The following is a 72,089-nucleotide window of genomic DNA, read 5'->3' as shown; positions in this document are numbered from 1 at the left end:
TTAACAACTAACTTGTCTGGATTCAGACAACAACAAACTTTGTTAGCGTTAGAGTTTAACAGATTTGATCATAACACATGGAGGATGCAATGCTCCTAGGCAGTTAACCGTTTCTACATGCTTTGCTTCAAACAACATGCGTCATCCCGGCTTGCTCATTTGCCCCTTTTTATTTATTTTTGTATTTTCTTTTCTTTCTTTATCAAAAGCGGTCGAATCTTATGGGGATTGCCTACGTATCACGTCCCAGCGCGAATCAGACCAGGCGTAGTTCTGCCTTAAAGTAAAGAAATACAAAATTCTTGTGAAATCATTAAATTCATTCTCAAAATTTTGCTATTACAAATTACTTCAAACAAGGAATAGCAACAATACAGACTCCACGGTTCTTTGACCCTATTTGATTGAAGGAAAAATAGAAAACAACATATGGGAAAACATCAAAGCCTAAATAAACAAGACTCGACCAAAGGTTAATTTTCCAACTTAGGGACCCGCGAGGCATCATTCGGCCTTTTCGCGGTTCTAGGTGCGAGATCCCTTTCGAGCTGCTCCAACTCGTGCATGGTCTGTTTGACATAACCCATCACTGCTGAGAGAACGGTAACGCAGGTCATGTTCTCACACCGCCGACACCGTCTGATGATGGCATGGGCAATGGCCCTGATCTTATCTCTGGTTTGTTTCTTCTCTATGAGTAGGTGTCTTATCTGATCACTGCACGTCTTGAATACCTGTGAGTCCTGTATATGCTGATTCTTCAGCTGCCGCACTTCTGTCTTCATTTGGGCCAACAAGTCGTAACCGTATCTACTCTCCAATAGGAAATCCCTGGCCTGCTTAACTGCTTTAAACTCAAGTGTAGCCATCTCTCTCTTTATTTTGGCAATAGTCTTCTCGTGGTCACGTTTCAATTGGTTCAAGCATCGGCGATGCTTATCTACTCTTGTTCCCCACTGTGCCTTGAACTCTGCCATGACCTTTTCGGATTCTTCTAACCCGTCTCGCCATTCCGTGATTTCTCTTTTCAAACCCTTTATCAACTGCTGGTCTGATCGACTTCTGGGCTGCTCATCAAGAGACAATCTCAATTTTTGGATTTGGGCCTTAAGTTCTTCATTCTCTTGGATCAATCTATTCTTTTCGCTTCGATCCGCCGCGATTTGTACGCTGTTATCGAATTTCAGACTGTCCATTTGTAGCTTCAAATCACCAATCTCTGCCCGATAACCCTTCTCTTTTGCTAACCAGTTCCATTGCCCTTGGGATGATTCTACGAAATCTTTGAGATGCGGTCTCTTAGCCGGTCTTTCGTAGGACAGGCTACCTCTAAACCAAGCGTGATATCCTGGGGCGACTTCCCCTTTTGCCGTATCAATCACACAAGTGTTTGCTGTCAGATGTTGGCACTCACCCCAGATTTGGCGAACTTCTTCTTCAGGGAAATGACCGTTCGGACTGATTTCAATCACTTGGGTACTCAAATCTTCATCTTTCGGTACCACTTGGTACCTCCCAAGTTGCCTCAAAACTCGATACGGTGCATAGGGTTGGATACTTTTCAGTCCCATCAACAGAAAGTGAGGCCGGGTTGCCCGCATGTATATGATTTCCTCAATAGGTGACCATCCGAGCGTCCATTGGATTTGGCTGGCAGTGAGAGTTCGGAGAAATGAGGTCCATGATGTGACTCCCTCAGGTAAATTGAGCCCTTTGATTCTCGTGTAGAATTCTCCAATACAAGTTTTCTCGGGCGAACCATAACCCAAAAGCGAGGAGCGATGGCATAAATGATCGGTCATCCACATTTGCAACAGTAGGTTACATCCTTCGAAAAAGTCGCCCCTGGATCGACAAGCAGTGAGAGCCCGAAAAATGTCAGCCATAATCATAGGCGCCAGAGTACTTTTATCTTGGGTAAGCAAAGTATTGAAGACCCCGGTTACCTTTAGATCAATGTTTCCATCTTTCCTAGGGAACACTATAAGGCCCAGAAAGGCTGTCATAAAAGCCACTAGCCTGTGTTCGTCCCACTTTTGTCGGTTGCCTCTACTGCATAGTTTGAAATCCGGCTTATTGAACCCGCCTGCGTGGCCGTATCCAGCATATATGAGGTGGACTCTGCAGAACCCTTTGGCAAGATCTGGATGGTGGAACGTTCGAGGTATTTTTAGGAAATCCAGAAACCGGTGTACCGTGACAGCTCTAGGTGCAATCAAGTATTTGAACCTAAAAGGGGCTTCATCACTTCCGATGTACCCTGCTATTTCTTCCAACGTCGGGGTGAGCTCGAAGTCCGAAAAATGGAACACGTTGTGTGCGGAATCCCAACAAGTGACCAATGATCTGATGATATCACCCCGAGGCTGAACGTTTAGTAGGTCCGGGAGACCTTTCAGATATTTCCTTACTTTGTCTTGCCCTTCTTTGCCTAAGTCGTTCCACCATAACCGCAACTCAAAAGGGATCTTGGTCATTACTGAAAAAGGTTCGTTTTGTATCGTGTTCATCCTGCACATTTATTAGGGTGATTATGCCAAGTGAATAAAATAAAAAAACTTTATTTAGATCTTTTTTTTTTTGAAAATTAGGGGTCTAAAAACTTTTCAAGACTTTTTGGCAAGACAAATATTTTTGCAACAAATAAAGACATATATTTATATATATATATTTTATTATTATTACTCGGATTTTCATAAAAATAATAAAAAACATAAAAATAATAAAAAAACATTTTTTTTAAAAATAAGACTCTTTTTCATCTTCATTTTTATGACAAGACAAACTATATATTTTTGAAAAACAAAACAGAACAACGACCCTTTTTTTCTTCTTTTTTTTCTATTTTTCCTTTGCTTTTAATAAAACAAACTAATAAGACGTTTTTTTCATTTTCTCAAAATTTCGGCAGAGTTTTGACAGTATTTTGGCATTGGTTTTTTCCAAAAATAAACAATTAGCTCCTTAACCGCTATTTCTTCTTCTTTTTTGTTTCCAATTTCACATTATTCAAACACCGGTCAGCATGCGGGCGCGAGACAAATAAATGCACGGAAAACAAATAGGATGCATTAGGATGGTCCTTTCATATCAGGTTGCTAGTCCTAGACGGACCCAACCCCTGTGTTGAGTCCCCTAAGTCAAATGCAACATGATGCAAATAAGCGTTCCTACTAGGGATCCGGCATGGAGTTTCATTATACTAGGTCTATAACCTGGGTATATGTTCTAGACTGTGTACCCGAGCGGACAACTCGAGTCGAGGAGGGGCAACTTACCGGGAACCAAAAGGTCGTCCGGCTTCGTAACTTATCCGTCCTCTTTCTTATTTTGGGTATTGACACTAACAGAATAGGGAGCCTCGACCAGCGAGCTTCTCCCCGGAGGTAATAAGAGAGAGGTTTCGGCACAGTTTATATACAGTTCAAATAATATCGAAGCGGTAAAAGCGACATTTAGCACATTAGGCTCAAATATGTAAAATTCAGATAGAACCAAATATAACAATTTATCTAAGCTCGAATTCTAACCCTGAACCAGAGATTCTGGGTTCAGTCCCCAGCGGAGTCGCCAGAGCTGTCACACCTCCTTTTTACGCACCCGCGAGGGCGCAAGGGAGTTTTTTCCAATTAAAGGACAGTCGAGACGGGATTGGTTTATTTATTTCAGAGTCGCCACTTGAGAGATTTAGGGTGTCCCAAGTCACCAATTTTAATCCCGAATCGAGGAAAAGAATGACTCCATATTACAGTCTGCGTACCAGAAATCCGGATAAGGAATTCTGTTAACTTGGGAGAAGGTGTTAGGCATTCCCGAGTTCCGTGGTTCTAGCACGGTCGCTCAACTGTTATATTTGGCTTGATTATCTGACTTTATACAAATTGAACATATGTGCAAATTTTAACTTTTAACCGCTTTTGTCGTTATTATTATTTTACAAGAATTGCAACGTCGTGAAAACATATCTCGAACCACGTTACATCAATGCACCCGTGGCTATCGATATATCTCGACTCGGTTGAGATTTGGATTTGGGTCACATAAATGTGCACCCGAATTAAGGAAAATAAATTATTAGAGGCGCGCCTAAATCAACTAGCGTCTTGTTATTTTGAGGAGGGTCGTAAAAATTCGTTAAACGGCACATCCCAAATTCTAAATACTTTGATATATATATATATACATTAGAGGGCCCCGCAACTTTTGTACATTTTGTTTGTCGAGGCTCGTCTCATTCTTATTTTTAAAAGGAATTTGCGACGTCATGGACACGCATCTCGAACCACGTCACAATCAACGTACCCGTGATTAGAAACACATCTCGAATCCGTCGGGATTTGGATTTGGGTCACATAAATGCGCACCCGAATTTAAGAAGGTAAAATTATTAAATACGCGCTTAAAGAGGCTATCGCGTTATTATTCCGGGAGGGTCGTGAGATTTGCTAAACGACCCACCTTAGGGATTGAATGCTTCAATATATACATTTAACGAGGGCCCCGCAATTTGTGCGTTTTTCTTTATTTTTGTCGAGGCTCATCTCGTCTTTATTTTAAAAGGATATCCTATAGCAGCTACATTCTTCTATTAAGTTTGTCTCTAAAAAACACAAGAAAATACCTTGATTGATTGCATGCTGAGAAAATGCAACTCATTAGCTATTAGCGTACGACTGACACAAAAATGAGAAAATTGCAGCAGAGTTTGTACAAAGAGGGATGGCCTTCGTTCTATATTCTATTATTCAAGAAAACTGAAACATGGGATTGACACACAACAGTATCGAAACGGATTATCCTTAGGCGAAGAAATTAGGCATATTCGACCTTATATATTAACGAGCATACGTATGAGGTTCAGTTAATTATTCATCACATGCTTGACACTAACAAAACGAAACGACTGCATGATGATCCTGTCTAACTCAAGTGGTGTTATCACGTGTTTAGCTATGCGATTTTTATCTTTTGGCTGTAATTCAGATTGCCTAGCGTACCCTCAAGATACGCATATTTACTGAAGGATAAAGGTGAAACAAGTGTGATTACTGCGTTCATTTTAACAGACGCGACGCCATTGCTGGCCGAGTATTACTACTATCCAGCTAACTTCCTACTGATTTACATACAACAATGGATTGCTAGACCAAACTCCTTATGGACTGAGAAACTATCTTATTACATAGTTTGAAATTTAAACTTTACATGTTAAATACCAACATTCTAAACTATGATCAGCAGAATAAAGGTAGCCATGCTCATGTTTGGACTACCATAACCTTGTGCTTTTATACAGCTCCAAACGTATCATTACATCAGTGAATTTAGAACAGTATAGCCAAGCAAAAGCAGAAGGGGAATGATCAGCTGAGTAATATGCAACAAACACAGCAACCGCAGATACACAACAACAACACAGCAACCACCAAAATAGCCACAATGATGAAGCTCAACAAGTGATCGAGCAATGGACTAATAATCCCAGGAAAACAGGATAGGAAACAAAACCAGTCGAGAAAGGAAACAGAATTTTTTTGTGCTATAGCCACAGAAGTTCAATAACCACCAAGGCTCAGCAAGTAACCAACACAGTTTTGACAATCAAGGAGACTAAAACTCAAACCAACAGCACACAGAAAGCTCAGTGTAGTGACAATCACAGCAGAAGAACACAGACTTCCCTTAATGGAACAAATAACAATCCCAGTTAGGATAACCAACTTGGTTTCTTTGTGCAATTTTTGGACAGTGTTCAGTTACAGTATTTCTGGAAATTTCTTTCTGTTTTTTTCAGTTTTCTTCAACTCACAAGACCTCTCTTCAAGACTCAAATTTCCAGCCCCTTTTAAGTTCTGAAATAGCCTATTTATAAGCCAAACAACCAGTGCAGTCAAGCTGCCTGGATCCTGCCAATTTGCAGACTGCCCATACCTATTAAATCCCACGCCTAAGCATCTTTTTGATGCCAGCCATTTGTTCCCCACGCTTGGCCTTATTCTTTAATCAAGAGTTATGGGTTCATTTAAGTATTCATTTTAAACCCCCATACTCTTGTGTCTTGTTCCCCATTTGCATTAGTTTAATCCTAAATTAGTACCCTACTTGTCAGCTCACTTAAACTAAGCTTTTTCCTGTTTTTCTCGAACCCCAGACTACCCTTGTTAACCTTGATTATTACTACCCTAAACCCCTTGCAGCATCAGGGCATTTTGAACTTCTGAAAGTTCAATTCAAGACTGCCCTAGCCTGATTCTTTTAATTTGTTTACAATGCAGTTACAAGCTAGTAGTCACAGCTAATGTCAAGCATCCAATTAACAATCAACAGGTTCATTCACTTACGTGAAGTTGTACGAATTAGAATATTTGAACATTCAGTCGTAGGAAGTTAATCGACGACATTTATCAAGTCGACTATACTAATTATAATAGGTAACAATCAGTCGTTCATATAAACCAATACATACAGGGACCTGAAGGGCTTCGGACAACTTTGGTCAATCACTGGGAACCTATATAAGTTATTTATGCGACGACTATCCTAATCGGACATGTTTATCATAGGATACGTTCAAATCACACACAGAAAACAATCGACCAAATAAAAGGTCTTTGACAGAGATGGAAGAAATCCGAGTGAAAAATAACAAAAATAACAAACAAACACAACGAAACATGCTGACAACTTAATTAGCAGTTGAATAAAACAAAAAGGAAAAGAAAAACTTACCGAGAAATGTCCAAACAAAATTGATCCAAATCTGACTCAACTCTGACCCTTTGAGGCCGAACAAACTTTAATCAGGGTGTTCTCACATGAGAACACCTTGATTAAGGTCTATTAGACCTCAAACCCCCGTTAAGGCTAGCCGGATTCCCCAGGTTCATGTGTTCTAAGGTCTGGATTTTCAGATCTGGTTTTTTAGAAGTTGTGGGTAGATTCGGACCAAACCAAGCCTGGTTTGGTCACGAGGGGGGTCAGGGGAGTGTCTGGTATGAAGATGGTGAGGTTTGGTATAGGTCCGGGTTCGACTCGAATCTTCAAATAAAAATTCGAGATGAAGGAAGGGGATTCGAGGCTAGGGGTAATAGATCCATGTTCAGGAGAGTGAGGGGGTCCTAGGGTGTTCAGGAGGTGGTCACCGGCGTTCATGCCGCCGGGTTCTGGTGAAGGGGAAACTAGGGCGGCTGCTAGGGTTTCGGGGGGTTTCAGGGCTTGGTGAGGAAGGAGCTGAGTGAAGGGGGGTTCGACTATGGGGCGTGGGGTGTGATAGAAAGCTTATATATGGTCTAGGGGTTTAGATCTGAGCCGTTGGATCAGATGATCTCAACGGCTTGGATCTGATGGTGAGGGGTGAGACGAGGTCGTTTGGTATTAAAACAGGGTCGTTTGGGTTTAAGTGATGGATTGGGTTGGACCGGCTAACCAGGTCGGGTCACGGGTGCGGATGTGGACCGTTGGATCAAGAGGCTTAGACGGCTCAGATCGACTTGCCTGAAATGGCGTCGTTTGAATTGGTGCTTGGGCAGGCCGGATTTGGACTGGACTTGAGTGCTGATTTTGGGCCTATTTCGTTTCATTTTTGGGCCCAAACCGATTTTCAACTCTTTTCTTTTTGTTTTTTTTCTAATTTTAAAACAAAAAATGAAAAATAACAAATAAATAGTAAAAAAAATGAAATTAAAACAAACAACAATGTAACACTTCAACACCATTATCACACCAAATTAAAATGTTCAAGTAAGTTAAATCACAACCTAGAACGAACAATGCACATATATTTTTGAATTTTCTTTTAACTACTGAATTACGGTTTGATTACTATGACAGACATACCTCGTGTTTTGACTGATAAGATCAAAAAATGCAAAAAAATGGGATGAACCACAAATGACTAGCAGTACATGTCATGAAAAATTGGAAAATTTGTACAGCGAGGTCACTGGTCACTATTTTTGTTTTCTTTTGGAGTGCTTGTCCGTGAAGCAAAAATCACGTGCTTACACACACTTTATACCTGTAGTAACAATTTCCTGTGTATCACCACCTAGAAGTTCTTTGCAAATAGCTAGTGCTCCTCCATACCGATCGTCTTTCCCAATAGTGCTAGATACATCACTCGCTTTCAGTTCTAAAGTACCAACAAGTGCTTGATCTCCATCGTCAAACAAATTACCTTTTGCAATATCACTTTCCAAAGCACAACTCGGTGCATGTTTTTCAATACCAACAACTTGATCATCTGTACCTTTCTCAGTTGTTAACTCTTCATCGTTTCCATCTTTACTCTGTCTACAAACACTCTTGTGTGAGATTTTTCCACGTAAAAATTCAATGCCTTATTACGTACTGTTTTATTACGTGTAGCATTATCATTTGCGACTTTATGCATGCATCATGAGAAGTATGTTTTTCAGTCTCAACAACTTGATTATCTGCACCTTGCTTGCTTCCAATATTCTCAGTTGATAACTCTACTTCATCATTTCCATCTCTGCTCAATCTATCAGCACTGGAACGTTCCTCTTCAACTTGTTCTTGAACATGTTGATCGCCTTCAAAAGCCACTTCCTCACGTGTAGCATTTACATCTGCGACTTTATCTGATGCATTATCAACAATATTAATATCCGATGGATGTTCGTAACAGTCGTTTCCCCTATCATATTTTCGATGGTTACTCAAATCAAAATTTCCATCGTCCATTCCATTTGATTTGTTGACAATCTCAAACAATTGTTCAAACTTTTCATCGAAATATTCCTAGAAAAAAAATTACTAACAATGATTAATCTGAATAACATCAGCAGAAATAAAAAGACTTCTCTATACCTTCACTTTTATAAAAACCACATCCACAATAGTAGATCGCTCCTCCTTTTTAAACTTATCGAAAACTTCTTTCACGATCGTGCTTCTTTCTTTTTTTGCATGCCTTTGAACCTCCATCATTAACCTCTAGAATAGACACACAACAAAAATTCAGATATAGAAGAAAATTTCAGCTAAAAAACATAGTGTACTTTTACAAAAACAGAACCAAAAAACTTCAGATCAAAACTTACAGAACATATTGTGTTGAGTAATTCATTGTCATCAAAGTCACTTGTAGAACGGTTAGAACGACTCTGGTTACGAGATGATTCGCCAATAAAAGGAGTTCGATTCGCTTCTCTTGATCGACTCCGACTACGTGGTGATTTACCAATAACTGGAATTCGATTCGATTCTTTTGATCGACTCAGAGTATGTGGTGATTCACCAGTTGAAGGAACCATGTTAAGTACCTTTGAACGAATCCGGCTGCATGGTAATTATCCAATTAAAGGCATTGAATTCAATTCCTTTTCTGTAGGAATTATATCCAATACCCTAAAGTTGCGATATCTCTGTTTAATACAAAAAAGTATATTATGAGAAGAAAAAAACTAATACGTCAACATATTAACACAAAGACAAAAAAAAGTAACTTACTTCATGACTACTGAACATATCAAAAAGTTCAGGAAATTTAGGCTTTCCCACACATACATAACGTAACATCCTAGGAACCTGAGGGGTATCAAGGTACTCATCCTCTCTTATATACTTCTCCCGAATATCTGGGAAGCGCTCATAAAAGCAAGCACATAACGGATATGAAAATCCATCAAGTTTATACTCAGTTGAATGTAATTTGTTCTACTTGTCCAATGCATGTTTCAGTGAGTAAATGAGCTTCTCATAAGCCACATTACCCCAAGGATATTCAGCAGAAACCTTATCATCTTCAACAATAGATGCATACTCCTCCATCACAGATGACTCGGTCTTTTTCCCAAACAAAATAGACTCTACAACAAGAATTTCCATAAGCTTCACAGCATCATCATCGCTCTCGCATATGCGTATGTGATTCACAGCATTCTTTAGAATTTCATTCTGAGTCATAAAATCTCGAATATCCTTCAAAGTCACACCCTTGGACTTACCAAAATAGCGCTTCAGAATATTACTCTCTCGAATAATTAGTTTTTCAATATTATGTACTGTGATCCGCAAACCACACATAATATGAAAGTCTTCAAGAGTGAAGGAAACATCATGGCCAAAAATCTTGAAACTAATCGAGTCTCGATCATTCATAAATATTCAAGAAAGACACAGACAATGAACCAACTTCATGCTGCATTTGAAATTCTCCATAGCCATAATGTATCGAAGTGTACCATTATTAAGCTTATCCCGTTGTTTAGGAGTCAAGAAAGTTGCAATTAAATTCTTCAAATCGTGGTTCCCCTTCCAGTAACCCTTACAGTTAAACCAATCTCGAAACTCAAAATATCTTTGCCCTGGTCTTGTAGGTGGAGGAGCAGGGACATAAGGACCTGAGGGTGTTATAGGTTGTCCAGGTGCTTTAGGTGCTTTAGGGGCATTAACTGCTTTGCGCACTTTAGCTGCATTAGGATCTTTAGGTACTTTAGGAGCTATCTGTTCAAAAAAAGTAAAACATACAAAAAATAACATCAGGACATTATCAAAAACATCAGTTAAAACTTCAATCTCTAAGAAGGCTGAAGTTCGACAGTTACAAAACAAAAACTTCAGCTCTAGAGCTGAAGTTCGATAGTTACAAAACAAAAACTTCAGCTCTAGAGCTGAAGTTCACCAGTAACAAAAACAAAAACTTCAGCTTCTAAAGCTGAAGTTCAACAGTTACAAAACACAAAACATTCAACAACATGTTGTAGGTTTTACAAAAAACAAAACACAAATTCAAATCCAAAAATAATGTAAAACATGAAAAATAAACTCCAACTCCTATCTAAGGTATCACCACTTTAATAGTATCATCTATTTAACTCTCAAAATTTTTAAAAATTTGGACGTCTAATCACTGAAGAATTTATAGAATTTTCATCAACAACATAAAAACTCGTTCAAAAAACCTAAAAACACAATCGTAAATGTAAAACTAATGCACTTATCAAACTAAACCCTAAGAAATTATTTAATCATAAATACATGACTATCAAAACCAAAACCATAAATAAAACCTAGAAAGTTAATGCAATGTACCTGTGATTAAATCGGAATGTGGGAACAACGACGACTAACAGTTGAAAAATCAAAACAACGACGAAAACTGTTTGATTTCAGAAAAGAACAAATCAAAAAACGCGAATAACGGAAGAGAGAGACAGAGACAGTAGAGGACTAGCGTATACTTGAAGAGAAAGTAATTTTTTAATGAAAAAGAGCAAAATAGTCTTTTTAAAAGGCTTTTAACAGAAAAATGGATACGGGTGCAAACAAAAAGACAAAGTGGCTATAGGTTAGTAATCATCTATCCTACCCGTAATCTTAAAAAGGTAGGTGAAGAGAGATAACAGTTGTAAATCGACTCAGATGGAGCAAAACCCGAGTTTTGGAGAAGAAAACAACCAGGTAGGGTAAAAGGATAGATGGTTAGGCTTTATAAGATCGTGCCACGTGACTTTAAAAAATGGTCCGTTAGAAGGGGGCATAAATATTAAAATGAGTAACGGTAGGGGTGTATAGTGAAGGAAAGTATAACGGAGGGTATATGGTAGTGCAAGACCTTAGCTACTTTTAATTTGACAGAAAACCGACAATCTATATTTTTAACAATTTCCTGTTTTGTTTACCCTAGCTAAATTGTCTAGTATTACCTTAAATGATATAGTTGGTAGACATATTTTGTGTTCAAATTAAAAAGTTAGCTAAGTGACTCAGCACCAGTTAGTCAGCTATCTTTATTTTTATGTTAGGTGGCGACTCCAAAGTATTTTTTAAAACCTTTTTGAGTTATCAAATTATTGTGGTTCTCAAACTCTCTCAGTAAAAAAAAACAACCACAAAGCAGGACCTTGAGTTATCAAATTATCGTGGTTCTCAAACTCTCCAATATTTAATTTCATGATGGCAACTGCACATTTCGTTCGGGTTTTATTTAAGTATTAGTAGTTAGATTATAAATATGGGTCGAACCTAGATTTTTTGAGTCTTATTTCTAGTAACAAACACGTTTTTGTTTTTTCTGTTTTTTATGTTGTGAACTCAAATTTCAAAAAACTCTTTCTCATTATTTAGAACAATTCGCTCACTCGTTGAGCCTCTCATTTGAATTAGAACATTTATGTGTTGATTAGCTTTCCTAATTAATTAATTAATCAATTCAAATTTAACTTTCTTTCCATTCGGATTGAAAAGAATCTTATTTACTATCTTTCTATTTAAATTAAAAAAATATTATCTTTCAATTTAAATTAAATACTATAATAAATATAGTCCTAAATTGCCAAATAATTTTATATTAGTTTGCCACTTGGCTTAACCACAATGCAAACTTTCTGGATAAATAGCTGGAAAATGTTGCGTAGAATGAATTATCGTGTGTACATCTAGATCCTCGAATAAGATAATATGAACTCGAAGTTCATAAAAAGATAATTCGTTTGCAATATATTTCAAAGCATGTCATACGCATTTGCTGACCCAAAGAAAGTAACTATAATCTCATTGCAAATGCTCATATTAAGTCCTAGAAGGACAAAGTCTATGGTACGCTTAAAGCGTTTTTTTTTTGTAAAAACTTAAAAAAAATGTAAAAACAGAAAAAAAAATTATTTTTAATAAAATATTTTCGTTTTTTAAAAACTGAAAAAATATTTTCAACAAACTATTTTTGTTTTTGAAAAATATTTTTTTTCATTTTTTTCATTTTTTCCATGCAATTTTTACAATAAAAAGCATAAAAGAGGTCCCTTTTGTTTGGGCCTGGACCAACCCTCAGCCGGCCCATTACCCCATTCCGAAGTATTTGCACTGAATAGCCTTTTTTTGAGGTTACTCTTTAAATTTTGTCTCCATTAGCTCATTGTATTATCTGAAATTGATCAAATTTTCCATTCCTTGCATCGTTGACAAATTTACCTACATTAACTTTTGATTATGATTTAAAAAAAATTGAGATACGCACAAACCGGCACAAATAACAAAATAGGCAAAGGTGAGTTTTCTAACTTTATATTTTACTTGTTCTATATAGTTATATCTATTCCTTAGGCAAGATAAACTATGGTTGATGGTATATCGAAAACAGCCTCTTTACCTGCATAAGGTAAGGGTAAGGATGCGTACTTATTACCTTTTCTAATTTCCACTTGTGAAATTATACTGGATATGTTATTGTTGTTGTTCGTAAGGTAAACCATGATACTCAACGTCTAGAGAAAGAGCTTTTGCACTAGGAGAGATTCCAATCTTGCAATACTTGAATTCTTCATGAACATGTTATGCTTTATTCTTGTTATATGTGAAACACATGCTATGAAAAGTGTCATATCCTTATTATAAATACATAGACAATCATTTCTCAATTTCCATGCAAATCCATGTTCTTGAAAATGGGTTCAATGACTTTCCCTACTACCTTCTCTAATAAAAAATTCCCTACAATTTTCCAAGAAACAAATTCCCAATATTCTCTCCAACCAAAAATGAAATTTTACCCTCATTTCATACAACTTCATAACCAAATGTATGTTTCTAGTTTTATTAATTTAAACCAATTTTATTCTTTGAGTTATGTCTCCAAAAGCAATGGCCTATTATACCCTGTGAAATGTAATAGTATAGATAATAATTCAGAAACACCAGAAGAAGGCCAGAAAGCTGTGGAAACAGTACAAAAACTTTATAATGCACTTAGAAATAAAAATCTTAATGAATTATCTGATATAATTGGAGAAGAATGTCGATGCATTAGCAATGTTGCCTCTTCTTTACAAACTTTCTATGGCAAGGAGGTATGCTATACTTTGTATTTATTATTACTTCGTCCCGTCTTAAATATTAGTCGTGTTGACATATATATTTTGATTCAAAATATTTGGCGTTTTAGGAAAATAAAAAGTTATTATCAATTAATTCTTGTCAAAAGGTTTACTTATAATTACCAGAGTGACTTGATTATATAAATATATTTTTTATATTGTCACTACATATGCCTTAACGCTTTGTCTAATATTTTGTTTATTTTTCTACTTGCAGCAAGTAATAGATTTCTTCAATTCAATCATAAAGCTCCTGGGGAATAACTTTGAGTTTGTCATTCAACCCACTATACATGATGGGACAAGTGTTGGGGTTGCTTGGGAACTAGGTTAGCCCATTGTTGTATACTTTTATTTTTCCAATTTTTTTTAATCATCTGGTATTCGAAACTCATCGTTTATGTTTTTTTTGGCAGCATGCAGCGAAACTCATGTTCCCATTGGAAAAGGTTTTGGCTTCTATATGTGCCATTATTACAAGGGCAAGATGATGATAAGGTAAAGTAGGAACTATATTGCACGGACTCTTCAAAATGCTTTCGTATTCGTGTCAAATTTTTCAAAAATACATTATTTTTGAAGGATTCGACACGTACCTAGAGATATTTTCAGAAAGTCAAAACAATATAGAGTAGGAAGAAAAAGAAAAAAGGATCAAGTCATCAATAAAGCATGGAACAATGCAGTTGAAGAAAATTATGTAGGTGTTGGAACAAATATTTGGTTGAAGTACTTGGAGCTGAAAAATACAATATATGTCTATACACCTATCTAAAAACTAAATAATGATTTTCTTTTATAACCAAAAACTCTTGAGGGTGAGCGACGTACGATTCAAAACTCGAAACTAAGTGGATATAAACCTGTCAAAAACTGAATTGCGAATGATGATTTTCCCTTGGGATTTTTATATAAATAGCCGGTCAAATTTACGATTTCTTCTCCAACCAGTATATATAAATTATACAATGATTATATACGATTATACATATATTATATATGAATTATACATATATTGTATCTCCGCCGATTATTTTAAGTTTAAGTAGTTGAGCAGACGACTAAAGGGCAGCCCGACTATGCGCAGGGTCCGGGGAAGGGATGGACCACAAAGGTCTATTGTACGCAGCCTTACCCTACATTTCTGCAAGAGGCTATTTCCACGGCTTGAACCCATGACTTCCTTATCACATGACAACAACTTTGCCAGTTACGCCTTGAGTAGGCGACTATTTAAGTTAATTCTTCCTTTCCCTTTGAATGTCAGGAATGTGGAGATGTTCATGGACCCACTCCTTCATATTGAGCCCGTTCGATTGGTGAGTAGTAATATTCAGTAGTATGAAAACAAAATTATAAATACATGATTTAAAATTTTGGCTAGTAATAATGTATCTTCTTTCTGTTTTCTTCAATTTACCAGAAAATATCATCCTTCCTTCTGAGAGCAGTTCAAAAGATGAATCCTCCAGATCTTTTCAAGGGAAAGAAGAAACAGGCTATGAGCATCTTGTTTATTATTCTACTATTTGTAGCTCTACTGTACTTGGTCAAGAACTCTAGGAACTTAATGTAATTCACCAACAAAATTGTAGTAACAGAAGCAGCAATTTTTGCTGCCATCTATGAAGATTACCACAGACGAAGCAACGTACATAGACGAAAAACTAGAGATCGTTGAACGGTCATTTTTTTCTATTCAAATTGTAACTGGTCATAGGAGATCATTTCCTCACAGCGACAAATAAAGCAATAAGTACCAGAAAGTTTTATATCAAAGAACAAAGAGAAATATACCCTCCAATGTAGATTGTAGACCTGACATATACATCTTAATTGCAATGTGTTTGAACAAGTTAAGAATCTGTTAATGTTCCTACTAGCCATACATTAAGGATGCCAGGATTTTACAAGAACAGAGGAGCTACTGTACCTAGACCAAGGCCATGGCATAATTACAAAAACATCCTTTTGCCATAAGCTCAGAAGCACATCAATTCAGAATTCTAATTACATACCATGAGTCTAACTATGTTAACAAACTAAAATTACCTAAGAACCAAGATACATCTTCGGAAACATTAGCGTATCATCAAACGACTAAACAGCTATGACCTGAAATACCTGCAATAAAACACAGCGGGAGGTTGTGGATCAAATCAGATGGAAGCCCAATGCAAATACTTATGGGCATCGAAAAGCAACAATTGGAAGATACTCAAGTCAAACATAATCTAGTATAACATATTAAAGAATTATTACTTGAGGCAAAATGATTTTGTCGTCCCCACTAAGAACACTTTATTTTCTCTGGACCATAAAATTTTTCATCTCACAACTAAATAGAAAGAAAGAGTAAAATAGGGCACATGTATCATTAATCATATATTCGAACGAGAAGCAGTTGCGGGGATATCCAAGAGCTGAAATGACTTGAGCATATTCTAGAGAATGTTAATGAACTGTTTGTTTTAACAATGGTAAAACGAAAAGAGCTCTCTTGCATTTGACAAAACCATTTCTTTCAGTTTCCTTCAGAAAGAATACTATACATTTTCTACTAATTACCCCTTTAAATTATTTTTTTAATAGGTAAAGTCTTTTATTAGTATGGTACAGAAACAAGTACAATGCAGAACAACAGTACTCTCACTACTTATACTACATGTTTCCCCCTAAAAGATACACAATTATCCATTTAAATTGAATGAACTGCTCTGTTAACTTTCCCTCCTATCTTTTAAGCTTCTTGCAAAAGAATTGTAAATTTTAACTATTACATAGCTAATTGCAAATTGCCATAAACAAATCAGTGTAAATATCAAAGAATCGAGTTATTTTATTTATTTTATAATTCTTTCTTGACATGATACAATCTCCCTCGAGGACAAAATGGTAAACTAGCCTTTTGCTTATGAAGGGTCGACGTGGCATACTTTACCTACCATAGTAATGTAGACGTATAGTCATTGCTAAACAAAATGACGACGTGCCAGCATCTGAGGTATTTCCAAAGCAGAAATGCTTTCACATTCTAGGAGTTCCTGAAGCTTTGCATCGCACACAATCACCATAGAATTCACAGGATCCTGTGAAATGGAAAAGCAGAAATATGTAACAAAGATTCAGATATATGGGACGACGTTGCATAGAGATATTAAACACTTGTAGTAGTGAGGAATTACAGAGGGAAAGGAGGTAGAAACCAGAAAGTAACTGAGAGGAGATAACCAAAATAAAACAAGTTGATTATAGAGATACATCTACCTCAAGTTGGTTAAGCTTTATATACTCCCAAATACGTTTGAAGGCCTCTGTTTGGGGTATCTCCTTTTCTTCACTTCCAAAAAATTTGGCAAGCGCATCAGATATCGCAACAGTGGAAGAGTCAGGCTGTTTAACCTTAGCAGCCGTGGAATGAACTTCAACCTTAGCAGCGACAGAATGAGCTTCAACCTTAGCAGCCATGGGATCAGCTTCAACCTTCAATCTTTTAGCTTGATCGGCTTGCTCAGCTTCTGCAGGGGTTGAACAGCAGAACATCTTAAATAAAATAGCTATAAACCCTTCAAACTATAGGAAGCTATTTGTCGATTTTTCCCTTTTGTCTTTTCCTATATACTTTTAGGAAGTGGGAAAATAAAAGATATGTTATAAGCAGATATCATTTTTTATTTCACATACTTGAAGGATCTAATGCCGTAATATGTTTGGCCAGCAGCTTATTCATCTTGAACATATCGGTACAGTCTGTTTCAAAGAGTGCTCGCAGAGCATCATTGCAGATAATCTTTCGTTTGTTACCAGGATCCTGTAAGTTGTGTTTTCTGATGTACACCCACAGCTGTTTCACAATCTGATCGAGCAAAGAAAGATGTATTTATGATCTATATAATAACAACCAACCAAAATCCGGAGCTTCTATTGATTTGAAAATCAAACCTCTGTCCTGGGCATTGCCGGTTGACCAACAATGGCCTGAAGTTCAGGTGAAACACCACAGACTTTGTTTAGACCACCTGGTCCACCTCTCCTTTTCGTTCCAGAAGTAGCACTGGACAAAATACAAACTGGATCAAATACAGGAAGCTTTGAATTGTTAACCACGTAAACAAGTGGCTTAACTCGTACAAGTAGGGGAAATGTGTTTACCACATAAACAAGTGGCTAACTCGTACACATAGCGGAATATGTTTATTAACCGAATCAGATATCATTTATTATTGAGTTCCGGACATTGATTAGGAAACAGAAGTCATCTAAAAGTGCAGAACACTTAAGTTCCTGGTATAACGTACGGGCATTCCTCGTCAAAGTTGATGTAAGACAGTTTCAATTTAGAATTTCCCAATATGGTTTATGCTATAGCAAAAGAACATTTCAGACACAAATAAAAAAGAACTCCCCAAATTGGAAATTCGCTTTGGAAAAAGAAAAAGGTGAAAACAGTATAAAATGGTTTCAACTACCAACTTAAGAAAGGTAAATGTGACCATTAGAACATAGAATTATCTCTTAATTTTTTACCCACTTTACCTTTCTACTTTTACTTGTGCCAAAGTATAGTTTAGTCCAAACAACAACAACACCAACAACAACGAAATTTTATATAATCTTGCAAATTGTAACAAGATCCTGACTTGGCCAGGTAACAGCATATAGGTGTTCCTAGCTTCAAATTTGCAACTAACTTTGCAGACATAAACATAGGAAATGATAAATTAAAGTAATCAAATAAATAAGAGCCAATATTATCACAAGCAGCTAGCAAATTAATTTAAGAAAAAATATAAAAAGCAAAGCAAAACATAACAACAGATAGTATATAAATTGCAAATCCCAGTTAGACACTAGCTATATGAGCTGCATTAACTAAACCTTTATACATAATAGTGAACAAAAAAAAACATTTTTATAGCATATTTTCAGATCTCTGATTATTATCATTGACATAGGAATTACTATGTGACTTACTATAATACCAAAAAAGTACATCTTATTAAATAAATAAATAAACAAAAAGCATAACCGCTTTTTACTCAACCTATATTCGCCCAACTACCAGCACCAATCCCCCCCATCTCCCCCCCCCACCCCCCACCCCCCCACCCACATACACACACCCCTCCCGGTGGTGCAAAATTATGAATTTCAAAAATAAAAAATAAAACATGCAAACAGAAAAAAAAAAAAAAAAAAAACTCTTATGCATGTCTACCAAATAGTGGAGTAGTAAATTAATGTTTCAGCAAAACCATGTCTTCCATGCATATTTATCTTAATCGTAAAACGGAAATAAACAAAGAGACAAAATTAAATTAAGAAAGGAAAAGACAAACTTATCCTCGTCCAAATTATCTACAGCATACCTTTCCTTGGGGGCAGAAGCGGCATTTGACGTCGCATGCTGAGCAGAACCCGCAGCTGTTCTCGCAACCACCGGCGACGGAGCTTGTTGCTGCACTTGCGGCTGCAGAGGTGGTTGCCGGTATTGGTGCTGCTGCTGCTGCTGCTGAAAGTAAAGGTATTGTTGCTGCTGCTGATGTTGTTGTTGAAGGGCCAAATGGGAATAAAATTGCTGTTGCGCAGCAAACTGTGGGTGGTTCAAGAGGGCAAAATGGTCTTTAATCATCGCCGGATGTTGTACCGGCTGCTGCACCTGTGATCGGAGAAGACTGATCTGATCATTGATAAACTCCGCCTTGTGTGAAAGGTCCTGTCCAAGTTTTGCTCCGAGCTGCTGTACGACGCCGTTTAACGACGTAACGGCGTTAGGGTCCGACTGACGGAGCAAAATCTCAACACCTCTCGCTATTTCCTGGTCCGACACCATGGTTTTGCTTTCATATAGTAACGGCAAAATTAACGGAACCGTTTTTTTCTTTTTCTCTCTCCCACACTCTCTGTTACTCTCTGCGTCTCTGTTTTTCTTCTTCTTTCTCTCTTTCTCTCTCTTCAAGCTTCCTTTTTTTGCCTCTCTCTCTATCTCTATCTATATAAGCATTTAATGACGGATATACCCTTGGCTTAGTTTAAAAGTTATGTTCATTACCTTTTTGCATTTTGTTTTTTAATTTATTTTAGTTTTTCTATCAAGTGTTAGTATTAATCCCGGAAAAAAAGAAAAATCAAGTGTTAGTATTATTTGCTTTCAAGCTTGATTAATTTATATTTATGCCAAAAATATCCTTGTTCCTGATGCTATCACACACACACACACACACAAACATATATATATATATATATATATATATATATATATTAAATATCATGATTTTTAATACATGAATAAGGATATAAAAAGATAAAATTATACTTTCAAAATCTTTTTCAAATTCTTTTCCAAAACGTTGGAAAAATATTTTTATAATAAATAATTTTAAAAAATGGTTAACGGAGGGTATTTTTACACCAAATCAAACAATCAATAAAAATAGTAATACAATATAATTAAATCTAATATTAATAACTATAACATTATTAATACATTTTATTCAGTATTATTCTTATACGCCCAACCAAACGACTTTGTGTTCTTTAACGGATAGCATCAAGAAGAAGCAAGGGTATAAATGCAATTATCATAAGTAGGGACCCTTGATATTAAAATATTGGAAAAATAAGGATTTTTGAAAGGATAAAGATAAAGTGGTGGGGCCAAAAGAGGTTGGGCTGAAATTTGAACTGTCTTGTCTTTCCCAACATATTTTGAATTATCTTTTATTCATTTTTTATTGCATTTACTTAAATACCCCATGAAACTATGTGCTCTAACATGGAAAAGTAAGGTTATTTTAGGGAAAGAAGAGTGTTTGTCGTGGTCTAAGGACATCATCCTCATCGTCCAAAGGAAACTCTCATGGTCCGAAGAGAATTTGCAACAACAACAACAACAACAACAACCCAGTATAATCCCACAAGTGGGGTCTGGGGAGGGTAATATGTATGCAGACCTTACCCCTACCCCGAAGGGTAGAGAGGCTGTTTCCAGGAGACCCTCGGCTCAAAAAGCAACAGAAGCCGATATATTAGTACCATAAAAATGCATAATAAAATAACAGCAATACAATACAATAGATATGAAGTACCGAATATGAAATACGAAAAAGATGGCTGGTATAGTAAAAACTAGCAGGTAAAGCCCTGCATCACTAGACGACCAATGACATTCTTATTCTAACTCTTAACCGGCATTCTTACCAATGACATTGCCAAACTCACGATCTTGGCAATGTGACAAAAGATTTTCCGTATAAAATCATATCCATTTAATACCTATCATTTGTCAATTTATTCTTTATTCTAGGAGTTCTTTTGCAGTTTAGCTTTTAATCTTTCCATCTATTTTTATGAAAGCATATGCATTCTCAAATTTAAGTGCTAACGTTAGATGTGTTCGTTTTTCAATTAGAAGGAATTATATATAGTGAGAGTATTCCACCAGAAATGTACATAAAACTGTTTGACTCAAAAGATATCAGAATCTTTTTGAATAAATCAATCAAAGAAAAAAAGGGTAAATCTTAGTCAAACATAATAAATCCCAGATCAACGAGCTAACAGAATAGATAGTACATAAGGTGAAGTAGATGTAATCGATCTTATTGAAATTCTTCGGTGTAGCTCCCATCAATCAATGGGAGAGGTATAGCCTGTTTGGCCAAGCTTCCCAAGAGAAAAAAAGTGCTTTTTTTCCCAAAAGCACTTTTTTCCTAATTTGAGGTGTTTGACCAAGCTTATTTGGGGAAAAAAGTGCTTTTGGGAAGAAGCAGAAGCAGAAAAAAGTAGCTTCTTTCCAAAAGCAGAAGCAGTTTTGGCTTTTCTTCTTACCTAAAATACCCTTAACAAAATATAGTATATACCAAAATAACCCTTAAACCTAATACTTAGGATATTAATTTATAAATATTTCTTCTTATTTTTAGGAAAACTTTCTAATATATAGTGACTTTAGGAGTGAATGCTTTTATATTTGTTGAAAGAATTTTAATATATTTAACTTATATTAAAAGAATTAAGTACTTTTTAATTTTATTTTCATATTTTACTTAAATAAAATGAATTTTTTTAATTATTGCATGTAATAACAAAATTTTGATATTATTTATTTACTTATAATATTAATTATTAAGTAAATCTATTCATGCCCTTATTCGTAATTTGACACTTAAAAGCACTTTCTAAAAGGCTTGGCCAAACACAAATTATTCCTCAAAAGTGTTTTTCAGACCGATTAGCCAAACACAAAGTGTTTCTCTCCAAAAGTACTTTTTTCAAAAGCACTTTTGAAAAAAGCACTTATCAAAATAAGCTGATTTCTCCAGCTTGGCCAAACAGGCTATAAATTGAATTCCATGAAATTAACCCGTTTTAATTTCAAACAACCGAAATCCAGGGGAGAGAATGGGAATGAGAGCCCCCCCCCTCCCTCGAGGATTTTTTACTACTATATATAGTCAAGGTACCCTTGCCATTTACTTAGTCCGACGTTCTCTCGTAGCAAGTGTGCCTTGGTCGTCCTTTAGACATTTCTCCTTCTAACTCAACAAGTGTCAAGAATGAGATGTAGAGTGGGCCATGTCGTCTTTTACTGCCCCGTCACTTGGGTGGGACGTTGGTCAGCTCGGCCGAGATGGTCAGATTTTGACCAATACAGTTAGTCCCTCCATCTGTCAGGATCGTCTCTTGTCGGGCATGGCAGACGGATCATGATTGCTACGAATTCGAGCGAAATCTGACTTTTTGTTCCTTAATTACATTACTTGGGTTTTAAATGAGATGGCGGCGTTCTTTCGATATCCGTGGACCATTGCGGCTGTTTCGGAACCGAAACGTCGTTTGGCATCAAAGTGTTATTTCGTGGTTACCGCCATTATGACACACGTTCCTGGGGAACTGAAAAGTTTCGTTCCCTATCAGATTCGATTAGCGACTTTTGGGTTTCGTGCTTTGGGGATTTACGTCTCTTATAAATAGAAGGAACTTATCATTCGATTGACACACTTCTTTGCCTTTTACTCGAAAGAATTCTGCAGATATACTTTCTTCGTGACACTCCAAGTTTTCGTTTGCCCTCATTTAACTGAAAATTTTCATCCTTTCTTTTCGTTGTCTTTTTACCGCATCATCTAGATAAAATGGCTGGTGGTTCCTCTCGCACCGATCTCCCTGTCACAATTCCGGCACCAGAAAATGCTGCTCAGGCCACTGTGAGCACGTGATTTTTGCTTCACAGAAATTACTTCAAAAGAAATCCAAAAAAATAAAACAAATGGTTTTGTTGTACAATTTTTTTGAATTTTACGTGGCACTTTTGGCAGTCAGCTGTAGTTTTGTCTGTGATTTGTTTGGTTTTGTCAAAACAAAATACAATAATATATGTTTAATATGAGTAATAGTTGTTGTTTGAATATTAATTAATATTTGTGTGATTTTTGTATTTTTTGATTTTACATTTTTTAGTTAGGAATTTCATCTAAATCAAAATTAAAAGAAGAAAAAAGAAATGAGTTTGAAATCGGAATTGGGCCACTAAATCGAACCCAAAATCAGGCCCAAAAACATTGCCTTTGCCCGGTCCAGTTTGGTTGGCCTCAGGGGCACCCAAACGACGTCGTTCTAATCATATTTGATCTGGGCCGTTGATCTCAGAATAATCAACGACCAAGATCACATATCCATACCCATTGTTTAAACCCGACCCGTCCAAACCGACCTAACCCCCTCTAAGACAAAACGACCCTGTTTCATATAGTTAAAGTAATCCAAACCGTTGATCTCATCAGATCCAACGGCTTGGATCCAATCACCTACCCCGTATATAAGCCCATCCCTCTTACCCCACGCCCCTAAGCCAGACCCCCTTGCCCTTAGTCGTCTCCCTCACCAAACCCAAACCCCTTAGAACCCTAGCGCCGCCCCCTTTCCCCTCACCGTAAACCCGACGGCAACAACGCCGGTGACCACCACCTTAACACCCTAGGACCACTCAACCGCCCTGAACATAGATCTGCTAACCTTAGGTCTCGAATCTTCCCCCACCGTCTCGAATCTTCATTTGAAGATTCGAGCCGAGCCTCGACCTATACCAAACCACCCCAAATCCATGCCAGGCACTCCTCTGACCTCCCTCATGACCAAACCAGGCTTGGTTTGGTCCGAATCCAACCAGGAAAACCTGAATCCCAAATCTGCCCTAGGAACCCTAGCCATTAACTTGAACTACAATCTGCAATCTATGTTAACACTAACAACTATCCAATATTTAGGTGATTTTTGGTTAAAATACACAGGATAAACATAGTGCAATTACTTATCAGAAGCTTCAATAAGCAAATCAAACATATGAGTCAGATAAATATCATTCCAAATCGAAACTGATTGACGACATATATCGACTCGACTATACTAATTATAACACAAAACAAACAGTCGATCAAACAAACAACACAAATAAGGCATAAACTGTTCTTGACAATTTTTGCACGATACAGGGGAACCACAGGCATTATTGATTCGACGATTTAATCAAGCTGGAATATGTATATCACTATACGTATTCAAACATAAGTAGAATAACAATTGCCCGAATAAAAGGTCTATAGGAGATGGAGAATAACTGACAGTGGAATCCCAGAAATAAACAAAACTAATTAAACATGCCGAACAAACTAAAACAAACAACGAAATGGACTGACAAGAAAAAGGAAAACAGAAATACCTTAAAGGCTTGAAAAATCAGAAGGCCCTGTCTCGGATTTGAATCGACCTTTCTTGGGGTTGAACGAACTTTAATCGAAGTGTTCTCAACTAAGAACACTTCGATTAAGGTCCATTAGACCCTAATCTTCTGGTTCAAATGGACAAAAATCGGAAGTTAATGGCATGGGCAGCATGTGTTAAGAAGTTAGAGTAGAAATGGACAGCATGTGCTGTCAGGACATGCCCACACTGCCCATATTTGCTTAATTTAATAAAGACAGGCCACTTTAGCAGTAAAGAAAGGGTCTGTCAGGGGAATCTCATGGGGAATACTTTTCTTTTAAGTTTTGAGTGGAAAAACAGAAGAAGGCACATGGGGGGAAGTTCAATGAGAAATAGGCTGGATTCTAAGCTATAAAAAACAGGATAGAAGAGACAGAGTGGGGGGGCATTCTGAAAGGGCAGACCTTAGGAGATCAATCAGACAGGAGAGACAGTGGAGAGTGCAGAAAAAAGATAGTTCAGAAAATCAAAGATAGTTTAAAAATCAGAAAAGAAAGGTTTTCAGAAATCAGGGAGGGAGATAGAAAAGAAAATTTATGCTGTTTGATTGAAGTTGAAAACTTTGCTTTTCCTCACCTTTTGTGTTTGAAATCAGCATCAACTGCTTTGTTTTATTCAAAATTTGGGGTTTCTTTCCTTTGAGGGTCTGAAAATCAGAAACTGTGTTTCAATCTTGTGTCGGATTCATCTATTACCTGTTGAGTAACATCGGAGTTTCCTGGGTCTCAACTGAGCCTTGTTGAGTCTTTTACTTGGACATTGGGTACTGTTTCATTGAGTTACTACTGTTTCATTCTGCCTGGGGGTGCTATTGCTGCTGTATTTGTTGTTGTTGCTGCTGTCCTTTGCTACTGCTGCTGACTTCTCTATCCTTCTTCTTCTTCTTTGCATTTCAGCATCCAGGTACACATTTGAATCTCACCTTGATGTAACAGTAACAATGAGTATTGAAATGAAAGGCGCGGAGAATTTTTCAGTCATTTGGTGTTGTGCTTATAGTCTTATAAAGTGTTAGTAGATTTGTGCAAATCTTTAGGTTGTAACTCAATAAGAAAATACAGCAGGTAGTTTTGTATCTAATTGAAAACTTAGTTTATTTAATTATTGTGATTTACAATGGTTTAGCTTGTTTAGTTTGTACATATGATGTAATTGTGTAATTCGTGGAATGCACGAGTAATTGGTATATCGACTTCATTTTTAGTTATACTCTGTATGTATAAGGTAGATTGCTACTAACCTGGACAAACGCAATATAGCTTTAAATCATTTAATTTAACTATGTCACGTCCGGATTCCATTAGGCAGTTTCGAATCCAATTACTAGCATCTTCTAATAAGTAGTTGATTCCATTAATCAATCCCAAATAAGTTAGTTTAAATTCGAACTTGAAGAACATTTAGTGTAAGTTTAGTCTCTTTTTTTTTTATTAATCTTGCCTGCAATTTCCTTTAGCAAATTAACAGCATGTTCCCCCGTGAAATAAGGTACGAAACAATTCCCGCCTCATAAACAACTAATCAGATAATCAAACAAGAATCCAGAGTTGGCCAAGCATGCAATTTAATTAGAATGTATTTTCTTTCTTCCATTTCTTAGAGACGAACATAATAAAGATGTAGTCATTGTAGGTTTACCCGTTTAATAAAATGAGACGAGCCTCGCCAAATGAGATGCACAAACTGTGGGGCCCTCATAAATGTATATATTGAATACTTAGAATCTGGGATGGGTCATTTAGCGAATTTCATGATCCTCCCCAAAAACAATAACGTGATAGTTTCTTTAGGCGCGTTTTAATAATATTATTTTCTTAAATTCGGGTGCGCATTTATGTGACCCAAATTCAAATCTCAATGGAGTCGAAATATGTTAACAACTACGGGTGCATTGATTGTGACGTGGTTCGAGATGCATTTTCACGACGTTGCAATTCTATAAAAATAAATGATAATAACAAAAGCGGTTTAAACTTAATAAAAGCACACAAGTTATAACATGTATTAAAATTAAATATTTAGCCATTATAACAATTTAAGCGACCGTGCTAGAACCACGGGATCCGTGGGTGCCTAACACCTTCCCTCGGGTCAACAGAATTCCTTACTTAGAATTTTTGGTTCGCAGACTTCATTTGGAAAGTCGAATATTTTCCTCGAATTGGGATTCAAGATAAACCGGTGACTTGGGACACCAAAAGCCAAACCTTTCCCAAGTGGCGAATCTGAATTAAATAAATAATCTCATTTCGAATATTGTCACTTAAATTGGAAAAACTCCCTCGCGCATTTTACCCTTCGGGGCGGGCGCGCAAAAAAGAGGTGTGACAGCTCTGGCGACTCTGCTGGGGAAAATGCAACCCAGAACCACTGGTTTAGGGTTCAAGAATTCGAGCTTAGAATAATTGTTACATTTGGCTTTATTATCTGATCTTTATTACATGTTTTGGCATAACGTGCTAAATATTGTCTTTTATCGCTTTGATATTATCTGAACTGTATATAAACTGTGCCGAAACCCTTCTTTCTTCCCCTCCGGGGATGTGCTTACTGGTTGAGACTCCCTATTCTGTTAGTGTCAATACCCTGAAATAAAAAAGAGGCTCAGACAAGTTACGAAGCCGGATGGCCTTTTAGTTCCCAGTAAGTTGCCCCCTCCTCGACTCGAGTTGTCCGCTCGGGTACACAGTCTAGAACATATACCCAGGTTATAAACCTAGAATAACGAAACCTCATGCCGGATCCCTAGTAGGAACACTTATTTGCATCATGTTGCATTTGACATAGGGGACTCAACATAGGGGTTGGGTCCGTCTAGGACAGGTAACTTGAGATGAAAAGACCATCCTGCTGCATCCGGTTTGTTTTGCGCATTTATTTGCATCAGATCTGCATGCTGACCGGTTTCTAAAAAAAATTCAAAAAAGGAAAGAAAAATAGCAGCGTAGGGAGATAATTACTTATTTTTGGAAAAAAATAAAACCAATGTCCAAGTAGTGTCAAAACCTCGCCGAAAAAAATGAAAACAAAAATTTGTCTTTTAGTTGATTTATTATTAAAAAAAACATATAAAAAAATTCCTTTAATCACTTTCAAAATCAAAAAATATATTTATTTAAAAGTAAAAAAAAGGGGAAAAATTAAAAAAAAATGTTGTCTCTTTTGTAGTATCTCTTTTATAAATTCAGACTAATAGTCCAAATACTTCCTTAAAAAGATTTTCTTTAGTCTTTATCTCTTTTCAAAAAAAAACAATATATAAAAATCCAGAAAAATATTCTTCCTTTCTTTAAAAGATTGTATTCAGAAGGGGTTTAGTTTATTTACTTTATGCTTGATCAAGCCCGAACTACGCCGGTTTGATTCTCACAGGGTGTGAGATACGTAGGCAACCCTCATCGGGTCCAACTTCCCCTTTTTCAAAAATAGCCAAACTATCAGAATTTTAATTTATGAGTCGGGTGATGTCGTTTTGTCAAGAATAGCCAAATGTTCCCGAAAGGGACGCCGGAAGGCTGACTTTGCATAAACGGCCATTTTGGTCATTTTAAAATTTTGACCAGGTTGCCCAATGGCCTTAGGATCCTCGTCCCCGAGGATTTGCGAAGCCATGTTCCCAATATCGGGTCACCGTTCTAAAAAATAAAAATAAATCAAGTGATGATTTTGTTGTCAAAAACAGCCGAATGTTCCCGAAAGGGACGGCGGAAGGCTGACATTGCATAAACGGTCATCGTTTTTGATTTTTTTTTGACCGGTTGATCCTCGCAGCCTTAAAATCTTCGTTCCCAAAGTGCTAAAAGGCCGCGTTTGAAAACCGAGTCCATCATTTTTTAAAACAAAATCTTGAAAAAAAAACATAGATAGTTTTATTTTTGAGTCTAATAAAAGTTTTTCGTTGACATAATCACCTTAATAAATGTGCAGGATGAGCACGATACAAAACAAACCCTTTTCAATAATGACCAAGATCCCTTTTGAGTTGTGATTATGGTGGAATGACCTAGGCAAGGAAGGGCAACATAAAGTAAAGAAGTATCTGAAAGATCTCCCGGATTTACTAAACATCCAACCTCGGGGTGATGTTATCAGATCGTTGGTCACTTGCTGGGATTCGGCACACAATGTATTTCATTTCTCAAACTTTGAGCTCACCCCGACATTAGAAGAAATAGCGGGATACATCGGAAGTGATGAAGCTCCACTAAGGTTCAAGTACTTGATTGCACCTAGGGCCGTCACTGTACACCGGTTTTTGGATTTCCTAAAATACCCCGAACATTTCATCATCCAGATTTTGCAAAAGGTTTCTGCAGTCTCCGCCTCATATATGCTAGATACGGCCACGTGGACGGGTTCAATAAGCCAGACTTCAAACTATGCAGTAGAGGTAACCGACAAAAGTGGGATGAACACAGGCTGGTAGCTTTTATGATAGCTTTTTTAGGTCTTATAATGTTCCCAAGGAAAGACGGAAACATCGATCTAAAAGTAGTTGGGGTCGTCAGTACCTTGCTCACCCATGATAAGAGTACTCTAGTGCCTATGATTACGGCTGACATCTTCCGGGCTCTCACTATTTGCCGAGCCGGGGGCGACTTTTTTGAAGGATGTAACCTATTGTTGCAAATGTGGATGACCGATCATTTGTGCCATCGCTCCCCGCTCTTGGGTTACGGTTCGCCCGAGAAGACTTGTATTGGAGAATTCTACACAAGAATCAAAGGGGTTAGTCTGCCCGAGGGAGTCACAGCTTGGACGTCATTCTTCCGAACTCTCACTGCCAACCAAATTCAGTGGACGCTCGGATGGCTGCTTATTGAGGAAATCATATACATGCCGGCAACCAGGCCCCACTTTCTGTTGATGGGACTTAAAAGCATCCAACCCTATGCACCGTATCGAGTATTGAGGCAACTTGGGAGGTATCAAGTAGTGCCGAAAGATGAAGACTTGAGTACTCAAGTGGTTGAAATCAGTCCGGACGGTCGGTTCCCCGAAGAAGAAGTTCGCCAGATCTGGAGTGAGTGTCAACATCTGACGGCAAACACTTGTGTGTTGGATACAGCTAAAGGAGAAGTTTACCTGGGGTATCATGCTTGGTTTAGAGGTGACATGTCCTGCGAGAGACCAGCTAAAAGACCTCATCTCAAAGATTTTGCTGAGTCATCCCAGGAGCAATGGAACTGGTTAGCAAAAGAGAAAGGTTATCAGGCAGAGATCGGTGAGTTGAAACAACAGGTTGAAAGTTTGAAATTCAATAACAATATGCAGGTCGCTGCAGATCGAGGCGAAAAGAATAGATTGGCCCAAGAAAATGAAGAACTTAGGGCCTAAATCCAGAAATTGAGAATGGCTCTTGATAAACAACCAAGGAGTCGATCAGACGAGCAGTTGATAAAAGGGCTGAGAAGTGAAGTCAGGGAATGGAGAGATGGTTTAGAAGAGTCTGAAAACATCATGGCAGAGCTCAAAGTACAGTGGGGAACAAGAGCAGATAAGCATCGCCGATACTTGAATCAATTGAAACACGACCACGAGAAAACTGTTGCCAACATGAAGAGAAAAGTGGTTGCACTTGAGGTTAAAGCAATTAAGAAGGCCGAGGATTTCTAAATTGAAAGCAGACACTGTTACGACTTGTTGGCCCAAATGGAGGTAGAAGTACGGCAACTGAAAAATCAGCATATGTAGGATTCTCAAGCGTTAAAAACATGCAGTGATCAGATAAAACGCCTGTTTATAGAAAAGAGGCAAACCAGGGATAAGATTAGGACCATTGCCCATGCCATCATCAGAAGGTGTCTACGATGTGAAAACATGACCAGTATTACTGTTCTCTCGGCAGTGATGGTTTATGTCAAGCAGACCATGTATGAGCTGGAACAACTTGAAAGGGATCTCACACCTAAGACCGCGGCGAGGCCGAACGATGCCCCACGGGCACCAGTTTTCGAAACCTTAATGCATTTATAGGTCGAGTCTGTATCTTAGCATCTTCTGTCCATCTTTTCGCATCAGGGTGCATTAGTCCGTTTGAGTCTTACTTATTTTCAAGGTTTGTTATTTTCCCTTGTAATAGATTGAGTCCCTTGTACTTACTTGGTAGTAATAGATTGATTCAGCAATAAATGTGTGCTTCTTTTACACTCATCTGTTTTGAACTACGTAATGATCTGATTCACGCGGCATCGTGATACGTAGGCAATCCTCATAGGATCCGGTCACATTTTTAACTGCAAATAATAATAATAAAAAAAGAAAAAAAAAAAGAAAAATGGTGATAAATAAAAGAAAAACTTAAAGAGAAGCCGGAATGACGCATGTCTTTGTTGCAAGCATGTAGAAACCCACCTAACTGTATAGGTGCATCACACCCCAATGTGGGATTACCTGTCTGTTGTTTGTTTCAAACTAACCATTTGTTTGTTGATAAGTCCAGGTTCCTAGAAAAGTGGTTTGGTTTTGTGCTAATCTGGCCTCACATTCGTACTTCACGAGGTCAAAAGGAAGCGTTTAGCCACCCGTCGCTAAATCAAGAGGAAGTGTTCACACATACTTCACAAGGTCGAAAGGAAGTGTGGAAATGTCTTCAGAAGTTCCTCTGCCAACGATTCCTATTTCGGAGGAAAGTTCAATCTCAGCCATCCCAACTTCTGAGTCAGCAACGGTCGAGGAAAATAGAATTCTACGTCTCCGCATGATGGAAATGTGGGACGCCTGGGCCAATGGAAAAGAGCCACCAAGTACGATCCCTGGATTCCCTGAGCTTTTTCCTAGGGCAAGTGGGACCTCCAACATCCCCATAAGTTATCCAAATACCCCACTGGGATTTCCTACCATCTCAACCTACTTTACTGGAACACCTTCTGAGTCTCGCCCCCAGGTGTTAGCTTCCGGTGCGGCTTCAAACATATTCACTGCTCCACCTTGTTCAGCCACGGCACAACCTGTTTTACCCAGGCCTAACTTCGATTCATCATCCTTCACATTTCAAGCACCACCTCTTCCATTGGAACCTAGCCAGTTCACTACCAACGCTTACCCTCAGCCGTCTCGGTACGACTTTATCGCAGGACAGGAGAAAGCCGAGAAAACGCCGGAACAAGAGGAAATGACCAGAAAAATGAGAAGCATGGAGCAAACTCTCAAAAATATACAGGGTCTGAGCGGGCAAAAGAGCGTATCTTACGCTGACCTGTGCATGTTCCCGCACGTACATCTGCCCTTGGGTTTCAAAACCCCAAAGTTTGAGAAATATGACGGGCATGGGGACCCCATAGCCCACCTCAAAAGGTACTACAACCAGTTGCGGGGAGCGGGCGGAAAAGAAGAGCTTCTTATGGCTTACTTTGGAGAAACTTTGATCGGCATTGCTTCTGAATGGTATACGGATCAGGAAGTATCTCGTTGGCACATTTGGGACGACTTGGCTCGGGATTTTGTCAGGCAGTTTTAATATAACATCGACATTGCCCCCAACAGGAATTCATTGTCGAATCTAAAGAAGAAGCCTTCGGAGAGCTTCCGAGAATATGCTGTCAAATGGCGCGAACAAGCGGCCAGAGTCAAACCTCCGATGGATGAAACAGAAATGGTCAGTGTTTTCCTTCAAGCCCAAGAGGCTGATTATTATCAAAACATGATGTCTGCACTGGGAAAGTTGCTTGCTGAAGCCATCAAAATCGGTGAAATGGTGGAGAATGGGTTAAAAACAGGGCGAAACTTGAGTCAGTCTGCTATAAGGGCCACCTCCCAAGCAATCCAAGGCGGGTCTGGAGGAGGAGCAAACCGAAAGAAGAAGGAAGAAGCAACAATGGCAACTTCGAGTGTAAGAAAACCCCATCCGTCCAGATTTCATTTCTCTGAAAGAGCCCCGCAACACTACTACCCCCATCAAGATGCGGCCTATGCTATGAACCTTCAGCCCTACACAGTAATGAATGCACAACCATATATTAGGCCACAACAATAATTTCACCAAAAGCGAGCTCAATTTCCAAGAAATCAACCTCCTCACCAAGCTCAGTATAATCCCCGACCTCCACAAAATAATCTCCCCTACAACGCCCACACTCGAGAGACGCCCAGGAAAACGGACTTCACACCTATTGGTGAGTCATATTCCAACCTTTTCCCTAAATTGGTCCAAATGGGTTTGTTACAACCCGTACCCCCAAATAGGCAAAACCCAGAGTCACCCTCTTACCAACCTGGTGCCCGATGTGCCTATCATTCTGGAGTGGAAGGGCATGACACTGAGAGTTGTTGGACTTTGAAAAGGGTTGTTGAAAACCTCATAGAACAAAAGCGGATAGTGTTAAAGGACAAAGACATTCCTAATGTGACCAACAACCCGTTACCGGCTCACAACAATGGACCAATTATTGGGATGATCTGCGAAGATAAAGAGTTTGATCCTGTCTTGAAATCCATCATTGCAATCGCCGACATTGAGAAAAAGCCCAAGACGTATGCAAAGCAAGAAAAGGGGGACAAGAAGAGTAAATCCCCCCCTCAAAACACAGAAAAAGCAGTGGAAACCAAAACTGAGGTAGTACCCTCGAAAGATGCCGTCCTTTATGTCCCCCGAGGTTCGAAGAAAGGACAAGTGACATTGAGCCCTCCAAGAAGGTTTGAGCTGAACAAAGGATCTAAAATGTATGTGCCCAAAGGGACCTATGCGGAACGGGGGCCAATAATTTCACCAAGGCTGAATGAGCCCGTGATTATTGGACGCGCGCTGCAGAGGCCCATGACAGATCCTACTACCGTCCCGTGGAATTATAACAAGGCGGTAGTAACCTACAAAGGAAAAGAAATCCTGGGAGAAGTAAATGAAACTAACCCAACTGAGAAATACCTCAACCTGGAGGAGTTGAATGATTCTACAAAGAGGCGTTTCCCACTCAAGAAACCAGTTAGTGCCGAGGAAGCGGAAGAGTTTTTCAGGAAAATGAAAACTGCGGACTACGAGATAATTGACCAACTCTGAAAGTCTCCCGCTCAGGTCTTGTTGTTGTCTCTATTAATGAATTCAACTGAGCATCAGAAAGTGTTGATCAAGACCCTCAACAAAGCTTACGTCCCAATTGAAACTACCGTGGAACAGCTAGAGAGGATGGCAGAAAGATTCTTCATGATCAATCAGATTTCCTTCTGCAAAAATGATCTGCCCCCGGAAGGGGCCGCTTACAACAAGGCCCTCTACCTAACAGTTAAATGTGAAGGGTACTATGTGAAGAGGGTCATACTGGATGGCAGGTCCGGAGTAGATATCTGTCCCCTTTCGACTATGCAAAGAATGGAGATCGAGACGGGGAGAATCAGGCCCGACAGCGTATGTGTTCGTGTTTTTGACGGCATCAAAAGGGACACCCTAGGCGAGATCGATTTGATTTTGACTATTGGACCTGTGGATTTTGAGGTGACCTTTCAGATCCTAGATATGGATACTTCTTACAATTTGCTTCTAGGAAGGCCTTGGATTCATGCGGCGGAAGCCATACCTTCTACTCTCCACCAGATGGTAAAATTTGTATATGAAAATCAAGAGATTATAGTCCACGGAGAGGATGAGCATTCAATTTATCGAGACCCGTCGGTTCCATGCCTCGAAGCTAAGGAGGGTAGTGAACATATAGTCTATCAAGTTTTCGAGGTTGTGGTCGCAGACCAATGCGAAGAAGGAAGCCCTTACCCTCAACCTTTTCTCTCAAAAACATCAGTTATAGTTGCCAAGGAAATGATCAGGCATGGTTATAAACTGGGGAAGGGACTCGGGGCATCATTGCAAGGTATCACCGAGCCTATCACCTTACCTGCCGCCGAAAAGTTCTTCGGTGTTGGTTTTATGCTGAAGAAGCTGACGTAATGTGGGCAAACCAACGGAAGAGCAATGGTTGGGTTTTATCTCAGCCAATTTCGCATCTTTACAGAACATTCGTCAGACCCAAGTACATTGAAGAAATAGAGGATGAGACCTTCACGACCGAGGAAATTGAAGAAATCTGTGGGGTTATGAGGCAAATGTTGTATGAAACCCATATGGTTCAGCCGGGAGAAGGCTCGAGCACCGCTGAGGTGCTTTACATGGGTCCTGGTGCCAAATTGCAAAACTGGAAGGCTACTCCGTTTCCGATCAAGCAGGAATCCTGGTAGACCAGTCTTGCCACCTTTTCTGCATCACGAGTTATTTTGGGGTGTAACTCGAATGATTTCTTTTTAGTTTCCCGTCCTTAAATCCTGATGTAAACCCTATTATCTTCAAAATTCAATGAAATGAAATTAATATTTCATCTTCCATCTTATTTATTCTCTCTGATTATTTTTATTTTTTTTGTTTTATTTCTTTCAGTTCTAATAATGCGGTTTTAAATAACATGACATGCTTGCGGACTTCATGCCCAGATCCAAACATGCAGTTTAGCTGCGAAATAATGAACCAAGAAATGGAATACGATGAAGAAGAGGCTTTTAAGGAAATAAATCGAGAATTGGAACACTTTGAGAACAAACCTAAGCCGAATCTGAATGACACCGAACCGGTTAGTTTGGGAACTCCTGAGGTAATCCGAGAGACCAAAATAAGCATTCACACGGACAATAGAACGCGAGACGCGATAATTCAACTCCTTTTTGAATTTAAAGATGTGTTTGCTTGGTCATACGATGGCATGCCAGGATTAGGCGTTGATTTAGTGGTGCATAAATTGCCAATTCACCCTGATTGTCCTCCATTTCAACAAAAGCAAAGAAAGTTCAAAACTGATGTCAGTGACAAGATTAAAGAAGAAATCACCAAGCAGCTGAAAACGGGAGTAATTCGGGTAGTCCAGTACACCACGTGGTTGGCAAATGTAGTTCCAATGCCGAAAAAAGATGGGAAGACTCGGGTATGTGTGGATTATCGAGATTTGAACAGAGCGAGTCCCAAAGACAATTTCCTATTGCCCAACATCCATATCCTTGTTGATAATTGCGCCAAACATGAGATCCAGTCTTTCGTAGATTGTTACGCTGGGTATCATCAGGTGTTGATGGATGAAGAAGACGTCGAGAAGACTGCTTTCACTACACCATGGGGCACTTACTGTTATCGGGTTATGCCATTTGTTCTGAAGAATGCTGGGGTAACTTACATGAGGGCCATGACTGCCATTTTTCATGACATGATGCATCAAGAAATAGAGGTGTATGTGGACGACGTGATAGTCAAGTCCAGGACGCAGGACAATCATATCCAAGACTTGAGGATATTCTTCGAGAGACTGAGGAAGTACGACTTGAAGCTGAACCCAGCCAAATGCGCTTTCGGGGTCCCATCAGGTAAGCTTTTGGATTTCATAGTAAGTAGGAGAGGTATCGAATTAGATCCAACAAAGATAAAATCTATCAGAGATCTACCTCCCCCAAGAACGAAGAAAGACGTGATGAGTCTGTTGGGAAGGTTAAACTATATTAGTCGATTCATTGCCCAGCTGACTAGCACGTGTGAGCCCATATTTAAGCTGTTAAGGAAGGATGCAGCGATCAAATGGACGGCTGAGTGTCAAGAAGCTTTTGACAAGATCAAGGAATATCTTTTAAATCCCCCAGTTTTGGTCCCGCCAGAGCCAGAGAGACCCCTGTTCTTGTATCTGACAGTCTTGGAAAATTCTTTCGGTTGCGTCCTCGGGCAACATGACATAACCGGAAAGAAGGAGCAGGCGATCTACTACTTGAGCAAGAAATTCACCGGCTATGAGGCCAAGTACACTCTGCTGGAAAGAACGTGTTGTGCTTTGACATGGGTTGCTCAAAAATTGAGACATTATCTCCAAGCTCACACTACTTACCTCATAAGCAGGTTGGATCCTCTGAAATACATATTTCAGAAACCGATGCCTACTAGAAGACTGGCCAAGTGGCAAATCTTGCTTACTGAATTTGACATAGTCTATGTCACCCGCACGGCAATGAAGGCCCAGGCATTAGCGGATCATTTGGTCGAAAACCCGATTGATGAGGAATACCAACCGTTGAGTACTTATTTTCCGGATGAAGAAATCAACACCATAGAAGTAACCTCGGAAAACGCTCATGTTTGGAAGATGTTCTTTGATGGGGCCGTAAACGCCAAAGGTCTAGAAATAGGGGCAATCTTGATCTCACCTGCTGGTCAACATTATCCGGCTGCAGCTAGGCTTCGTTTCTTTTGCACGAACAATACAGCTGAATATGAAGCCTATATCATGGGCATGAATATGGCGATCGATCAGGATGTTGAAGATTTATTGATTATGGGGGATTCCGACCTGATTATCCGGCAAGCCCAAGGTGAATGGGAAACTCGGGATGTCAAGCTTATTCCTTACCGACAGCACGTGGAAGACCTCGACAAGCGTTTCAAGTCAATAGAGTTCAGGTACATCCCGCGGTGTCACAACGAACTAGCGGATGCACTTGCTACCTTGGTTTCAATGCTACCCTACCCAGACAACGCCCACGTCGATCCCTTGGAAATCCAAATCAGGGAAAGACACGGTTACTGCAAGTAATCGAGGCAGGAGCGTGTACACAGCCATGGTACCATGATATCAAGAGGTTCTTGAAGACACAAGAATACCCCGAACATGCTACTGGAGATCAAAAGAGAACCATTAGGCGGCATGCAGGTGGTTTCTTTTTGAGCGGCGAGTTATTGTATAAAAGGACCCCGGACCTCAATCTGCTAAGATGTGTTGACACCGAGGAGGCGGGAAGGATCATGCATGAAGTACACGCAGGAGTGTGCGGGCCCCACATGAACGGGTATGTTTTGGCAAAGAAAATCCTTCGAGCAGGTTATTACTGGATGACCATGGAAAAGGACTGTTTTAGCTTCGTTCGAAAGTGTCATCAGTGTCAGGTGCACGGTGATTTGATTCATGCGCCTCCCACAGAACTGCATCCCATGTCTGCACCTTGACATTTGTTGCTTGGGGCATGGACGTCATTGGTCCTATCGAGCCGAAGGCCTCAAATGGACACATATTTATATTGGTTGCTATCGACTACTTCAGGAAATGGGTAGAGGATGTCACTCTCAAGTCGATCACTAAAAAGGCTGTAGTGGATTTGTGCATTCAAATCTTATTTGTCATTTTGGTATTCCTGCAATGATCATCACAGATAACGCGGCAAACCTGAATAGTCACTTGATGGGGGATGTATGCGAACAGTTCAAAATAGCGCATAGGAATTCCACTCCTTATCGGCCCAAGGCCAACGACGCTGTTGAAGCGGCGAACAAAAACATCAAGAAGATTTTGAGGAAGACAACCCAGAGTTCCAGACAATGGCATGAGCAGTTACCTTTCGCCCTGCTGGGATATCGCACTACAATACACACATCAGTAGGGGCAACCCCATACTTGTTGGTTTACGGGACCGAGGCTGTGATACCGGCAGAGGTAGAAATCCCCTCTCTCCGGATCATTGTTGAAGCTGAAATTGAAGACAGTGAGTGGGTCAAAACCCGTTTGGAACAGTTAACGCTGATCGATGAAAAGCGAATGGCTGCGGTCTGTCACGGGCAGTTGTACCAACAAAGAATGGCCCGTGCTTACAACAAGAAAGTTCGACCCAGGAATTTTGAAGTAGGTCAACTGGTGTTAAGGCGCATTATTCCACGTCACCAGGAAGCGAAAGGAAAATTTGCTCCTAATTGGAAAGGTCCATACATCATCAGGAAGATATTGCCCAGGGGAGCATTATATCTAGGTGATATTGAAGGAAAAGATCCCGACACAGCCGTGAATGCGGATGTAGTAAAAAGATACTATGTCTGAACTTGCTCTGACGATGTTTTTGCACAATTGAGAGGACGAAGGCTTTCATTCCTGCTACCCAAACACTCAAATCCTTACTAACCCTTTGAGCCGTTTACCTTTCTTTCATTACCCTCTTTGGAACCCGGAAGTGCTAGTTAAAAAAAAAAGAGTTTCCTGAACTACGTTTGACTTGATTCCGAAAGGATACGTAGGCAGCCTCTCTATGGGGTTCAGTCACACCAAAACAAAAATCCTGTTTTTCCCCAAAAGTTAAACCGGGGCAGACGTTATAATAATTCGGCAATAATCCCGCCTGGACGGTTCCGAAGTTGTAATTCGATCCAAGTTCTTTTGATCCCAAACCTGTTGCAAGTCCTTCCGATCAATCAGCAAAAGTTTCCTCAAAATCAAAGGGCACAGTTGCTCGGATCCGACGCAGTCAAGATGAGAGAAATAAAATGAGAGAGTCTTATTGGTGAAAACCTACATGCACCATAAGGCGATGGCGAGCAGAGAAATCAAAATGAGAGAGTCTTGTTAGTGACAACTCACGACGAGCACTATAAGGCGACGGTAAGAAGAGAAATGAGAGGGGTCGGCTAGCGAAAACTCGCAAAGGGCGTTGTCAGCCGAAAAGAGGGTTTACCACAGAAGGTTCTGGCAAGGTTCCCTGGTTTGGAAACATAGATCCGTTTGGTTCGTGAGAAAATGTAGTTTCATGAGAGTCGGGCATCCAGTCCAAAAAGCAGGTCATGTCAATTTAAAGCCAACATGCATCTCAGATAAGTCTTTCTTTTCCCCGAAAAGGACGCTTCTCTTTTAAATTCATTTCCTCGCTCTTTGTTTACCTCTCCTTTGGATTCCTTTTCGATTTAACCCTAAGCCCCAAAACATGCTAGAAAGAAAAGGTGGAAGGACCGGTTTCACAGGGCTCTGTCTGGCAAGAGGTGGAGAACATACCCGACCTCAGTGATGCGTCGGTCCAATCCCGACTGATCGTGACGTCTGATTACCTCAAAATCCCCAAGCAGAGTTTGAGACGGAAGAAACAGAGCCTTACACGCGCAAATCATCGTGAAATCCTGAAATATTGAGTCTTATCAGTTTGAAAGGAGGTCGCCTTGGAAGTCAATCAATGGCGAATTTTCTCAACAGAAATGAGGCTTGGGACCAAGAAAAACAATGAAGGCCACAAAACCGACCACAATTTCAAACTAAAAATTTTCCTTTGTTTGAAGTTGAAGCAGTTGCAATACAAAACGAACTAAGCAGGTACAACCCTGCGAGAGGCAGGTACAACCAAAAGGAAATGCGCAAAGATTAGAAATAGCTATGCTGCAATAATCAACCCAAAAGGGAAGTCTCCTCCTGATTCTTTCTTACATTTTTTTCCTAACCCGAGGACTTTTTCCCTTCTCCGGCATAACCCGATGACTTCTCCGGCATAACCCGGGGACTCTCTCCTTTTTCCGGCATAACCCGTGGACCTCCCTGGCATAACCCAGGGACCTCTTTCCCTTTCCGGCATAACCCGATGACTTCCCCGGCATAACCCGAGGACTTTCTCCCTTTTCCGGCATAACCCGATGACTTCCCCGGCATAACCCGAGGACTTTCTCCCTTTTCCAGCATAACCCGATGACTTCCCCGGCATAACCCGAGGACTTTTTCCCTTTTCCAGCATAACCCGATGACTTCATCGGCATAACCCGAGGACTTTTCCCTTTTCCGGCATAACCCGATGATTTCCCCGGCAAAACCCGTGGACTTTTTTCCTTTTCCGGCATAACCCGATGACTTCCCCGGCATAACCCGATGACTTCCCCGGCATAACCCGATGACTCTTTCCCTTTCCCGGCATAACCCGTGGACCTCCCTGGCATAACCCAAGGACCTCTTTCTTTTTCCGGCATAACCCGATGACTTCCCCGGCATAACCCGAGGACTCTTTCCCTTTTCCGCATAACCCGATGATTTCCCCGGCAAAACCCGTGGACTTTTTCCCTTTTCCGGCATAACCCGATGAATTCCCCGGCATAACCCGGGGACTCTCTCCTTTTTCCGGCATAACCCGTGGACCTCCCTGGCATAACCCAGGGACCTCTTTCCCTTTCCGGCATAACCCGATGACTTCCCCGGCATAACCCGAGGACTTTCTCCCTTTTCCGGCATAACCCGATGACTTCCCCGGCATAACCCGAGGACTCTTTCCCTTTCCCGGCATAACCCGTGGACCTCCCTGGCATAACCCAGGGACCTCTTTCCCTTTTTCGGTATAACCCGATGACTTCCCCGGCATAACCCGAGGACTCTCTCCCTTTTCCGGCATAACCCGAAGACTCTTTCCCTTTCCCGGCATAACCCGATGACTTCCCCGACATAACCCGAGGACTTTCTCCCTTTTCCGGCATAACCCGATGATTTCCCCGGCAATAACCCGAGGACTCTCTCCTTTTTCCGGCATAACCCGATGACTTCCCCGGCATAACCCGAGGACTCTTTCCCTTTCCCGACATAACCCGTGGACCTCCCTAGCGTAACCCAGGGACCTCTTTCCCTTTCCGGCATAACCCGAGGACTCTTTCCCTTTTTCCGGCATAACCCGATGACTTTCCCGGCATAACCCGATGAATCTTCCCGGCATAACCTGTGGACCTTTTCCGGCATAACCCGGTGAATCTTCCCGGCATAACCCATGGACCCTTTCCAGCATAACCTGGCAATCCTCCCAATTTAGGGCTCTGATCCCTAAGTTGAGCACTTTTCCATTCAGCCAGCATTAGGGCTCCAATTCCTGAACTGAGCATTTTTCCTTTTATCCAGCATTAGGGCTCCAATCCCTGAACTAAGCATTTTTTTTCCTGTTAGCCAGCATTAGGGCTCCAATCCCTGAACTGAGCACTTTTCCATTTAGCCAGCATTAGGGCTCCAATCCCTGAACTGAGTATTTTTCTGTTAGCCAGCATTAGGGCTCTAATCCCTGAACTGAGCGTTTCCCCTTTTAGCCAGCATCAGGGCTCCAATCCCTGAGTTGCGCATTTTTACCTTTTGCGACATTAGGGCTCCATTCCCTGATTTGCGTTTTTAGACAAGAGTTTTCAATCCCCTCATCAATTTTGTAAATTTTTATGACCATTAACCCACGAAACTTTCCTAATAGAACTGGGGCAGAAAATTTCGTTTGGTTTGTTTTGTTGTCTCAGCAGGTCTTACCTCAAGGCGCATGGATCGAGATAACCTATGAGATGTGTCTCGATTTTGAATAAATAAAAGAAGAAAAGAACAAAAAGAAAAGATGTTCCCAAATACTAGAACAAACAAACGGCGGGTCGCTCCAAAATTTGATCAAAGTCCCGAGCTCCGCCAATCCCGTCTCACTCAATACCGCAGAAATAAACAGGCGCCTACAACTTGCAAGCATCAAAATTCGGATCGAAGTCTACAAGCAGAATCAGCTAAGACCCAAGATCAAGTTGCAAAAGAATTATAGATAGGAATCTTGTAACTAGCGGTTGACAAACATAAATAGTTAGTTCAGTTTCAATTTCCTTTGGTTGTAATAAGGAGGTCGGTAAGCAGTAGTGGCAATAGCAACAGCAGTAACAGCAAACATTGCAATCCCATGGTAGTCCCAGCTACCAAAGTTTCCCGAACTACATTGACCTGATTCCTGTTTAGCCCAGGATATGTAGGAAATCTTCGAAGCAAAGGTACGGTCAAATGCTTTCAAGAAATGTTTAACACGGAGTAACCGACGAGCGAAAATCGTTCATACCCGCTCACTTTATCTTTGCACGAAAACTCTTTGTGTTTTCGGGCAAAGAGGGGCAGCTGTGAGCACGTGATTTTTGCTTCACGGAAATTACTCCAAAAGAAATAAAAAAAATAAAAAAAATGGTTTTGTTGTATAATTTTTTTGAATTTTACGTGGCACTTTTGGCAGTTAGCTGTAGTTTTGTCTGTGATTTGTTAGGTTTTGTCAAAACAAAATACAATAATATATGTTTAATATGAGTAATAGTTGTTGTTTGAATATTAATTAATATTTGTGTGGTTTTTGTATTTTTTGATTTTACATTTTTTAGTTAGGAATTTCATCTAAATCAAAATTAAAAGAAGAAAAAAGAAATGAGTTTGAAATCGGAATTGGGCCACTAAATCGAACCCAAAATCAGGCCCAAAAACATTGCCTTTGCCCGGTCCAGTTTGGTTGGCCTCAGGGGCACCCAAACGACGTCGTTCTAATCATATTTGATCTGGGTCGTTGATCTCAGAATGATCAACGGCCAAGATCACATATCCATACCCATTGTTTAAACCCGACCCGTCCAAACCGACCTAATCCCCTCTAAGACAAAACGACCCCGTTTCATATAGTTAAAGTAATCCAAACCGTTGATTTCATCAGATCCAACGGCTTGGATCCACTCACCTACCCCGTATATAAGCCCATCCCTCTTACCCCACGCCCCTAAGCCAGACCCCCTTGCCCTTAGGTCGTCTTCACCAGACCCAAACCCCTTAGAACCCTAGCGCCGCCCCTTTCCCCTCACCGTAAACCCCGCGGCAACAACGCCGGTGACCACCACCTTAACACCCTAGGACTACTCAACTGCCCTGAACATAGATCTGCTAACCTTAGGTCTCGAATCTTCCCCCACCGTCTCGAATTCGAGCCGGGCCTCGACCTATACCAAACCACCCCAAATCCATGCCAGGCACTCCCCTGACCTCCCTCATGACCAAACCAGGTTTGGTTTGGTCCGAATCCAACCAGGAAAACCTGAATCCCAAATCTGCCCTAGGAACCCTAGAAGTCCTGAGTCCGATTTTTGTCCATTTGAACCAGAAGATTAGGGTCTAATGGACCTTAATCGAAGTGTTCTCAGTTGAGAACACTTCGATTAAAGTCAGTTCAACCCCAAGAAAGGTCGATTCAAATCCGAGACAGGGCCTTCTGATTTTTCAAGCCTTTAAGGTATTTCTGTTTTCCTTTTTCTTATCAGTCCATTTCGTTGTTTGTTTTAGTTTGTTCGGCATGTTTAATTAGTTTTGTTTATTTCTGGGATTCCACTATCAGTTATTCTCTATCTCCGATAGACCTTTTATTCGGACAATTGTTATTCTGCTTATGTTTGAATACGTATAGTGATATACATATTTCATCTTGATTAAATCGTCGAATCGATAATGCCTGTGGTTCCCCTGTATCGTGCAAAAATTGTCAAGAACAGTTTATGCCTTATTTGTGTTTTTTGTTTGATCGACTGTTTGTTTTGTGTTATAATTAGTATAGTCGAGTCGATATATGTCGTCAATTAGTTTTGATTTGGAATGATATTTATCTGACTCATATGTTTGATTTGCTTATTGAAGCTTCTGATAAGTAATTACACTATGTTTATCCTGTGTATTTGAACCAAAAATTACCTAAAGATTGGATAGCTGTTAGTGTTAGCATAGATTGCAGATTGTAGTTCAAGTTAATGGCATGGGCAGCATGTGTTAAGAAGTTAGAGTAGAAATAGACAGCATGTGCTGTCAGGACATGCCCACACTGCCCATATTTGCTTAATTTAATAAAGACAGGCCACTTTATTATGTTGCTCCTGGTGGTAGACTTCTACCATTTTTATGAGGTATGCCCCGCCCAACTTTCGTCGTACCTGTACAAGTTGTTCCTTATGTTGCTCAAGTTTGAGAAACTCGTCGGTCGTGAGATCACCTTGGACCACATGGTCAATTTCTTCGCCCTTCAGCTTATCCGCGGCACGATGCTTCACATGCGTCCTCGGGGGTCGAAGAGTCTGGTGGTGAAAATGGATGATAGGGCTAACCGTCGTTTCTATAAGAATTATTTCTATGTGTGGACTGAGCACATTGTGGCGGATCTGATGGGGTTCCCTGAGAAATGGAACTTTGCACGTAAGTTTTTTTATGCTTTTAGTCGGAGATATATCCGACCGTTTTCCGTTATAGTACTAAACCCTGTTATGTCTCTGCAGTCGAGAAATTGTCTCCTTCATCTGTCGAAGGTATCCGCGAGTGGGTGAGCGCCATCCTTCCCCACACGGCGGGGGTTCGCACCTGGTCGGCCTTTATGAAAAATTTGGACGCAGGCCCCTTACGGGTGAGGTGTCGTTTCTGTTTGTTACTTTTCCTCTCTTTTTACTTAGTTTTTATATGTGGTTTGTTGATGCCAGGGAGAGTGCGGAGAGCGAGGGCTCCTCCATTGGCTTTTCGTCAGCCGATATTATTTGCTCACCCTGTTGCAGCACCGACCGTTCGGCCTTCATCGAGGGTTGCTTCGATCGAGTCGGCGGCTGCGGTCATTCCTGCGGAGGCCACTTATCAGACTGAAGTTCCGACTCGTGTTGCTCGTCAGACGGGTGAATCTCCCCGCGTTGAGGAAGAAGAAAGGTCGTCTAAGAGGCGGCGAGTGGAATTTGAAGCAGCCCCTCCGACTGTAATTCACCTGGATGACTCTCTCTTGACAGAATCTGGGGCGGGGGTTGATACCACTTCGCCCGTAGAGATGTGACAGTCGCTGCATCTGCCCCATCGACGGAGATTCCTGCTGTTGTTGTTGATAAACAACCTATCACGATGGGGAGGGGGGCAGATGTCTGAGGCTGCTGTTGTAGTTTTGGACGTACCCTCGTCCTCCGTGCCTGGTCGTGCTTCATCCTCAGCTGTTGAAAGAGGAAGGTGTTGTGGTCGACGATTATGAATTTGAGTCGGACCTCGATCTTGATGATGTTAGGATGTTTAAGGAGGGTATTACCCACTCGGTGGTTCGTGTAGGAGGGCTGGCCCGTATTCTTGAAATTTCTTCGGATGTTAATCTCCTGGGAGACACGGAGGATCTGGTGCCACAGTTCAACATTCTGTGTTCTGATGCCGAGAACGAGGCTCTCAGGAACATTCCTGATATTGATTTGATGAATGAGGTGGCTGCTATGGGTTTGATGGTACGTTGCCCTTTTATTTTATAAATCTCCCATTTTTCTTTATGGTATGGTTTTAACCCACCTTTTCATTTTTCAGACGTACATGGTGGAAGTGGAGAGTATGCGCAGGGCCGACATTCGGTCCAAGCTTTTCTTGAAGATGTTTGAAAAGTATCGGCGCTATCACGACAAGTGCCGTGAGATGCACGGGCGACTGAGGGAGAATCCTTGTGCACGATCCCTCGGCGAGGAATTGGAGAAAAGAGATCAGCAGTTGATGGAGGCCATTCATAGAAACAGTGTGCTCGAAGAGCAGATTCACGCGAATGATGAAGAGCTTGAGGTGGGAAAGGGGGTGGCAGCAGATTGTGACTATCTGCAGGGAAGGTTTAGGTTAATGCAGGCCGAAATGGACCAGAACCTTATCATGGTCGAGGCGATGAGTGCAGAGTGGATGGGAAAGATGGCCGAGTTGTAGAGCAAGGTCGCTGGGCTGGAGAGTATCGAGAGTGCCTGGTTTGCGGCTTCAGCAAGGGCGGCGGCACTGGAGAACATTATTTGCGTCCTCCAATCTGATCAAGAGTCGGAGAGAGCGACGACAATGTTGATGGAGGCAAGGCTTGAGGAGCGCATTGGTGAGATCGATCGGGAAGTTTCGACCTTAGGAGATTGGGTCACCGCTCTTGAGGCTGAAAGGGAGCGACTGTTGGCCCAAATTGAGTCTTCCTCCGCCGCCAACACGAGCTTTAGGTTTATGGTGAAGCTCAGTGGGATATATACATGAGCCTACAGGAGGCGAGTAATATTACTAAGGTCGAATATGAAGAAGTACGAGCAAAGGTGCAGGAGGCCCGTGTCAACTGTGGTTATGATTCTGCGACTCCGAAGGCCGAAGAGGGCGCGGATGATGAGGGAGAGCTTCCTGGAGATAATTGGTGGCGATGATGACGCCGAGTGAAAGAATGCTGCCTTAGTTTGTTTACTGTTTTCTTTTCTATTCATCGTCGATTGTCGTTGTTCCTTTCTTTTGTTTTTATTGTTGGCTTGGGCCGTATGTAATATGCGACCGTTGGCGCGGTGACCTTGTATAAAGAAGAATTTTTTCATTGTTATCTGCCTCGTGCTTTATCTTTGTTTTCACTTTTTGTGACTTTGGCGTTGGATGGATTCCCGTATGAGGAGTCCCGGTCTGTTCTTCCCTTTTTCTTTACTGACGGCCCTTGGCCTTAGATATATTTCAGACTTTTCCCTTTGGCGATGGCTCGTGGCCTTGAGGGTGTGATTTCGAGCTTAGCGAAATAGCAACCTTTCGATGTTCGATCGAGGTCGAATTATTCTTTTTGGCGAAAGCCCTTGGCCTTAAAGGGTGTTATTTCGAACTTATCGAAATAGTAACCCGTCGTCGTTCATGTCACACCTCCTTTTTCAGCTACACCCTTGTGAAGGGACGTAAAGGGAGTTTTTCCAATTAAAGGACAATCGAAATGGGATTTATTATTTAATTCAGAGTCGCCACTTGGGAGATTTATGGTATCCCAAGTCACCGGTTGAATCCTGAATCGAGGAAAAGATTAACTCTGTTTAAAAGTCTGTGCACCAGAAATTCGGATAAGGAATTTTGTTAACCCGGGAGAAGGTGTTAGGCATTCCCGAGTTCCGTGGTTCTAGCACGGTCGCTCAACTGTCGTATTCGGCTTAATTATCCGATTTTATATAATTATGAACCTATGTGCAAATTTTAACTATTTACCGCTTTTGTTATTATTTATTCAAAGAATTGCAACGCCGTGAGAATGCATCTCGAATTGCGCCACATAAATGTACCCGCAATTTTCGATACGTTCCAACTTCGTTGAGATTTGGATTTGGGTCACATAAATGTGCACCCGAGTTTAGGAAGATAACATTATTAAATACGCGCCTAAAGATACTAACGCATTGTTATTTTGAGAAAAGTCGTAAAGTTCGTTATGCGGCCTGTCTCGAAATCTAAGCATTTGAAATAACTGTCCGTTGAAGGCCCCGCAGTTTGTGTATTCTTGTTGGTCGAGGCTCGTCTCATTCATGATTTTTTAAAGAAATTTGCAACATCATGGAAATGCATCTCGAACCACGTCACAATCAATGTACCTGTGATTAGCGACACATTTCGACTTCGTTGAGATTTGGATTTGGGTCACATGAATGTGCACCCGAGTTTAAGAAAGTAAATTATTAAAAGTACGCGCCTAACAGTGATTAACGCGTTATTACTTTGGGGAAAAAGGCCGTGAAATTCGCTAAGCATGCCGATCCCGAGTTCTAAGTAATTAATATATGTACAATCGTGAAGGCCCCGCAATCGGTGAGTTTTACTAGGCGAGGCTCATCTCGTTTATTTTGAAAGGTCAATCCTAAAGTGACTACATTTTTCTATTCTTATTTATCTTTAAAAGAAAAAGAAATCCTACTCAATCAACTTAATTCACAAAGTCCGGTACAATAAGATTTGTTATAACTGGGGCTCATGGGCGCATGAATTCAAATCATTCAACGGTTTTGTACCTTTCTGCAGTCCGTGTAAAGAATCAGTACAAACGCCAGCTTAGGCCCAAATGTGAGCCCAATTAAGCGACGGCTGAGGGCAGGGCCCCAAGTCAAAACATCAGTTACATGAATAAAACACGAATATTACTCCTACTCATTCTACTGTTCTTTATTTACATATAGGAAGTGGCTTATACCATGCATCAAGTCCAATTGGGTTTAACACTACCTTTATTAACGTCAATCCGGGCAACCAGTACCCTTAATTTGAATTACATGTTCCTGCTTCAAAACTAGTGAGCCATTACCAATTGTTTTGAGAAATCTGTGATTACTTAACAGCAGAACAACACAATCAGAAATGCTAAAATCATAATTGACGCCTACGACCGGTGTTATCTAACAATGCTAGTCACATTTACAATCTTCTCTTCTTTTCAATTGTTGCAATGATATCTGAATTATCCAATGGTGTGCAAGTAAATACTCAGAACTAATAGAACCTAATCTAACAACTATAGCTTCTGATTGGTTTTAACAGTCCATTAAGCTCGTTCCTAACTTCACAGCTGCCCACATGTAGTAGTATGAACTATGTTTTTAACAACAGGAGAAACTCATACAACTTAATTTCAGTCCAACTATTATAGACTAACAAGGATCTATATCCTTAGTAGAATTTAAACACACAACTCAAAAAGAGGTTAAATCAGAAACAAGCTTCATTTCTTCATATAGCATTATTTCTGCACATTTTCAGCCTACAGTCATTTGAAGGATGCAATAGTGTACCTGGTATTGGTAATACAAGAAGAGGAAGAAGAGAGTCAACAGCAGCAGTAGTAACAAACAGAAGTTGCAACAATAGTGCAGCAACAAATAACCAGCAGCTATAAACCTCCCCTAGTATAGAGCAGAAGTAAAAGGAAGAAAGTTCTAGCTATTTCAGATCCTAAACGAGGCAATGAAAACAGTAGCTATCCTTTTTCAGGTCCCCCAACTCTCCAAAAATCAATCTGCTTCTTCAGTCCTAATTCTGCCCCCTTATACAGACTTGCCCCCTCTTTTTAACTTAACTACCCGACCCCCTCCCCCACTAAAAATCTGTATTTTTCCACTTAAAACCCACTAGGGAAAGCTTTTTCCTTATTTTCAGCCCCCCCATTCCCTCTTGTTCCTCATTACCATATTAATTTAAAGACACTAATATCCCACTAACAAAACACTAACATTAAAATATTATCCTAACTGTTCCATTCCCAAATCACCCCTGAAACCCCTTAATATTACTGCCCCTAATACAATCTATTCATCCATATTAAAACCTTTTAACTCTAAAATCTGTTCAAGCTAACAATGATTTAAAACTAAACCCGACTAACAGTTATAACCAATCCTCCTGACAACTAAATGACTAAGGTTGAGTTCCATCTAAATTTAAATCACAACACAGAACTCAACAGAATCATTAAAACTGAAACTGAAAATTGAATCAAAATAAACAAACATGAATGCAGGATCATTGTCAGCCTATTGACAATGCCCTGAAGCTAAGTGTCCACAGATCAACACACACAACAACCATTTGACGAACTTATTGGTTTACAAACAAGAACGAATTAATCGACGAAAACTAATTAACCGATTGCCTACAACAATTGACAACAATCAATCAGAAATAGATAATCAGACAATTCAAGCAGCATTGACAAGAATAGGGATTTGTAATAAAACTTTAACTAATCGACGAAACTTATTCGAATCGATTACACAACCTATAATAATTCACAACAACGAGCATAAACAAATTCGACCAAATAAAAAGGTCTGAGGGAGAAGAACAGAACAATCGACAAAAAAATAAAAAATAAAATTAATATAACAACTAGACAAATAAACAGACATTTAAAACATCAAAATAGAATAAAAGGAAAGAAGGAAAAATACCTTAAATGGAACAGAGAACAGACGGACTTGAATCGACTCGAACTTGAACTTTTTGAGGTCAAACGGACCTTAACTGAGAACACTTCGACTAAGGTCAGTTAAACACCCAAATCCTCTTAACCTTCGGACAGAAACCAGTTTTGGTTTTCAAGGGTTCTTACGTTTCGATTTGGGGTTCGAGTGTTTCTAACCAGATCCGAACCAAACCAACGGTGGTTTGGTCATGAGAGAGGTCAAGGGGTGCCAGGGTGTGAGTTCAGGGCAGATTGGGGTAGGTCCAGGTTTTGCTCGAATCTTCAAATAAAGATTCGAGAAGTTTGAGGATGATTCGAAACAAACGGGTACTGGATCTGTGCTGAGGGTGGTTAGGTGGTTCAGTGGTGTGAATTTTACAGCCATCGGAGCCGGTGCCGCCGGGTTTTCAGGCGAAGGGAACGAGGGCGGCTAGGGTTTTGGGGGCGTGTCTGAAGGGTCTGAGAGAGATGATGGGGCGAGGGGGGTTTGGTTTGGGGGAGGCGGGGTATGGTTTGGACTTATATACGGGAGGGGGCGTTTGATCTTGGCCGTTGGATCATTCACGATCAACGGCCATGAGCACTTCACTAAAGAGGAACGGTGTCGTTTGGAGTGGTACTGGGGCGGTCCGGGTATTGGAGTGACGGGTCGGGGGTCGGGTTTGGTCAAGGCTTTGGGACCGTTTGATCAGCTGAGATCAACGGTCCAGATTGAAACGCCTGAAACAGCATCGTTTGGTTGCGGCTGGAGACGGGTCTGGGCTAGTTGGGCCAGTTTTGAACGGGTTTGGACGATTTTGTGTTTGGGCTGGGGATTTTTGGCCCAGATCTTGTTTCCTCTCTCTTATTAATTCTCTCTTTATTTTCTTCCTATTTCTTTTATTCTTTTCATTCATTTTGATTTCTAAATTATTTTCTAAAATCATAAACCAAGTTAACTTACTAAAAATACTAATTATCTTTTAATAACATTTATCACATACAATTAAATGCCAATTAACAATAAAATCACACAATTCAACATTAAATGCTAAAAATGCAAAGTATATTATTTTTTATGATTTTCATTTTCATAAAATAAATTACTGGTTAATTAATCCTAAATTGTAAATGCAAATGCAACACATATATTTTTTGTATTTTTCTTAACTAAAGTAGAAATAAACACACGCAGACAAAAATACCAATAAATTACAAACAACACAAAATCATTTTATTTTGAATTTTTGGGAGTAGTTCTCATAGAGCACAAAAATCACGTGCTCACAGTTCAATCGAGGTCGAACTCTTCTTTTTGGAAAAGGTCCTTGACCTTAAAGGGTGTTATTTCGCACTTATCGAAATAGTAACCCGTCGTCGTTTGATCGAGATTGAACTCTTCTTTTTTACGAAGGCCCTTGACCTTAAAGGGTGTTATTTCGAACTTATCAAAATAGTAACCCATCGTCATTCAATCAAGGTCGAACTCTTCTTTTTGGCGAAGGCCCTTGGCCTTAAAGGGTGTTATTTCGAACTTATCGAAATAGTAGCCCATCATCGTTTGATCGAGGTCGAACTCTTCTTTTTTGGCGAAGGCCCTTGGCCTTAAAGGGTGTTATTTTGAACTTATAGAAATAGTAACCCGTCGTCATTTGATCGAGGTCGAACTCTTCTTTTTGGCAAAGGCCCTTGGCCTTAAAGGGTGTTATTTCGAACTTATCAAAATAGTAACCCGTCATCGTTCAATTGAGGTTGAACTCTTCTTTTTGGCGAAGGTCCTTGTCTTTAAAGGGTGTTATTTCAAACTTATCGAAATAGTAGTCCGTCGTCGTTCGATCGAGGTCGAACTTTTCTTTTTGGCGAAGGCCCTTATCCTTAAAGGGTATTATTTCAAACTTATAAAAATAGTAGCCCGTCGTTGTTCGATTGAGGTCGAACTCTTCTTTTCGGCGAAGGCCCTTTGGCCTTAAAGGGTGTTATTTCAAACTTATCGAAATAGTAACTCGTCGTCGTTCGATCGAGGTCGAACTCTTCTTTTTGGCGAAGTCCCTTGGCCTTAATGGGTATTATTTCGAACTTATCGAAGTAGTAGCCCGTCGTCGTTCGATCGAGGTCGAACTCTTCTTTTTGGCTAAGACCCTTGGCCTTAAAGGGTGTTATTTCGAACTTATCGAAATCGTAACCCGATGTCGTTCGTTCGAGGTCGAACTTTTCTTTTTTGCGAAGGCCTTTGGCCTTAAAGGGTGTTATTTTGAACTTATCGAAATAGTATCCCGTCGTCGTTCGATCGAGCTCGAACTCTTCTTTTTGGCGAAGGCCCTTGGCCTTAAAGGGTGTTATTTCGAACTTATCGAAATAGTAACTCGTTGTTGTTCGATCGAGGTCGAACTCTTCTTTTTGATGAAGTCCCTTGGCCTTAAAGGGTGTTATTTCGAACTTATCGAAATAGTAGCCCATCGTCAGTCCCAGATTTTGGAGAATCAGGCATCCACTTGGGGGAGGCCCAGTTTGTTTGACATTGTTTGCATCAGAAGGTGCAACGTTGGAGAGTATGAAATGTTGCTATTTCGCTTAGGTTCGTTCTGTGCACACATCGTAATTTTCTTATCTGACTCCTGCCTTCAGGCTTGGAGGTGTCACCAGCGAGCGGTATTTCGGTTGTTTTGTAATAGTTTCTCGTTCTTTAATTAAGATATTTCTTTGCTCGCTCGCTAGCCCGCGCGACACTTGTGTTTCTGCTTGAACAAATAGCAGAAGGTGAGGTAAAATAATACTTTCCTTACCCCCATCCGGTGGTCCAATGAAGGGGAGCAGGTTTGTAACATTGTTCGTTTTGTTTGGCATTTCGATGGTTGATAGGGTGAGGATTTCTAAATTCGGTGACTCTACTTGGCTCTCCTTCCCCTTCTATGATGCGCCTTTGTCCCGCGTGGGTTGGGTTTTGCCTTAGCGCTCTCTTCGGTGGGTAATCGTGTTTCTTGTCTTTGATCTGGGAGAGACTAGGAAATTTCATTAAGAAATCCCACAGACAGCGCCAAATTGTTTGACTCAAAAGATATCGGAACCTTTTTCAATAAATCAATCAAAGAAAATAAAGGGGTAAATCTTAGTCAAACATAATAAATCCCAGATCAATGAGCTAATAGAATAGATAGTACATAAGATGAAGTAGATGTAATCGATCTTATTGAATTCTTCGTTGTGGCTCCCATCAATCAATGGGAGAGGTAGTTTTACATGTTTTTTTGTAGATTACTTCTTTCCTATGAAGATTACAAGAAGAAAACTTAGGGGAGAGAATGGAAAGGAGAGCACTCCCCCAATCGAGGATTTTTCCCTACTATATATAGTCAAGGCACCCTTGCCATTTACTTGGTCTGATGCTCTCTCGTACCAAGTGTACCTTGGTCATCCTTTAGACATTGCTCCTTCTGACTCGACGAGTGTCGAGAATGAGATGTAGAGTGGGCCATGTCGTCTTTTACTGCCCTGTCACTTGGGCGGGACGTTGGTCAGCTTGGCCGAGACGGTCAGATTTTGACCAATACAAAAACTAGTGACTCTTTTACTTTGTTAATGCATAAATAAATAAACATTGTTTTGATGAAAAAGGGGGTATTTGCATCTATACCCGCTTTTTGGGCCACGGTTTAACTTATATCCATTTTACAGAAAATTGCAAGCGTAACCACTTTTCACGTAATTTCAGGCATACGGGCTATCACGCAAACTTTAGTTCATAGTGCAAATGGCAAACTTTAGTTCAATAAAACATTAGTATGCGTAGGCTGAAGTTTTTGTTTGTAATTTCTGAACTTCAGTATTCTAGTAGCTAAATCTTTGTTCTGTATTTGCTGAACTTAAGCATGTTTTAGCTGAAGCTTTGTTCTGTTTGTGATGAACTTTAGGGCTGGAGTTTGTTTTGTATTTGCTAAACTTCAATATTCTTAAAGCTGAAGTTCTAAAACAACAATGAATTTAATATATCATGATTAACAGCGATTGATGTTGTTCATTTCAAAGATTAAAATGCATGAAAACAAGTTACTACAGATAAATTAGAACCAAAAATCAATGTGCCTGTAAAGCTAAAATATCTAAGAGATTAAATTATTGTGATTAAGACCAAACTGAACATAATGAGACAAGCAGATATATATGAATTATCAGGCTAGAACGCATAACAATATCTCAATCTTCAGTATTCAGAAAACGAAGGAGGAGAAGGAAGATGAGAAAGAGGCCTGAAGTTGTTTAAACAGTGGGTACAAGTTAAAACTTTTTTAAAAAGTGGGTATATGTTAATTGAGGGCGACCAAATTGGGCGCCCCGTGCAATTTTTACTGAACAAACTACTTAAGAAACTTATGTCTGGTATACGTTTCTTCTTTTAATGGGCCTATCCTAATGCTAATTTGGAGAAATTAAAAAATAGTCAGATTTACAAGTGGTCATTCAAAAATAGCCACAGTTTCAAAAGTAATCGAGATTTAGCATGTAAAGATAAATCTGAACGAAAACACTGTTCAAAATCTGAAAAATACTCCAGCATAATATACCGGATATCCAGTATAATATACTGGTCCAGCATAATATGTTGGAAGTTCATTCACATGCGCTTCAATCTCTAGTATATTATGCTAGAACTTTCCTCGCGTTGGAGTTCCAACATAATATGCTGGAAGTTTATACACAGGTGCATCGATCTCCAGTATATTATGCTGGAACTTTCCGTGTTGCAGCAAAATAGTGACATTTTTCAATGAATTTGAAAACGTTAGTTATTTTTTAATGACCAGTCCGAAAATTAGCTAGCCCGTGCTATTTTTATAATTTAAATTAATCAGATTAATAATTCCAAATATAACGATCCTTAACAGCTTGTTTGGACGGTTGTTACGCATTGTATTGTATCGTATTGTTACTTTAAATACAATGTTTGTTTTGATTGTTACTTAAATTTTATTGTATCGTATCGTTAAATCCGTCGTTACATAACGACGAAATGTGCCACTTTATATAACGACCGATTTGGTGTGGTCGTGTCGTTACCTTATCTTTTTCTCTCAATATCGCCCTTTATTATTATTAAATTATTTTATTTTATCATTTACCCTATCTTTTTATATAGTAATTTTACTTTGCATCATAATTTTTCTTTATAACATTGCAGGTTTATTCTTCATAATACTGGTGCGTGATATAATGAAACGATGACAAACGACACAATCTATCCAAACATTGTATTTATTAAACGATACAGTACGATACGATACGTTATGAAACGATGCGTAACAACCATCCAAACAAGCTGTAAACCAAAAAGACCAAAAAAAAATGTTGGGTTGGAACCAAGGCCGGCTCGTTGGGTCATTTGCCCAAATTAACAAGTATTGCTCGGTCGTGAGTCGTGGCTCGTTCACTAGCCAAACACAAAATCCATGGCGCAGGTGCTGAGCCTACGCGTTCCAACCCCAACGCCCACGCTGCACCACCGCACTTTATCGTTGACGCGGCCGTCCCTGCTAACTTTACACACTATTCCCTCCTCCAGCTCCGAGGATAGTTTCAGTTCTCTACAGCACAAACTCTATTGCAATGGCAGATTTTCTTGCCTCTTCGCTGGTAACCGCAAACAGGTATCGAGTTTTAAGCTTTTTGTTTCACAATTTAGCTTTCATTGTAAAGAAAATAATTGGGTATATGAACTTAATTTGATTTTGAATATGCCACTGATTAAATTGAGGATAAGAAGAAAAAGGGTACTAGAATATTAAATGGGTTTTATGTTTTTTCATTTTTTTGTTTATTATTGCTGCTGATTTATCATAGTGTTTGTACTTGTGTGCAACAATAACAATAAATCCAGTATAATTTCACAAGCGGTATTTGGGGAGGGTAGCACGAGTTAGCGCGCACACCTTACCCCTTACCCCTATAGTGAATATAGATAGACTGTTTTCAGTAGACCCTCGACACAAGGAAAAATGAAAATAGTGTTTGTACTTGTGTGCAAGAGAGAAAATATTTGAACTTGCCTGAGTGAACAAATTGTTTTAACTATTAGTGTGAGCTTTGGCTAGATAGAGAAATTGTTTGATGTAAGCAATTTCATGACATTCTGCTTGAGTGCTTATTGATACCTCAGTGTCCTGGAGTTTCTACAAGATAGATATAATAAATAAGCTACTAGCTCAGTTGAACCTAGTATCTTTGACTTAGACCCTGTAATAAGTACAAATAATATGTTTCGAACCCAGTATATTAGATGGGATGTGGTATAATTTTTAATCCTAACCCATAAATTTCTAATCTTGGATCCACCTCTGAACCGTAGGTAGAACATCTAGCATGTTTCGATTGCATGAGTATTGCATCCAATTTCGCAGCTTCTCTCCTATTGCCGTACCGCATACTAATGCAATTGTGCCTATTCCAAATCCTATCTGAAACTCCTACAGGATTTGATTGACCGAAAAGAGGATACCACAAGTAAATGCAGATGAAGTTCTATATTTTGGGAGCAAATTTCTCCCATTACTTTCATACATAATTCATATCTTGTATATTAAAGGACCACGAAGTCTGTTTTTCCGCTCTTTGTATCTCACAGTCCAAGCACAATTCCCTTGTCCAGGTTAAAGAAAAAGAAACAGAAAAATCCAAATGCATCTGGTCTTTCCTGAGCTTCTACTTGGCCATTTTAGCATAGCTTTTAGTTTGTTCACGATTTTGATTCCATTCCTTTCTTATTTCCAACCTTTTGTGACTGGAGTAGCACGATAGGAAGGCACTCAACAAACAAAATGACAAAGCTCTTGAATTTTGTTAGTGTAGCAATTAGATGTAGTCATGCAGCAAATGGAAAAGCAGAATTTGACGTTTTGGTAAGATCATTAGTTTCAAATGCTTGTGAATCCTGACCTTTAGTTCTTTACATCCTTCATTGTGTTCTCTGCAAGCCTAGGTTGTTGACTTTTCATGGAGTTGAGGTTACTGGAACAATTTCTTACTTGTCCTACTAGTGAAGAGCAGCTTAAAATGCTAATTGATCATTTTTTTTGATAGTTTAGGAAACATGGAACAGTAATTATAATTTGAGTTGAATAAAAGACAGAGCTTTTTTCTTTGTTCTACACATTTTTTTTGGGTTCAAAAAGCTACGTTTTTTGTAAAAACGGAGCATTTTAACCCCAAAAAAAATGTGTGCAAGAAGTAGTGAGGGCAGCCATTGGGGCTAGATCCATATTCAGCCATCCTCATTGTGGCAGTTCAAGCTTTTGCTTCTATAGAGGGCTGGCGAGTTCATTATATGATAAGAGCGAGATCCACTAGCCTTAATTGCCAGAGGAGGTTTAAAAGCTTTTGGCTGATCATTATCACACATTCACACTCTGATGGTGAAAAGATTTAGAAAGGTGTTTTCTTTCATTGTTGTTGGATGGGTAGTTGTATGGTGGGAGGAAGATAAGAGACGGAATTATTTTCATTATTCTCAACTTCTTGCGTAGTTAACCAGAAGCAGAAAATTTTATGTAGTATGGGGACTTGTTGGGATTCAGAAGAAAAAAAATTGTGGTGATGATTTGTGAAGGAGACAATTTGAAATGGGAACTGTCAGAAATGCCAGTCGAGTTCTTGGATTAAGCTGCAATGCACCAAAAAAGAATTTAAGCTTCACAGAACCATAGAAATGACATGTTAACTTTCACTCTGGTGTTGATTTGAAAAAAAAGTATTTATTCTTAAGTTGCAACTTTCTGTATCCTCTATTAGAATCATAATAACTTCCAATTAATAAACGGCAATAACTTGTCTTTTATTTCAAATTGACCCCAAATAGTAGAACTGATTTGAACTAAATGTAATTAGCCATTTTTCCTCTCTGGAAGTTAAATGAGATACGGATTATTGTTAGCATCATAATAATGATAAGACTTTTCTTTGCCAAGTTTCCATTTTCACTGAGCTTTTCTAATTGGTGTGTCATAATGGGGAATAGTGGATTGTTAGATCTGCAATCTTAGCTTTCATGAAGATTGTTACACATTAGTTAAACTCCAGAAATTTCACTTGAAATGAACCAGGCAGTGGGCTTTTGGATCCCCTCAGAAGAGGAGTCCACGAGCTAATGTTTATGAGGTTTCTTCAGCCATATTTAACCTTACAGTACCTATCTCAATTTCTAGGTCATGCGCCTTCAGACCTTAGGAGGCATTATCTCATTGGATTATGTACCTTGGTGCTAATTTTTTTGACTTATGAAACAGAAAAAATAATCTTGGTAATTCCTATTTGTAATATCTTGGTGAAAACAAGAGATATAGTGAAGTTTTCTACTAATTGATGGTGGTAGATATCAGAGGAAGTAGAAGTTTAGTTTAGCCATGTTTGGGCACAAAGCAAGACTTCTGGATATAGCTATAATTTCTCATGTTTCTAAAATTCAAGTAAAGTAACTCAATGTGAAAGTTATAAAATAAATATTTCCTTTTTCTTTTATAAGTGCCTTCCAATTTCTACTAGGTCATTACTTATATGTTGTGTTTTTTCATATATAAACAGGAGGAGGCTAGAAGAGCTTTAGAAAGTGCTCTGGGAGGAAAGAAAAGTGAGTATGAGAAATGGGATAAAGAAATTAAACGGAGGGAGGAAGCAGGTGGAGGAGACAATTCGGGTGGAGGCGGCTGGTGGGGTAGATGGTTTGGTGGCTCCGGCGATGGCCATTTCTGGCAGGAAGCTCAACAAGCAAGCCTTGCTATTTTGGGCATCATCGTCATGGTGAGCAATTGTATAAGTTTCTTTATAACAGTCTCTTTCGTAGCTTTAAGATTGCAATTAATATGGTTTTCCCCACTTCCACTTGTCTCTTATTCATCAGTTGCATAAGCTTCTGTATACTCCCTCTTGTCTGTTTTACGTGACACTCTTTCCTTTTAAGCCTCTTCAAAAATAAAATGATACCTTTCTATATTTAGAAACAATTTGACTTTAAACTTCACATTCTACCCCTAATGGCATGTTTAAGACCACAAAAGTTTCAATTTTTTTTCTTCTTAAACTCCGCTCCCAGCGAACAGAGGGGAGGGGTAGGAGCTCTTATGTTGCTATAAGATTTCAATTAATATGGTTATTCCCCACTTCCACTTGTCTCTTATTAATCAAAATACTTTGTTTCTAAAACTGCAGTACTTGATAGTTACAAAAGGAGATGTGATACTTGCTGTTGTATTCAACCCTCTGCTGTTCACGCTGCGAGGAGCAAGGAACGGGTTTACTTATGTATCATCACAGATTATGAGAAAGGTATATCCAGCTAGCCAAGACAGCTTTGGTACTGTTTCTCAGGAGGAAGTTTCTTCCCATGTTTCTGCGAAAGACAGCGTAGCGAGAAAATGGGGAAGCGATTGATCATTTGTTCACTAGCAAGTACCTTTCTTCTCCTTTTTAAGATTGTATTCTGATATTATTACGTAGTTCTTCCGGTTAGCTCTTTATTCAGTGTGGAGAGGGGGATTTGATAGGCAGGGAGGGGATTATGAAGGAGGATTTGGCTTCTTATATGAGAGATCCATAGAGAGTTTTTGGCTAAGCATTAGGTGAAAATTGAATCATCAGCTCCAAGTTATTCTGATCTTAACATTTGAAATGGAAATATACACAATTTTGTAATGTTTTGATGTGATTACCATACTATCTTTTGTGTTGACTGCTGAAGAAAGAAAGAAAATGAGCTTTAAGCATTTGATTTTCCTATTCCAAAGCTAGTCCACACCCCGGGCATGGCCTCGCGGTCCATGAAGTAGGTGAAACTCATGGAAGATCATGCCCGCGGTCCATGAAGTAGGTGAAACTCATGGAAGATTAGGTTGCAAATTTCAATAGACACAAGAAACTCTAGTTATTTTCTTTCCATCTACTCTAATTCTTGGTCGGTAGGATTATTGGTATTCGTGTTAGTGAAAGGTAGGAGGTACTTGATGGAACACTAGAGGTGCGAACAAGCTAGCCTAGATAAGGCGGGTTATTAAATGAAAAAGTAATTAATTTAATGGACATACAATAACGATGACATACCCAATATTATCCCACATCGTGAGATCTGGGGAGGGTAGTGTGTATGCAGACCTTACTCCTACCTTGTGAGGATAGAGAGGCTGTTTCAATAGACCCTCGGCTCAGGAAAGCATAAGCACCGCATTAATGAAAATATAGACAAGAAGGGACAATACTAAATAGCCATATAAGAGCAGAATAAAAACAACAAGGTAGTAAGGTGATCAACAATGAAAGAAAACAACGGTTAGTCATAAAAGCCTACTACCAACAGAAAGTGAGACTGCGTGCCAATAATACTATTATGAACACTCGAGACTACCTACTCTACTACCCTAATCCTCGACCTCCATACCTTCCTATCAAAGGTCATGTCGCCTAATCACCTCTCCCCACCTCTTCTTTGGCCTGCCTCTACCTCTCCGTAGGCTCTCCAATGTCAGCCTTTCACACCTCACCGGGGCGTCTGTGCTCCTCCTCTTCACATGACGAAACCACCTAAGTCGCGCTTCCCACATCTTGTCCTCAATATGGGCCACACCCACCTTGTCGCGAATAACCTCATTTTTGATCCTATCTAACCTGGTGTGCTCACACATCCATCTCAACATACTCATCTATGCTACCTTCATCTTCTGGAATTGAGCGATCTTGAGTGGACAACACTCAGCCCCATATAACATCGTTGGTCTGACCACCACTTTGTAGAACTTACCCTTAAGTTTTGATGGCACCTTCTTGTCACACAAAACACCGTAAGCGAGTCTCCATTTCATTCATCCCACCCCAATAAGATGTGTGATATCTTCGTCAATCTCCCAATCCCTCAAAGGACATACATGATACAACCAACTTTATTAATTTAATGAAAAAGCAATTAATTTAATGGACATACAACCAACCTTATTAATTTACTTTGCATTTCCATGATGAAGAAGCCATGATTTTGGATGTGTTCATGGTAATAATAGTGTCCCCAACTCCCCATTAACAACAACATTATAATTTTAACTTGTCATGTCTAGTACTTCTTTGACCACGAACCATCATTAGCAACAAAGAGTAAAACAAAGTTTCTAAACTTTTTCTCTCTAATAGATGAAAGGAGAAAAAGAGTAAACACAAAAAATTATTTCCACAATATTTCTTAATTATGTTAGCGTGATTTATTCCAAAAAGATTCACCAATCATCACTCATAGTTAATATTCCTTTAGGACGTTCATTAATCATGCTAATTATAATTAAATCGTTGGGAATATACCAAGAAGTTCTTAACACGTATCAAAATAAATTCTAAGGCCCCATTAATAATTTCAATCTGGTTAAAACTCCCATCCCTATCTTCTTCTCATTATTATTATTGATGTAATTAAGTTGCAAAAATCAATTCTTTACCCTACTAATTATTTCACATACCTTTCTCCAAACATTTATCCAATACCAAGCTCATGATTACTGATTTTTTTGGGAAATTAAATTAACAAGTTATTATTTCGATTGAATTATCTAATATTTTATAATAAGGTATGAATTGATGTTGTCAAATATCAAATAAACATTCGAAAATTTCATTTTCCATTCTTTCAGAAAATATATCATTGAAAAATATAATAATAATCATTTTTAAAATAGGTTTTAGATAAAATTCTTAAAACCGGTTTATAGATGCATATGTCAATATCAATAATAAATTCTCTGAAGCCATTTATGTTGAGTCACGTGAAAATAAATAGCTATGGTCATAAAAAATGTTCAATCTACTGAAAATAACATCTCAGTCATGAGGCATGACATTGCCTATTAATATACCTTTCGATTTGTTGGAAATATATATATATATGTGTGTGTGTGTGTGTGTGGTTGAAAACCAAAACCCTTTTCCAGAAATGTTTTTTTTTTTAAAAAAATTCTACTTCTTGGAGAAGTTATTTCTCCTTCGATTACAATTAAAACTCCCATAGCTATTGCAAAATGCTTTATTAATCCTTACGAGTGAATATTTGTAAAAATATATACGTCTCGGCGATGATATTAATTAAGGACTCATAGGCGGATCTAATGTATAAGCTCTGATTTATGAAACCAATAGTTTTAGTTCAAATTATATGTATTTATTAAAATGCTTACTAAGCAAGCACAAGATCATAAATCTTCAACCCAGTAAATCAATTTGATTGTGGTAGAAGCACCAAATTGAATCCATAAAGAATATAGGTTCTAGATCCGAGAAAGAGCCGCGCCCAAATGATGTGAGGTAAACGACCTAACATAAGGATAGGCAATTATGCATATTGAAACTTGAGTCTTGTGGTGGTCCTATCCTTTTTTTCCCTTTTGCAGAATGTATGAGGAAATAGAAGAAAGGTTTTCAAATTTCAAATATAACTTCTCTCATTTTGATTCTTGTTACATTCTAGGTCATCTCCTTCTATGATATGCTATTGTCGTCGCCATATTTCATGTCACTTACTCATCTTTGTCATGCTGCGGATTAACACCTTCGAAAGAAACGGAGGACTTCATTAATAATCTCGCAATCGCTTACTGAACGATCAGAATAAGATAAAGCTTACGCACCAAATAACTGCCATAAAAGGGCCTAGCCATAATGATTAGAAAGTCATTATGATATAGCTAGCCTTAGAAAGTCAACCTAATTAGAATTAGAAAGTCATTCGACTCAATTCCAACATAATGACTCTGATTTATGATATAGCTAGCCTTTCTAGGTATTTGAATATTTCTAATTGTTCGTGTCCTTTTATGGTTATTGCTTCTGTAAACATAATAGCTAAATAATCTCAACCTATTACGAACATGACTTTATGTACTGTTGCCCTACTAACAAGCTACTTCAAGTCTTCAATAGTATTAGTATTTGTGAATATGAAAACAAACGGTCCAAACCTAATCGGTCACAAATGTGTACAACAATAACGACTCAGTAAAATTTCATTAGCAGAATGTATCGTTGCCCTACTAACAAGCTATTAGTCATAGAGGTGTAGTAGAATGATAAATGTGCTTTTATCTGTTATAGAAAAAAAAACTCATTAACAAATTTTACGTCGCGCAAATCTAAATTAGTCCGAATACATATAATTGTTCAAAAAAAAAAAAGGAAAAAAGAAAACAAAGGTGAGGAAAAATTATAATAACGGTTTGAGGTAAAGGATATTAAAGAGTGGAAGAGATACACGTAGTCCTCAAATGAATAATTGTCCAATGAAAAAAAAAAAAGGAGAATAATTGTCCAATGAAAAAAAAAAAAAGGAGAATAATTGTCCAATGAAAAAAAAGGAGAATAATAGTCCAATGAGAAGAGGTCAAAAATATAGTTGAATTAAATCTCTCTCTTCCACCCTATCCTAAGCTGTCTCCTAAGTGACCTTCACGATCTCTCCACCATTTTTCTCTCTTATTATTATTATTATTATTATTATTATTATTATTATTATTATTATTATTATTATTATTATTATTATTATTAAAAATTATTAATTTTAATTATTTTTATTATTTATATTTTGCAATAAGTAAATTCTCACAATATTTGGATCACCACATAATCATTTCATTTTGCACCTCAAAACAAACCCAACCCCTCCAAATCTTTCTCCTTCTTTCTCTCTTTTTTTTCTTGGTGTCTTTTTCTTCTTACCATTTTGTAGTAATATTTTCAGGGTATTTCTTTTCATTGAATTCTTTTTTGACCATTTTTCACATCTAACCATTTTTACAAAAATGACCAAAAAAATTTCTTGTTTTTTTATAAAGGGAGTTTCTTTTTAGACTCTCTTCAACATGTTGTTTTTTCTTTTTGGGCTTTTCTAGTTCTGTTCTTTTCTTGTCATAATCATAACATAATATCAAAATCTATTTAGAACAAAACTAGTAAAAGCCCTTTTCTTTCTTTTTCAAGAACACTTTTTTTTTGTTTTTTTTTTGTTCATGTTCTTGGCTGTTGGAATTGCTGAAAGCAGCAGCAGCAAAAGAATGGGTTTTGATGATAAAAATGTTGAAAGTAAAGATGGGGCAGCTGTAAATTCTGAGGGTAATAAAGGAATTATTGTGGGTGATTCTGACCCTGAGATTGAGAATGAAAATGTTGGGAATAATAATGATAATAGGGTTAGTAGGCAAATGAGTGAAAGTTCAATTTATACTACTGATCAAGAAGAGGATGATGATGAAACAAATAACAAGATTGAGTTGGGTCCTCAATGTACTCTCAAAGAACAATTTGAAAAAGATAAGGTGTGTTCTTCTCTTTTAACATTTCATTGTTTTTCATATTTTTTGTTGTTGTCGTCCTGTTCAGGCCACCTTACGCGCAACTCCACTAATTCCACAGCACCAATTCGGGTGGTCAAAGCTCTAGAAAGATGGAAAGAAATCACCTGATGTTTAACATTCATGATTTTTTTTGAGAAACGTGGTGTCGGGATCAGCCTGCGCACATCTTGACTAATTCCAGATACCTACTACCCCAAATGAAAAGAAATCACCTAGTGTTTTAACATTTCATGAATTTTTCCCTTTTGGTTTTCTTGAATTCTGGTGGACAAAGTTCCGAACAGATGGAAAGAAATCACCTCGTGTTTAACATTCATGATTTTTTTTGACAACCGTTGTGTCGGGATTAGCTTGCGCGCATCTCGACTAATTCTAGGAGACATCATATCTCCCAAATGGGAAGAAATCACCTAGTCTTTTAACATTTCATTATTTTTTTACCTTTCTGTTTTCTTGAAAGGAGATAAAAATGCTACCTTTATTCATTTTTTAATGTTTATTTTGTGGTGTTTGATTTGATTTGATTTGATTTTGATACAATGTTGGTTTTAGGATGATGAGAGTTTGAGAAGGTGGAAGGAGCAGCTCCTTGGAAGTGTGGATATTAATGCTGTTGGAGGTAATATTGTTTTATCTTCAACATTTGCTCTGTTAAATTTCTGATTTTATGTTTGAGGAAAGAGTAATGTGCGCATATATATATATTTGAGCTTTGTCTTCCACCTATTGGGGAGTTTTCATCCTGTTTTTTAATGAGCTCATGAAATTTGAAATCTTTTTGCTTTTCTTGCCTATGTTCCAGTAATAACCCTCTTTTTACCTTGCATTACTGCTTTTAGTTTGTAGAATATGTGGTAAAAATAATATCTGTCAAATTCTATGGATTAATTCAGAATGCATTTTGAAATTTTGTAGTAAATATCAAATTGATGTGGACTTTTGGATATCTTTCACATTACTCTTCTGGAAACAAAGCCCAAAATTTTCTGGTGTCCACACGAAATGTGGACGCCAAAATTAATCAGGGTTTAATTTGAAATAGAATGTGAAAAAGTTTACCACAAAATTGGACCTGTTCCAATGTGAAGTTTCCAAATGCATCTAAAAAAAGAAAAAAGGGAAAATTTTGTTGGATCCTATTTCAGGGGAATATATTCAGTCAGATTGATCAGTTGGTACATGCTTATGTTGGTATAGTTAGTAAAGATTTGCTTTGGCTTGAAAAAATTCCATATTAATGAGATTATCAACAACAACAACAACCAAAAAAAAAAAAAAAACTCAGTTATTTTGCCACAAGTTGGTCCGGGGAGAATAAGATGTACGCAGCCTTACCCCTAGATTGAGTATCAACAAATCAAATAAACAGTTTGGTCGAGTCATCCAGGAAAACACCATTTTCCTTTTAATTCAAGGATTTCCATCTTAATTAACTTCATTGGTAAAGAATACAAAACCACTAATAATCCACCTGATTTGGAGAACGGGTTAACTGATTATTCATTTGTAGTGCTAATACTGTTCTCATGGTCATAGTGCCAAATTCCAGTAATTTGTGTCGTAAGTCATCGTACTTCAGTTATGGCGAGTGAATACTTCCTTCTATGTTGCTTTCATTTTCAAGATATGTTAAGATGAGGAACTCCAAAATTTTCGTTGCTCGAATTTTCTGTAACGCAATATGGAACTTCGCAATAGGACCTTGTGGTTGGTAAAATCTTGATGACCCTTTAATTTATTTGAGAATCATTTCTGTTTCTGCGCCAAAAACCAAGAGTTTGATATAAATCTTGATAGTTTTTGTGACTGTTGTACAATGTAGAATCCTTGGATCCAGAGGTGAAGATCTTGAGCCTTGAAATTAAGTCCCCTGGTAGATCTGATATTGTTCTCCCTATCCCTGCGGACGGGAATCCCAAGAGCCCATGGTTTGTCCTGAAAGAAGGGAGTAAATACAGCCTAAAGTTTACATTCCAGGTCAGCAATAACATAGTGACCGGTCTTAAATACACGAACACAGTTTGGAAAACCGGTATCAAAGGTACTATTCCGTTCCTTCACATTTCCACCTCTATGTCAATATGTCAATTCTTAGGCATAACTAGTTTATTCTTGATGTTTTTGACTAATGTTTTTCCTTTTTGTTATTTTAGTGGACAGCACGAAACAAATGATCGGGGCGTTCAGTCCTCAATTGGAGCCTTATACACATGAAATGCCAGAAGACACCACCCCTTCTGGTATTTTCGCAAGAGGATGTTACTCTGCTAGGACAAAGGTGATTTTTCTTTTGTCTCTTTAATGCTCGTAACATATTCTTTATCTACCATTCAACAAATGTACTAGTCCTATAAATGCCAGAAACTGAATTATGAAGCTTGTGCACGGTTAGTTATGAGCGAATCTGCAAGCTTATCATGCATTGAATTTGGCGAATCTCATACAAGGGAACCAGTATATTAAAATACTAAATGAAGCTGAGTTATTAGGTTTACTAGAGTATTGTACACAACATTTGCATTGAAGCAATCACCCTAACTGAAATTTGTCGGTTGTCAGACGCCTTCATATTTATATCGTTTTGGCCCTTAGAAGATAAGGCATCGCTCAAAAGTGCTTCTAAGCAATACCAAATTAAGTCCTTTTTCTTGTTTTTGCTTTGTACGCAGTTCCTTGATGACGATAATAAGTGCTATTTGGAGATCAACTATACATTTGAAATCAAGAAAGATTGGCAGGAAAAATGAACGACGTCATGACTTGAATCCCCCATACTAATCTTGTTTTCGTTCGTCACAATTATCTCAGTTTTATTCTGCTAGTTTTACAGAAGAGAAAAAGGAGGGGAAAAGAGAGTGAGAACTACAAGCTGCAATTGATTACATCAAATGATGAAAGAGGAGTGAATTTAGCAGTTGGGGTTCTTGTTTTGTTGAGCTTTTACATGTGACAGATTAACAAAAAGCTGTATTTCTTCCTTTCTCTCAATCAAGTTTCATGTGCATAGGTGTGATTGTATTTCTTTTTGAATGTTCTAAAACTGTGAAGATATCTTTTTCAAGAATCTAATGATTTTGTTCATCTACATGTTTTTTCCTTCCGTTTTCTCATTATGATTTCCATTGTCGTGAGCCGAGGGTAAGGTATGCGTACACACTACCCTCCCCAGACCCCACTTGTGGGATTCCACTGGGTTGTTGTTGTTGTTGTATTTTCTATATTGCATCCTTTTACTTACCTTCCAACCAAAGTTTGTCAAAGTTATGTGCTGTAGCTACTTTTTTCTTTTGACTTTAGTCACTTGTTATTTTCTTTTGGTTGCCTCAACCACTTCCCCCACCTTTACTTTGCCACAATTAAACTTGACATTTATGCACTGGCATGATTGTTCATGATTTTTGTGGCTAAAAATCTGTAAAAGATTGAAACTTGTATGGTAAACCCAGACCCTTCTGGTTCTTGAGTATATAGGAGTATTACTTTTGTTGAGATAAGCCTCATTTAAATGTATGGTAGACCTAAAAATACATGTTGAGTTCTACAATTATTCAAATGATGTGGACTAATAAGAGTTTTGAATGTTCCCCTCCAAGACCGGTTCGAACCACGTCGCAGACAAAAGCCTGGTAACCGAGGAGGGTAGAAGGGTAAGCCCATTTTCTGTTAAGCTTCGAACTATGGGCCACTAGTCCTCGAGGATTTCTCGGTTATAAAGGGCAGCCCGGTGTACTAACCTCCCGCTATGCAGGGGATTCGGAGAAGGACCGGACCACAATGGTCTAATGTACGCAGTCTTACCCTGTATTTTTGCAAGAGGTTATTTCTACGGCCCGAGCCCGTGACCTCCTGGTCACATGACAACGACTTTACCAGTTATGCCAAGACTCTCCTTCAGGGATTTCTCGGTTATGAAAAAAATTATGAAAAAATTACAAGAAAATACACTTGGCTTCACACCATAACAAAAAATGGCCTATATTTTTAAGTTTTACCCGACCTAGCCAATATTGTACATATTTTAAAAGCACTAGAAAATTCAAATTCTGTTTTCTTACAACCATTGCTTCTAAAAGTTATGGAGTTAAATCAATGTTCTCACAAACATTGCTTTCACTTTCTTTTCTTCTCACATCTTCTACATATGCTTCAAGGAGCCGTCCGCCATTACTGCTTCTCCCCTGTGTCACCTGGTTGCAATGTAAGAAAATTGAAGATTCAACATTCCACCATTGAAGGCCATTCAAAGCTTGACTTTTAAAAATAAATTTTTCTGAGTTTGTTAGTTGTTTGGATTGGGTGTTGTTCCAATTGATTTAGAATATCAAAAGGAGTTCAGAATTTAAATTTGAAGTGATTTGGAGTAGATTTGAGCAAGATTTGAGTTAAATTTCAGAAAAAACGCAATGAAGAAGACAAAGTCAGTTTTTTGTATAATTATATATACACTCATATACACTATTATACTCTTTTATACACCTTTATACAAGCGTCTGTAGACGAACTTCTTCCACGATTTTCAGTTGCAATTCTTGTTCAAAATTAGTCCAAATCTCCATTAAATGACTTCAAATTTTATATACAACCTCCTTATACTGTTTCTAACAATTCTAGATAATACCCACTCTAAATTTCACACAAAATCAAATTCGGATTCTAAACCCACATATTTAAGCTTGTTAAAAATCTAATTTTCACAATCCAAATGGATTTGGTTTGTTGAACTAATATTTGGGTTACAGTTACTGATTCGAAAATTAACTTAAAAGCTTGAGCAATCGTTTTTAAAAATTAAATAGTAATTTTGAGAACCTATTGGAGTTGGATGTTGAATCTTAGCCTATTGTTTTTGAAACTAGTTGGTTTAAATTGAAATATAGGCTATAAAATAGAAAAGTAGGGATCTCAATTATTCTTATGTGAAATTTTCCCAAAAATTATTCGTTTTTAAAGTTCTGGTCTAGTAATAATAGCGCAACACGTGATATGTAGGTTAGGCTTACAAAAAAGCTTGGTTTTTAAACAGAGAATGGTAGAGGGATGGGTCAATATCTGCCGAGTTTTGTATCGTGCGCTACTGGCCCTCCGAGATTTGTGTATCATCCAAAGAAGTTCTAAATGTTCAAAATTTGAAAATCTCTGTTTGGCAAATACTTTTGAGGCAACAAAAAGATAAGAGTTTCAGGGTGAAATGGTCAAAAAAAAAAAGTTTGAGGTTGATAGTTCACTGCCAACAACCAAAGTAGAGACCACTTGATTTATTCAGAAGGGCAAGGAAAATCTTCATTCCATATTTGTCCTTTTTGTTTTCATGTCCTTCAATCTAAACAACAATGAACCTAAATCATGGTAATACCATGAATAGTTAAATCATGAGAAGTCCTTTTATAATGTTTCAAACTTATTTGAATTTTCTTATAATTATTTTTGTATTATGTGCAATTAAATTTTCTTTCTCTTTTAGTTTCAAGATACAAATTTAGCTTTTAATTTTTATTAATAAAATTACCTAAATGAGATATTTATTTAATATGTTTAAATATTTAATTTGGTATCAAATTTTTGTTTTTCTTTATCTAGCAAGACTTCGATTTTGTTGTCATATCCATAATTTAAGTGTTCTTATCATAACTTTTAGAATTTTTTAATCTCAAGTTTAAATAGTTTTTTCTTTTTATTTTTAATATAACCTTTTTAAATTTTAATTAATTTTCTTATTTCTGATATAATATCATCTAATATGTAATATTATCACATTTTCATGTATTTTTTTTATTAACTTTATATTTTATTTACTATTCTTATCCACTGCTATTTTTTAATATAATATAGATAGATATATAATTTTTATATTAAATTAAATATTTATTTTATTTTTAAACTATTGTTTGAAAATTTTAACTTACTTAAATTTATTAATAATATTTTTGAGTTTTTATACTTGCATTTTTTTATTTTTTAAAGTAATTCTTAGTATAAATATCCTCACATGATCTCTAATTTATTTATATTATTTATTATTAAATTTTTTTTATCTATAGACTTTAGTTATGTGGCTTTATGCACATGCATACTATTTCTTATTATACTTAAGAAAAATTTTATCATCTCAAATTTAATTAAGTTTTATCCTTTTTCTTTTGTATGATGAAATTTTTTATTTTTCTCTCTCTTTGTTCCTCAATTTTTTTATTATATTATTTAATACTTAATATTATTATATTGTTATGTGGCTCAATTTCTTATCATATTTATTTATAAACAAAAACTTATCTCAACTGTTTACAACAATGGTTCCACTATCATTTATTTCTACATAATATTTCTACAAAAAAAATATATATGAAATGGAAGAAAAGGGATCATATGATTAATAATTCTAATATAGAAATTCTTATTTTTAGAAAGTTCTGGAATCTATTTACAATGAAAATAGAAGTCAATATTAGTTGATTCATACCTTTAAGTTAAATTTGATCAAAGTTGTTCCTTAATTCTTATTATATTTTTATTATATTATTCAATACTTAATATTATTATATTGTCTTGTGGCTCAATTTCTTATCATATTTTTTTACAAACAAAATCTTATCTCAAATGTTTACAACAATGGTTCCACTATCATTTATTTCTACATAATATTTCAAAAAAATATATATATGAATGAAAGAAAAGGGATCATGTGGTTAGTAATTCTAAAATAAAAATTCTTATTTTTAGAAGTTTTGGAATCTATTTACAATGAAAATAGAAGTCAATATTAGTTGATTTATACATTTAAGTTAAATTTGATCAAATTTGTTTTGCCTTAATTCTTATTAGATTTTGTAAATATTTTTAAATTTTGTCCGAGAGATTAAGATTTGTTCTTCTTAAGTTAAATTTATTTAATCATATAAGAAATATTTATTTATGTATAAAATATAAGTTAACTTCAGTTAATATTTTGGATAAACAGATCCAGACCTGTGATTGGACGGTTCCTGAGGGTCCGTAGGAAAATATAGGACTTGGGCGTATGCCCGGAATCGAATTCCGAGGTCCCAAGCCCAAGAAATGAATTTTTAAAGAAAATTATTTTCTGAAATTGTTTATGAGTTTTGGAAATGAAAAGTATTTAAAACTTGATGGTATCTGGCCCGTATTTTGATTCCGGCACCCGATATAGGTCTTATATGTAATTTAAGATAAGTCCGTGAAGTTTGGTAAGAAACGGATTTAAATCGACGTGAATCAGATTGTTTTTGAGAAAAATGGAAAATTTAAAGTTCTTGAGAAATTTCATGATTTTGATGCTAAATTCATAGTTGTTGATGTTATTTTAGTAATTTGAATGTGTGAGCGAGTCCGTATGATATTTAGGTTGGTGTGCATATTTTGTTTGGAGCCCCGAGGGCTCGGGTGAGTTTTGGATAAGCCAGGGGGTGGATTTTGGACTTGAGGAATTGCAGACTTTCAGATGTTGCATTGCAGGCCTGCAATGCGAAGCCTGACTCGCAAATGCGAAGGCATTGTCACAAATGCGAACAATGGCCCAGGCCAGCTACCTCGCAATTGCGAGGAAATCTATCGCAAATGCGATGCCTCCCCTCTTAGCCGGTCGTCGCAAATGCGACGTATTCTTCGCAATTCCCATCTCTCAAATGCGAGAAGTTGTTCGCAATTCCCAACTTAGTAGAAGTCTGGGTTCGCAATTGCGAACCCTGGTCGCAATTCCCATATCTGCAACCTGCAATTTTATAACTTAGCTGAAAATCTTTCATTTTTCACACTTTTTCAAAACCAAAACACTCTTGAGCGATTTTTCAAAGACAATTTTTCTCCCAAATCGATTATAAATCAATTTTAACTCATTTCCTTCAATCATTAACATCTTTTCACATGATTTCAACTCAAAATAAATAATTTTCATGGGGAAAATTGGGTG

At 38.5% G+C, this 72,089-nt stretch overlaps 4 protein-coding genes across 4 annotated transcripts; 3 read left to right on the top strand and 1 right to left on the bottom strand.

Annotated features, from left to right (window-relative positions):
• Nucleotides 1-13,392: 13,392 nt before the first annotated feature.
• On the top strand, nucleotides 13,393-15,476 carry LOC107817160 (uncharacterized). The gene is made up of 5 exons (XM_016642936.2): nucleotides 13,393-13,811; nucleotides 14,056-14,167; nucleotides 14,255-14,336; nucleotides 15,106-15,157; nucleotides 15,262-15,476. Exons 1-5 carry the CDS (start codon nucleotides 13,398-13,400, stop codon nucleotides 15,412-15,414), a joined length of 813 nt encoding a protein of 270 aa, XP_016498422.2. The 5' UTR covers nucleotides 13,393-13,397; the 3' UTR covers nucleotides 15,415-15,476.
• A 156-nt stretch (nucleotides 15,477-15,632) lies between these two features.
• LOC107817159 (uncharacterized) lies at nucleotides 15,633-19,816 on the bottom strand. The gene is made up of 6 exons (XM_016642933.2): nucleotides 19,208-19,816; nucleotides 17,781-17,892; nucleotides 17,523-17,694; nucleotides 17,106-17,356; nucleotides 16,784-16,927; nucleotides 15,633-15,962 (listed from the first exon to the last, which is right to left on the bottom strand). Exons 1-5 carry the CDS (start codon nucleotides 19,669-19,671, stop codon nucleotides 16,811-16,813), a joined length of 1,116 nt encoding a protein of 371 aa, XP_016498419.2. The 5' UTR covers nucleotides 19,672-19,816; the 3' UTR covers nucleotides 15,633-15,962; nucleotides 16,784-16,810.
• A 35,362-nt stretch (nucleotides 19,817-55,178) lies between these two features.
• LOC107801223 (uncharacterized) lies at nucleotides 55,179-59,483 on the top strand. Its single transcript, XM_016624507.2, has 3 exons — nucleotides 55,179-55,450; nucleotides 58,377-58,592; nucleotides 59,001-59,483. Exons 1-3 carry the CDS (start codon nucleotides 55,253-55,255, stop codon nucleotides 59,220-59,222), a joined length of 636 nt encoding a protein of 211 aa, XP_016479993.1. The 5' UTR covers nucleotides 55,179-55,252; the 3' UTR covers nucleotides 59,223-59,483.
• Nucleotides 59,484-63,678: 4,195 nt separating this feature from the next.
• LOC107801224 (rho GDP-dissociation inhibitor 1) lies at nucleotides 63,679-67,250 on the top strand. The gene is made up of 5 exons (XM_016624508.2): nucleotides 63,679-64,126; nucleotides 64,718-64,784; nucleotides 65,988-66,206; nucleotides 66,319-66,443; nucleotides 66,835-67,250. Exons 1-5 carry the CDS (start codon nucleotides 63,821-63,823, stop codon nucleotides 66,910-66,912), a joined length of 795 nt encoding a protein of 264 aa, XP_016479994.1. The 5' UTR covers nucleotides 63,679-63,820; the 3' UTR covers nucleotides 66,913-67,250.
• The last annotated feature ends 4,839 nt before the right edge of the window (nucleotides 67,251-72,089 follow it).

Source organism: Nicotiana tabacum, chromosome 13 (genome assembly GCF_000715075.1).
Source record: "Nicotiana tabacum cultivar K326 chromosome 13, ASM71507v2, whole genome shotgun sequence".
NCBI lineage: Eukaryota > Viridiplantae > Streptophyta > Magnoliopsida > Solanales > Solanaceae > Nicotiana > Nicotiana tabacum.
This window is presented reverse-complemented; position numbering and strand designations above follow the sequence as displayed.

Coding starts and splice junctions, on each gene's coding strand:
- LOC107801224 (XM_016624508.2), top strand. CDS start 63,821: ATGTTCTTGGCTGTTGGAATTGCTGAAAGCAGCAGCAGCAAAAGAATG. Junction 64,127..64,717: donor AACAATTTGAAAAAGATAAG/GTGTGTTCTTCT, acceptor TGTTGGTTTTAG/GATGATGAGAGTTTGAGAAG. Junction 66,207..66,318: donor TTGGAAAACCGGTATCAAAG/GTACTATTCCGT, acceptor TTGTTATTTTAG/TGGACAGCACGAAACAAATG.
- LOC107817160 (XM_016642936.2), top strand. CDS start 13,398: ATGTTCTTGAAAATGGGTTCAATGACTTTCCCTACTACCTTCTCTAAT. Junction 14,168..14,254: donor TGGGGTTGCTTGGGAACTAG/GTTAGCCCATTG, acceptor TTTTTTTGGCAG/CATGCAGCGAAACTCATGTT. Junction 14,337..15,105: donor AAGGGCAAGATGATGATAAG/GTAAAGTAGGAA, acceptor TTTGAATGTCAG/GAATGTGGAGATGTTCATGG.
- LOC107801223 (XM_016624507.2), top strand. CDS start 55,253: ATGGCGCAGGTGCTGAGCCTACGCGTTCCAACCCCAACGCCCACGCTG. Junction 55,451..58,376: donor TCGCTGGTAACCGCAAACAG/GTATCGAGTTTT, acceptor ATATATAAACAG/GAGGAGGCTAGAAGAGCTTT. Junction 58,593..59,000: donor TTTTGGGCATCATCGTCATG/GTGAGCAATTGT, acceptor CTAAAACTGCAG/TACTTGATAGTTACAAAAGG.
- LOC107817159 (XM_016642933.2), bottom strand. CDS start 19,671: ATGGTGTCGGACCAGGAAATAGCGAGAGGTGTTGAGATTTTGCTCCGT. Junction 17,695..17,780: donor CGGCAATGCCCAGGACAGAG/GTTTGATTTTCA, acceptor TTGCTCGATCAG/ATTGTGAAACAGCTGTGGGT. Junction 17,357..17,522: donor TACGGCATTAGATCCTTCAA/GTATGTGAAATA, acceptor CAACCCCTGCAG/AAGCTGAGCAAGCCGATCAA.